This window comes from Mytilus edulis, chromosome 7 (assembly GCF_963676685.1).
Source record: "Mytilus edulis chromosome 7, xbMytEdul2.2, whole genome shotgun sequence".
Lineage (NCBI taxonomy): Eukaryota > Metazoa > Mollusca > Bivalvia > Mytilida > Mytilidae > Mytilus > Mytilus edulis.
In genome coordinates, this window is record NC_092350.1 from 83,140,832 (window position 1) to 83,212,920 (window position 72,089).

General features: G+C 32.8%; 3 protein-coding genes and 1 pseudogene across 5 annotated transcripts in view; 2 read left to right on the forward strand and 2 right to left on the reverse strand.

Annotated features, from left to right (window-relative positions):
- Positions 1-5,691: 5,691 nt before the first annotated feature.
- LOC139482408 (isochorismatase domain-containing protein 2-like) lies at positions 5,692-12,800 on the reverse strand. Its single transcript, XM_071266310.1, has 4 exons — positions 12,589-12,800; positions 8,538-8,648; positions 7,459-7,591; positions 5,692-6,623 (listed from the first exon to the last, which is right to left on the reverse strand). The coding sequence occupies exons 1-4, from the start codon at positions 12,767-12,769 to the stop codon at positions 6,440-6,442; spliced, it is 609 nt and encodes a 202-aa protein (XP_071122411.1). The 5' UTR covers positions 12,770-12,800; the 3' UTR covers positions 5,692-6,439.
- Positions 12,801-12,953: 153 nt separating this feature from the next.
- On the forward strand, positions 12,954-26,498 carry LOC139482407 (GDH/6PGL endoplasmic bifunctional protein-like). Its single transcript, XM_071266309.1, has 4 exons — positions 12,954-13,099; positions 15,109-15,784; positions 18,732-18,823; positions 24,846-26,498. The coding sequence occupies exons 2-4, from the start codon at positions 15,141-15,143 to the stop codon at positions 26,468-26,470; spliced, it is 2,361 nt and encodes a 786-aa protein (XP_071122410.1). The 5' UTR covers positions 12,954-13,099; positions 15,109-15,140; the 3' UTR covers positions 26,471-26,498.
- A 15,585-nt stretch (positions 26,499-42,083) lies between these two features.
- On the forward strand, positions 42,084-61,866 carry LOC139483462 (uncharacterized; annotated as a pseudogene).
- A 5,907-nt stretch (positions 61,867-67,773) lies between these two features.
- Positions 67,774-72,089, reverse strand: part of LOC139482409 (sulfotransferase 1A1-like) — a 13,244-nt gene continuing 8,928 nt past the window's right edge. For all 3 annotated transcript variants that reach the window (XM_071266312.1, XM_071266311.1, XM_071266313.1), the window contains exons 5-7: positions 71,110-71,219; positions 70,000-70,177; positions 67,774-68,002 (exon numbers count right to left, since the gene is read on the reverse strand). In XM_071266312.1, the coding sequence (XP_071122413.1) occupies positions 67,890-68,002; positions 70,000-70,177; positions 71,110-71,219 (401 nt within the window). In that variant the 3' untranslated portion in view covers positions 67,774-67,889. The remainder of the gene's footprint in view (positions 68,003-69,999; positions 70,178-71,109; positions 71,220-72,089) is intronic.

A 72,089-nucleotide genomic window follows, 5' to 3' on the forward strand; every position in this document is an offset into this window, starting at 1 on the left:
AAATGGAAGAAAAGTTCGATTACGGATGCTGAACCGGAAACGTATGACAGCATGTATACAAAAGAGAATCGACTGAATTCTTTCAAAACATTCCCAGACACACTATCGAGAGTCGATGTAGAACAGTTAGCCAAGGCTGGGTTTTATTATTGTGGAATAGCGGAGGACATCGTCTGTTCTGCGTGTAATATTGGATTTGCAAGTGTTGAAAGCAGTGAATGTATTTTACGACTTCACAACAACTATTCCCAAAAATGCCCTAGTATTTCTAAGTGTGAAAAACTATCAATGAGAAGCGAACCTTTTGATCAACAGTGTATTTCAAACCTTGTCCAGTATTTGGAGTTAGAGTATAGAAAGCACGACTTTTAGAATCAGACAAACAAGTTTCATTGTTGTGGAGTGTGGAATTATCTGAATACTATTGTAAACAGAAAAAAAATGGTTGTGCAGGAACCAACTAGATGCTGCGTTTTTGACCCATACGATATTTTTTCATTTCAGTTTGTTTTGGTTTTTTCTTTGTCAGACGCTAAGAATTTATAAGGTGATATTTTTATTTTATACTACTGAAATATTTCTAGAATTTTTGTAAATCACATATATTCAGAAGATGCGAAGATTTGAGAATTGTATGCGAGATCGCACTTAAAAAACAATGTTTTGTTGGTTTTTGTGGTTTGAATTGGTGTTTTTTGTCAATTATTGATAAGTTATGGTTTACTATTGAAGGTCATGCGTAGGAAAATAGTTACTTACATTACGGTATTTGATCCTCTGTGGATATTTGTGATTTTATGCCATAGTTTAAGTTGATACACTACATTCCTTCTTTTTCATTGACAAATAATATAAGCACTTTATCAGTGTAATCTAGTGAAGAAAGCAGCATAATGATTACTTTAAGCGTTTATGGCCACAGTTGTTCAATCATTGAAAATATGGTCCGTCACCTAAACGCACTAATTTCAGGTATTAGCAATAAGTAACAATATCAAGGTTTATTGTCATTATTCATATTTGTTTCTTGTAATTGCAAGTCATAATTAAAGTTCAGTAAGACGTGTGATCATAATCTTTCAATCTGTCCAGAATTTTATTTTGATCAAATAATCTTAATTTTATTAAATTTCATATAAATAAAGGCAACAGTAGTATACCGCTGTTCAAACTCATAAATCCATGGACAAAAAACAAAAGCGGGGTAACAAACTAAAACTGACGGAAACGCATAAATATAAGAGGAGAACAACGACACAACACTACAATGTAACTAACACACACAGAAACGGACTAAGCATCAGACAAAATCCCACGAGAATAACAAATATAACATCAAAACCAAATACATGAATTTGGGATAGACAAGTACCGTTACACGTCTTATCGCAATGTCAATTTACACTCAAAAATAAGAGAAAACAAACGACGCAACGTTAAATTGTAACACACACAGAAACGAACTATAATATAACAATGGCCATATTCCTGACTTGGTACAGGACATTTTTAAAGGAAAAAATGGTGGGTTGAACCTGGTTTTGTGGCATGCCAAACCTCGCACTTTAATGGCAATGTTAAATATAACATAGAAATGACAACATAATATTACAGGACTACAATACAAATAAATAGGAAAACGTATTAGACAAAGAAACACATGATTAATGAATAACAAAAAGCATCAGGTTTAAAATTTAATACGCCAAAAACGCGCCTCGTCCACACAAGACTCACCAGTGACGCCCAGATATAAAAGATCGAATGCGAAAAAAAGTACAAATTTGTACAGCACTGAAGATCAAAAGTTGAAAAAGGTTGTGTCAAATACGGCTAAGTTTGTATGCTTGGGATAAGAACATCCTACTTATTTAGAACAATTAATGCTATTGCAAACAGTAAATTTTATCAAATGAATATAACAGATATACATAATGAAACTGAAGTATTAACTCATTACCTAAAACAAACACGAATACATAATGAATGACTAACACAGAATAGACACACCCGACTCAGTCCAGGCCTCAACGCAGTAAATTATGAAAATGACGTCACATACGACGGTGAACAGGCATTAAAAATTACGTCACATACGATGGTGAAAAGGCATTAAAAATTTGAATTCTGAAACAGTAGAAAAATTACGTCACATATGAAAAACTATATCTCAAAAGCAAGATAGAACCAGGATTGATTAAAGATTAAAATAGAACTAAATACTGATACTGCATTCAAACACAACGCATATTGCAATACTTTTCAATAGCAATTAACTATAATATGTATATGTGCAGTCTGTCATGAATCCAACTTCAAACTTAAATTATCGTACAGATTATGTTGACCAAAATTAAATCTAATAAATGACGGCGGTGATTAATTTTTGTTTCCATAACACATAAATATAATAGAAAAGACGTCAACACATTTGACAAAATCCGATGAGAATTACAAATATAACATTAAACATTTAAACTAAATACATGAGTTTGGGATAGACAAGTACCGTAACACGTCTTATAGTAATGCGAATTCACACTCAGCAAAACAGTCACAATCGGGAATAAGTCACGTTTGGTAATTAAAAGATTAGACGACATAATGACAAACCACAATCTACCATGTGGTAAAAATGTCCTTAGCTAGTTTGGTTAAACACACATCGTATGGATCCACCAATTAGTGATGGTGTCCATAAAATTTACGGAGTGTCAATTTTAATCTGTCCTCCTCATAACTTTGTTGGAGAAGTTTCTGCGTAAGTAGCACACTCCTGTATATGAAGTCCGTATAGTGTGAACAAGCACGAGAATAACGTATCAATTGTGAAAAAGGGTTGTTAGTTGATATTTTTGTAATGATTACACCAACAACTATTTGTTTACCTTAGATAACCGCAGTATTAGTGTTAGTTGTGTACGCTTCTGTTGATTTTCAAATAAAAATGTAAAACTGATCAGATGTTTATTTAAATGAAAGAAAACATTGAATACTTTGTGAAATATATCACACATGATAGTTGAAATGCAAAATAAAAACAAAAACGAACTCAAAGGAAATTCAAATCGGCAAAACCCTCATCAAATGGCGATATGGAAAGCTCAGAGGAATTGAAAACATCTGTCATATTCCTGACTGGGTATACACATTTCCTAATATAGAAACTTGTGGATTTAACCTGGTCTTACACTTATCTAAACCTTTATCTTGTATGACAGTCGCATAGATTTACATTATATTGACAAAATACTTTATAGGTATTAAACATGACAAAAATAAGGGTACAGCAGTCGAAATTGTGTTATAATTTTAATCACTATTAAAACAAATAAATATGTCATCAAAATGGTAAAATGACAAAACAAATAAGCAAAATGAAGAACAGGAATACACAAAATGATAGAACACATCCCACAACACATTGAATGGATGAATCAATACTGAGCCACTCTTTTCAAGTTTTACTACAAATGGAATTTTGAAGTTTATGTATTCCATACAAACTAGGCAAGTCCTCAGGTGTGATGTTCCATGTAATGCTCACTCAACCCATGAAGGACTTTTGATTCGCTAAATTCTCATTTTGTTTTTGTATTTGGGGTTACCTGAGGGCTCATTTTATTCTAGTTATTCTAGTACGTGACACTCAATAGTATGATTTACATTTAAAGACAATATTCAGTTGCGGATCCAGGGTGGATTTCTGGAATTGGAGCCCCCTTTTTTGGGGACAATCAATGCATTTGAATGGGAAGATACGGTTAGATCCTCATTTATCCTGGTTTGGACTCCCTTTTTTCAAAATGACTGGATCTACCCCTGATATCATTTGGAGCGTTGTTAGCAGGAACGACAATCGACATATTTATCGTGAAGGATGGATAGACATCTCATAGCTTCTTTCGCCGATTTATCAGAGACCTGATTGTTTTGACCCATTCTGACAAAGTATCCAGTTCAACTCAAATGCTCTAACGAAATCCGCAATGGAATCCGTAATCTCTTTGAAGTTATGGCTACAATTGTAATGTTTATGTTCCCTAGACTAAGGACAGTGATATATTTTCTTTAGAGATGTTGATGCTGAATTATGATTAGGTCTTCAGTGATAACACGGACAGAAGTGCTGTAATCAAGATGCTGCAATGTTTGCTTATAGTTAGATACTTTAAGTGCAATGGTGTTGGTGTAACTGTAGGAAACAGCTCTGGAGATAATGGTAAACATTAGAATGGTTATCTATATTGGTGTAAAGTTGTAAATAAGGAATCAAAGCTATGCAGTTTATTGTATAGACTGATGCTTGGTTTAAAGCCTACAAAAAATACACCTTTAAATGGGTAAATTGTTTATATTTACAAGCAATAATAAACAGAACTGGCATTCGATATATTTTTGCCAATCAAACGGGCTACCGTGATAAAACAAATACTTTGTGATCAGTTTGTACAACAGTGGTTTAGTGATATTGAAAACTCGTCTCCAGGACAATTTTACTCGATATTTAAAAAAAAAAGGTTTACTTTAGAAACATATCATCTAAAACTTCCTGAATATTAAAGGCTTTGGATTACACACTTTGGGTGTTCCAATCTGCGTCCGCCTATTGAAAACAGGCAGATGGTAAAACATACCGAGGCATAATAGAATATGTAGTTTCTGCAGGAGCAAAATAGATGATGAATTTCATTTTCGATTTAAATGTACAAATCAGAAAATTTGTTGTATTCAGGGGAAAGTTTCTACCAAGCTACTTCACAGTGAATCCTAATTATATATAAAAAAAATGAAGGTCTTCTTTTAATATGTGATGTACAACTGTATAAACGACTTTCTGTATTTATCAAAAACATTGCCAATATGTTCTGAAAATGTTGAAACACATATGTGTAAAGTATCGTTATATCTATTTTCTATATCGTTATAATTGATACCACATGTTTATTTCGTCATGTTTATGCAATGCTATTATATATGACCTCATGTTACACATGTATCTGTAGTGAAAAGAAGAATAGTTCTTATGAAATGTATTATTACATATATGATATAGTCTGTGATATATTTAAGAATGTATAACAGCTTTGTTATCTTCCTGTTTCTTGTTTATGTTTATACTGGTAATACAATGTTACAAAACTGTAATTTTGTGCTTGTTTGGCTTTATAACTATTTTGATCTGAGCGTAACTAATGAGTTTTATGTAGACGAAACGCGAGTCTGGCATATCATGTTATAATCCTTGTACCTCTGATAACTATTTAAACATAAGACCCTATGTGTTATTCTTAGCTCAATCAACATCTTTGCATAAGGAATGACTGAGATGTTGCATATGTGTCGAGAGGGGGCTTACCAAGTGTTAAACATCGAAAATACAGACAATAAGGCTGTGTTCACATTGACCTAAACTTGGTGTTGTGTAAGTGTAACTCACACGTAAACTAAACAAAATTACGTTCCCATTGATAAAATTCAATGTTTACATGTAGTGTAAAACATGTTTTGTCTACATGCAGTCGATACTCGATGTAGGCCTTGTGTAGATTTAGTGTACACAAAACTAGGCATTCAAAACATTAGTTTCGCTGTGTATATTTAAGGAAGAAACAACTTTTGAACAAAATTGATATTTATAACAATTATTAATAAAGTTCTTTACAGAAATATTTGTCTAAACTTGATATATTTTTTTTTTTTTAAATTTAACGTTGCTTTATTAAGCCCTTATCAAGACTCAGAGCAGCATCATTGGCGAACACATAATTCATTTGAAAACTAAGGTCTTTCCGAATCGACTTGACTTCGTAGAAATGTTTGACACTGGTCTTTACTCAAACAACGATTCACTCATAAATGCATTACTTAAAAAGTGTGAGGTAAATGTATTGTATGTCTAGTACATGTATCTCGGATCCGTTAAATTACCCTGAAAACTAACGTTTTTGAGTTATTGTAAAAAAAATTAGAAAAGCCCCCTTTTTTGTAATGAATATAACCCCAAAACTTGTAAACGTAAAATCTAAAATTTATAAAATAAAGAAAGTGAGCTTACTTCAATAGATTTAAACAGTTCACCCACTGTACACAACACCAGAATTTTACCAGGTAAAATTGCTTAACAAGTTACATAATATGAATTCACTGTACTTTTTACAAGGTACAAGTAAATGAAGTATGTGGTTTCAGTCATTCTGCTAGTCCTTTACTTAACGTTTCAATACACATAATTAATAATGTAAAATGGTTTGTAGTGCAAGTAATGATCATTAAACTGGTAGTGGTATTCTTTCAATCATTTGACATGAATAACACTGTTATACAATATACAATCATTTCAAATTGTGCAATAATTTCTACATTAATATAATTCATAAAATAATCAACAGTTTGATAATATTGGCACACACCATAACAATTGTTTCTTCAATGTTCATCAGAGAGCTGTTTCTCCTTTTATCGTTGTGTTCAGCAAGCCTGTGTCTGGTGCTGATTCTGTAATTAGTTTTTGTACTGGTCTAAACTTTGGATGTGCTGCATCACCACACAGTCCAAGTAGCATGCACTCACTTGTAGTTACATAAGCTCCTGCTTCTCTCATTCTCTGGAAGGCAAACATTCTGAAATCAAAATAAAATATTTATTAGGAATGAAAGAAAAAAACAAAAGATGCTTCATACATAGAGGTAATATAAAGACAATATAATTATGTTGTATCAAACAAAGTCTTAGCATGTATTCCTAGGCCTTAATGCCACATGATTGTTGCAGGAACAGCAAATTTCATTTATAGAATGTTGATAGATACTGTGATTTATATAAAAATATAACTTTTATTAAAATATACTGAATGGTAGTTTAATGTTGATGTTACATATAAAGGTAAATAATGGTAAGCTTATATTTGATAAATTTTGCATTAAAATGAAACAATTTCATATACAAGATATATGCAATAACAGGAAAAATATTATTTTGAAATAAACACAAAATTTATCATTAGACATTAATATCAATAAGATAATTCATTGTATCAACCCCTTTAATGAAATAAAAAATAAATGGGGAACATATTCTCCTTCTTAGAAATAGTGCAAAATTTGGTTCAAGGACATGTACATTCGTATCCAGTTAGATTTATCATCTCCCCTGAATTAAACAAAAATTTGTCTCTTCTTTCATGATAACTGATGCTTGGATTCAGATATATTTCTACAAATCAGAACAAGGGAAGTGTTTGAATCTGGAAAATTAAAAAAAATGTATGATGAAAACTGATCAAATTGAGAAGGGTTAATTAATACAAACGCCTCATCTACCCAAAGGTATACTGCTGGTCTAAAGAAGACTAAGTGACCATATTTCTATGCCCTAGTCACTTTTGGGGTTTTAAAGGAATTATAGGAAAACAGTGTAACAAAACACAAAGACTGGTATAAAATATATGGTACAAACCTATCTGTCATAGATCTTGATGAACAAGCATCAGCTATGATATGCACATCAAAGTTTTCCTCTAATAAATCCAGTACTGTATTCTGTATGCATACATGATTTTCTATTCCACACAATACTATTGACTTAACATCTGAAAGAAAAGTTTAAGCTAAAATAGGGATGTTAAGCAACTATATATAACAATCAATCAATTATCAATAAATTAAAATATTTTTCCACAAATTTTCTGAATTACCTCCCCTTTTTCAATATTGTTTGTCTTTTCTACCCCATGGTCTGTCTATTGTCTATACTTTGAACTATTTATTTTTCAGTTGTTATTTACAGTTTCCATATCTCCAGATGTCATTGGATTTTTGTGTTGTTTATTTTATATCTTATTTTGGTAGCACCAACATACTTACATTGTACTTCACATTTAAAAAAAAAAACACAAAAAAACAGCTAATATTTTTTTCTTCACAAAATTTTTGGATAGTAATTTTTTGGGGGATCATGAATGTTCTTTTGTTCTTTGGGGCTGGCTTTTATTGCTGTATTGAAGACCCATTGGTGGCCTTCTGCTGTTTTCTGCTCTTTGGTCTGGTTGTTGTGTCTCTGACAGTTTCCACATTAACATTCTCAATTTGTGTCTTTTTATATGATATAATCAGCAAATTTTAAAAAGAGGATATAAATCATTATCAAAATAAAATCATGCATACAAATTCCTCAAATAACTGAACTGCAAACTGAAAGATAATCTTATTGTCTAGTATTGATTGATGCATAAATCATGTAAATGTTCAGTGGTGAATAATATTTTAAGCTCTACATCATAAGCAAACTAAACTTGTCTATTGAATGATAGTTTAATGGCTAGACAACTTTCCCTATAATAACTGAATATGACAATGTTAAAATAAAATGTATTTTAAAACATCTGTGGTTAAGAATTTTCATCCTGAGTGCTTCGGTGATTATCAAGAGTATATGAAACATATCTTTGCTTACTTTTGAACACAGGTGAATGGTTTTCTAATTGGCAAATGTACCACTTTTCTTTATTACTATATTGGGTGTATATGTTTTCTCACCTGGCAAAGTTTTCAGGTGGTCCACAACACCGGGAACTAACATAGAAAAAGAAGTCTTTGGGAATACTTTCTCCTGACTAACATCTATTTCAGAAACTGTTGGGCCTAGTCCTAAAATACAAATTAGAAATTGTTAGTACTGTAAATTCAGAAATTATTGCAAGGTTTTTATTACAATGTATTACAATCTCATTAAAATCCGATGTTCTGATACGCTACCCTCCAGCGTATCAGAACATCGGATTTTAATGAGATTGAATGTATTATAGCGAAAAATGCAAGAAACTTGTGAATGCAATAATTTAAACTTGCCTTTTTTAATATTTTATATGAATTAAACAGGATTTTTCTCAAAAATCGAAAAAATAAAATCGCATTTCAGTTTAAAATGATAAAATTGCAAAATAAATCTGAATCTACTACAGTAGGTTGATACAATGCATTCAACATGTGCAAATCACTCAGACTGAAATCTAATGAAATTATAAAGTCGATTCAAAATGGTGTCATCTGATTTAAATTGATTTCAGTTCCAATTCATTACAAGATGTTCACAAAATTATTTACAATAACTACGTATATCATGTATATATATGGCTTGCATGGTGTTCTATTATAGAATGATGATGGGTAGGCTCTTGTTCACAAGTCTGTTAATGAAAAAGAAGACTAAATATTTCATGTCAGGGTTTAATTGAAAAGTTTATCAAATAAGTATCTCAATAACTTGTTGCCTGACATTTCATTTAAGAGAAAAATAGACATTATAGAGGTTGAAGGTAGAAAACAAATCTAACATGTCAAAAGAGAAGAAAATTCAACTTTAACTTATCCCCGTTATAACACTTTAATCTGTTAATTTGACTGTTTAAAAAAAAGAAATAAAGTTTTTAGTAATATATGGTTTAATTTTTTCTAACTTTGCAATATATATAAGGGGAGATAATTCAATAACTTTACTTTTATAAAAGCATACATGTGTATGAGAATGTCCTATTTTGTTTTGAAGGAAAAATGAAGGAACAACACTATGCCACATTTTTTTATAAATGCACGTACATGTAAATATAAGAAATGTTTTCTCATAATCATGATAATTATCTAAAAATAAATGTTACCTTACACGCTCTACTTTTAATGAACTGGGAAGTAGATCATTGACATGACTTAGTTAAAAATAAATTTCAGCACAAAGCTAATTTATCGTTACTCATTAACAAATCAATTTAAAAGTTATAACAAAGTGTGTCATGATGAAACTTATCATCATTGATCATGTTGATCATATATGTATGTTTTCTGAAACTTGAAAATCCAAAGTATGTCAGGTGCAGCTAATAACCAAATCAGAAGTCTGGCCTTTAATCTTTTTAGGTACCAGACCTCAGACCACCGCTAATTTGAACCCCTGAAATAATTCTCTTTCAGAATTCAAACTAAAAAATGAATTCAAAGTTATGACGTTGAAGGAAGGCGTCACAAGAAAAATTAAAAAATAACTTTTCAATACATCATAACTATTATGGATGGCATAAAAACAGAAAAAAAATTAAAATAGCCTTTCAAGAGGAGATCGAGGTCAGAGGGGTCCTGATCCCGAAATCCCGGGCTTAAAAATATGAAATCCCAAGGTCCTGTTTTTAAAAAATAATTATTCTTGACATCCCAAAATTCAAAAAAAAAAATCCTGAATCCTGAAAGCGTCAAACACAAGGTTAAAAACACCCTATCCTGACTTCCCCGAAAAAGTCCTGCCCCCCTATTTCAAGTGGGTCTCATTGGGGTCTATAAAGCGTGACGCGGGATTGCCAATTTTTCGTAAGCGTGACACAGGAAAGTCAAATTATTGTGCCGTGAAAACGGGAATTAAGGTCTATCAGGACACGAGAAATTATAAAAAAATGAGAATCGCTTAGGTACATAGTATAATTGGGATATGGGAATCTGACAAAACAGTAAGCGGGATCCGGGATCAGAACCCCCCCAATGAGACCCCCTTTCAAGACACATAATTATTTGAATTAGACTACATGTAAGTAATTGTAATTCAAATTTATCTTAAATTTTATTACACATATCAGGAAAAATAAAAATAAATTTAACCAGATGCTCCGCAGGGCGCAGCTTTATACGACCGCAGAGGTTGAACCCTGAACGGTTGGGGCAAGTATGGACACAACATTCAAGCTGGATTCAGCTCTAAATTTGGATTGTGATTAAATAGTTGACACAGCATAGGTTTCTGACACAGAATGAATGTGGTCTAATGAACTTAAAATACTTTTTTTAAGTTTCCTTTGAGCAATTCACTATGCTGTTGAATATCAATCCTCTCAAAAAAATGTTTGAAGAAATTTTCTTTTTATTTATGAAATCTGAAATGAGAAAAGTTTAACCCCCCCCCCATTTTTTTTCTCACATCCCCCTTTCCCTTTGTTATCACTGAATAGTAAAGTTTGTTTTAATTTATCAGTTGGTAGTAAAAGTGAATATACATTGTGTATTGTATAAAACAATGATTTAAGTTGATTCAACTACTATTCTGGACAAAGAAAGATAACTCCAATCAATTGAAAATTTCTTGCTATTGCACAATATTGTGCAATTAGATATTTCTTGCTATTGCGCAATACTGTGCAATGAAAATATTTGCTATTGCACAATACTGTGCAATCGAAGATTTCTTGCTATTGCGTAATACTGTGCAATTGAAAATTTCTTGCTATTGCACAATACTGTGCAATTGAAGATTTCTTGCTATTGCTGAATACTGTGCAATTGAAAATTTCTTGCTATTGCACAATACTTAATATAATAATTTCGGATCCTGATTTGAACCAACTTGAAAACTGGGCCCATAATCAAAAATCTAAGTACATGATTAAATTCAGCATATATATCAAAAAAGCCAAAGAATTCAATTTTTATTAAAATCAAACTTAGTTTAATTTTGGACCCTTTGGTATTTAATGTAGACCAATTTGAAAATTAAGAATCTACATACACAGTTAGATTTGGCATAACTGGGCCAATAATCAAAGATCTAAGTACATTTTTAGATTCAGCATATCAAGGAACCCCAAGGATTCAATTTTTGTTAAAATCAAACTAAGTTTAATTTTGGACCCTTTGGACCTTAATGTAGACCAATTGGAAAACGGGACCAAAAATTAAGAATCTACATACACAGTTAGATCCGGCATATCAAAGAACCCCAATTACTCAATTTTTGATGAAATCAAACAAAGTTCAATTTTGGACCCTTTGGGCCCTTTATTCCTAAAAACCTGTTGGGACTAAAACTCCCAAAATCAAACCCAACCTTCTTTTTATGGTCATAAACCTTGTGTTTAAATTTCAAAGATTTCAATTTACTTATAAATACTAAAGTTACATGTATGGTGCGAAAACCAAGAATAATGCTTACTTGGGCCACTTTGTGGCCCCTAATTCCTAAACTGTTCAGACCTTAACTCCCAAAATCAATCCAAACCTTCCTTTTGTGGTCATAAACCTTGTGTTTAAATTTCATTGATTTCTATTAACTTATACTAAAGTTATTGTGCGAAAACCAAGAATAATGCTTATTTGGGCCCCTTTTTTGGCCCCTAATTCCTAAACTGTTTGAACTAAAACTCCCAAAATCAAACCCAACCTTCCTTTTGTGGTCATAAACCTTGTGTCAAAATTTCATAGATTTCTATTTACTTAAACTAAAGTTTTAGTGCGAAAACCAAGAAAATGCTTATTTGGGCCCTTTTTGGCCCCTAATTCCTAAAATTTTGGGACCAAAACTCCCAAAATCAATCCCAACCTTCCTTTTGTGGTTATAAACCTTGTGTTAAAATTTCATAGATTTCTATTCACTTTTACTAAAGTTAGAGTGCGAAAACTCAAAGTATTCGGACGACGACGACGACGACGCAGGACGACGACGCCAACGTGATAGCAATATACGACGAAAAATTAAAAAATTTTGCGGTCGTATAAAAACAAATCAATTTCTTATCATCGCTTATGCTGAAAAATAGGACATGAACTAGATTATGACCTTTAGGATATTGTTCAGTGACGACTATCGGCATTTCAAGAACTTTAGCGCCTTGCAGCATCCTATTAGCAACAGAAATTATTTGTGGGTAATACACAATGTTTCCCCTAAATTTTTCTTGCATGTCACACAAGAATAACGCCGTATTCTTCAAATTTATCTTTCCAAGTCTCCTTGCCATGATTAGTTTTCAATTAGAGTTATTCCCCTTATAACAGATGTGCGAATTTACTTTCGAATTTACTTTCGCACACCTCATTTAACAGTTTAACGCCAATTGCTGACACTGGCCATGTTAGGTAAAAAGTTAGGTAATATATACTTACAATTTGCTACTTTTTAAAAGGCGATAAAAGTTCGAAAATATCTCATAGAATTAAAGATGTCTGCGCCCTGATTCCACTGCCAAAAAATGTGAAATGTTTGAAATTCTTTACCTTTGCCAAGAGATGTTCGTTTCGGAATTGGTATTTTACATATAAGATCACATTTCACACTGCATTAATTTCAGGTAAATCTAAATTGCTGTCAATATGAAGAAGTTACAATATTTATCAATTAAAATGATCAGAGTTAAGGGAAACAACTCCTTCTACTTTCGTTTTCATTTTGAAGGTCCTCAACTATGTTTAAAAAAATACAAACAAACATTTTTAAATTTTGTGAAATCAATATTTCTAAATCACAATATAAAAGCTCAGGTGTGCATATCGTAGATGTTGGTATCAGGTTTGTTCGCGCCCAATACACTTTCGCACCCTACACGTTCGCACCTCGCACGTTAGCACCCAAGGTCCGTTCGCACTCTACACGTTCGTGCCCAATTTTTATTCAAATTCCAGTTGAATAATTGGAAAATCGTGATTGTTGTTATAAATTGCTTTGGTGTAAAGTAAACCATTCAAGATTTTAAATGAAAAACACGAAAGATAATTGTTTTTAACAGCTTTATCCCTTTGATCTGAAACAATAAAATATAGCAATACACTATTATAACCAAAACCTGATAAAATTTATTCAACACAGAAAAAAAAAACGTAGTCAGAATCTCACTTTATTTTGAAACAAGTCAATAAAACAAAGTTATAGCAATACACTAACCAAAACATGATTAAGAGTTATTCAACACAAAATAAAATGTTAACAGAATCCCACTTTATTTAGAAAAGATTTTTTTTTTTTTAACAATACACTATCCAAAACATGATTAAGATTTATTCAACACAAAAAAAAATGCTGTCTCACTTTATTTTGAGACAATGACAACAAATATAAGAATACACTTGCCAAAACTTGATTACAAAGCTATAGTTATTAAACACAAAACCAATTAAAATTGGGCGTGAACATGTAGGGTGCGAACATGTAGGGTGCAAAATTGAAAGTGGGGAACATGAGTGGGTGCGAATGTGAATGGGCGCGAAAGGACCTGGTACTGCAATGTTAAAACACCCTGGGGAGAACACTGGGTTATCATAGTTTAAAGGCACCAAACCTTTTTCTGACTTATTTATTTCTATGGTATATCATATCTCTTTGGCTTATAAGTTTTGACATGCGAGTTTGATTATTCTTTGGTATCTCCTGTCTTTTTTACTTGTACCAGCTTTGCGTATCATACTAGTCATGCTAGTAGTATCTTCCGTCAATAAAACTTAGAAAGAAGATGTGGTGTGATCCCAATGAGACAGATTTCCACAAGAGACCAAATAATATCAAACATGAAAAGTTAACAACCATATTTTTCATCTATGTTTATTATTTTTGTTTAAAAAAAATATAAGCAAAATTTTAGGGTTATTCAGATTTTCAATTTTCCGTTCAGGTCCAATTTTTGATACCCCAACGATATTTTTCATATATTTTTTTTTATATTATCATTATATCATGTATATTGAACTTCTTGTTTCAAAAAATCAAAAGTTGAAAGATATCCACAGAAAATTAAAACAGTTATTGAAGTTTGAATTAGTCCGACCATAGATTTTCAGTTGCCTCATTTGTGCCTTCAGGTCTTTTCATTTCTCCCTTCAGGTCCACATTTTGGCATCAAAAATTTGTTTTTAATTTAAAACAATTAAATTTTAATGAAATATGGATATTAACAATTAATAAAATTCCAACCTGAAAAAATTCCATCCAATAATAAAAAAAATATTGCAATTTGAATAGTTTTAGTCGTATATTTTCAGGTCCACTTTCAGGTCCACTTTCAGGTCTTTAGTGTAACCCATAATTAATGACCAAAAAAAGTCTTTATTTTTAATTTTACAATGCCAGATTGAACAATTTAAATTTCAAAAGCAAAGAAAGAAAACTAGAAATCTGGACAATGATGCCTTTTGCATGTACATGTATGTCCATATAGTGTGATGGTCAGTGTTCCTCATTTGATCATCAACTTTGTATGAACCACATGTTTATATTTTCATGACATGCATAAGTTATCTCATTTTCAATCATCATGATCATACATGTACCACATCTTCATGATCTTCTTACTTTCACTTTTTCTTTCAGAATCCAATGACATTTGAAAGCTGACTCGAAACATGAAGACCTATTTTATGTGTATGATAGTATTGTTTGGGATAACAGAAACAGTAAATATCATACGACATCATACAGATGTTGTCCTCGTTGGGGCTCAAGGTGACCTCTCCAGGAAATATCTATGGAATTCTTTCTTTAGACTCTATCTAAAATACTCATCAACAAATTCTACATTTCGATTCTTTAGTTGCGGAAGAATTCAATCCAAAGAGGGTCAAAAGATCACAAATGAAATTTTACAAGACAGAATAAAATGCGATAAAAATGATGTGAATTGCGTCGCTAAGAGACAGACTTTTATAAACGTTGTCAAGTATCTTCCTGTAAAAACTGAGCAGGATTTTGAAGATCTTGGGAAAGAACTAGATTCATCAAAAAAAGATGGCGTATCCACCGGGAGAATTCTATATTTAGCTATACCACCAAGTGCTTATGTGGACACATCATACAAACTTTATAATTGCTGTTATCATGCTAACCAAAACAGTTGGACACGATTAGTTTTGGAGAAGCCTTTCGGAAGTGACCAAGCATCCTCCCAGAAAATGGCCACAGATATCTATAAGTATTATGTTGAAGAAGATATATTTAGAGTTGACCATTACCTTGGGAAGTCTGTCGTGAAAGAAATATTACCATTTAGGTAAATTACATGTATTTGTAGTCAAAGTTAGGTATACTGTAGTCTGTTTCCCAGCCATTATTGAAATTCTTGACATTGACTCCATTTTGTTCAGTTAAGTTTGACACCGCGGAAAGTTTGCAGCTAGCGGCAAACATCTGCAAACACAATTTTCTGTTAGGTTGGTCCCCTCCGTAAAACATACAGTATGCCTTCGGAATAAACAAATATTAATGGTCGGTATGATTTATTTGTACATTCCGTAGGCATACTGAATGTTTTAAGGAGGGGACCAACCTAGGTATACTGTAGTTGATTCAGGTAAAAATCACTCGTATTGGCATGATTGGTGAATTTTCACAGTGAAATTATGGTGAAAGATAGTGATTCCTGAGGATTCACTCTGAATTTTACAATAAGTCAATTGGGAATATCATTTTTCCGACCGATCGACCCGACTTTTTCATGGGGAAAATCCGTAAACCAACAAATTAAAAAATCCTGGCCTTACCTTCTTTTATTGGAATTTCATATGAAAAGGCACATGAATACATTAAGATCAGTGAAAAAAGATTAAAATGTTAAAGAATACTTGCTAAACATACTAAACATGCTTAAAGAGTATATATTTAAAAAAAACAAAAGTATTAAAAAAAAGGGGAGGGGGGTCCTTTTGCCGAAAATATGTACTCTGAAATATGACTTGCTATATTTATTGATATTTACAATTTTATATTACCTATATCATGTATATAGATAAATCAGAGTCACCACCAATCACACTATATCAAACTATTGAGCAGCCTGCATGCAGGATGTCTAGTGATATTAGATACTGGTCAACTGGTCTTTTCTGCTTTAAAATCTTACAAATAACAGAAGAAATTAATATGGCAGACCTAGAGTAAATGTATATCTTATTAATTACCAAAAGCAATCACCGAAATGGGAATACAATTTAAATAGTCAAGTACAAAGAAAATTCTACATTCTAAGGGGAATAACTCAAATTATATTAGTATCATGCAGTTTTCTTTCAAAAATTAAAATTGCATAATAACATGCAAAACAATGAAGAATGTACATAATGTAAAGATTTTTTTATTTACACAACTTACATGTACATGTACATGTAGTGACTGATTGAAAGAGAGCTCCTAAAAATAACCAAGTTTGAATTAAGATATATGTTTTAAAACAATTTCCTTTAAATTTCACATTCATTTGATATTTGTTCCAGAATTCAAAATTGATGAGATTATCTGATTATCTGTTGATTTTGTGATTTTTTTCAAATTAAATATTTAAACAAAAAAGCAAATCATACCTGCCTGCTGCATATTATATTCTTTTCGACAGCAGTCAGGTGAGGTAAGATTGTTTTCCAACTTTTCGTTCATTTATATACATGATAAATGGATTGAGAAATTTTTTGTCTGCTTGAGAGAATTCTTCTACATGTTTTTATCTGCATGATCCAGGGAACAGACTTTTTAGCTCACCTGGCCCGAAGGGCCAAGTGAGCTTTTCTCATCACTTGGCGTCCGTCGTCCGTCGTCGTCCGGCGTCGTTAACTTTTACAAAAATCTTCTCCTCTGAAACTGCTGGGCCAAATTTAACCAAACTTGGCCATAATCATCATTGGGGTATCTAGTTTAAAAAATGTGTCCGGTGACCCGGCCAACCAACCAAGATGGCCGCCATGGCTAAAAATAGAACATAGGGTAAAATGCAGTTTTTGGCTTATAACTCAAAAACCAAAGCATTTAGAGCAAATCTGACATGGGGTAATATTGTTCATCAGGTCAAGATCTATCTGCCCTGAAATTTTCAGATGAATCGGACATTCCGTTGTTGGGTTGCTGCCCCTGAAATTGTAATTTTAAGGAAATTTTGCTGTTTTTGGTTATTATCTTGAATATTATTATAGATAGAGATACACTTTAAACAGCAATAATGTTCAGCAAAGTAAGATGTACAAATAAGTCAACATGACCAAAATGGTCAGTTGACCACTTTAGGAGTTATTGCCCTTTAGAGTCAATTTTTAACCATTTTTCGTAAATCTTAGTAATCTTTTAGAAAAATCTTCTCCTCTGAAACTACTGGGCCCAATTTAACCAAACTTAGCCATAATCATCATTGGGGTATCTAGTTTAAAAAATGTGTCCGGTAACTCGACCAACAAACCAAGATGGCCGCCATGGCTAAAAATAGAACATGGGGTAAAATGCAGTTTTTGGCTTATAACTCAAAAACCAAAGCATTAAGAGCAAATCTGACAGGAAGTAAAATTGTTGATCAGGTCACGATCTATCTGCCCTGGAATTTTCAGATGAATCGGATAATCGATTGTTAGGTTGCTGCCCCTGAATTGGTAATTTTGAGGAAATTTTGCTGTTTTTTTGTTATTATCTTGAATATTATTATAGATAGAGATAAACTGTAAACAGCAATAATGTACAGCAAAGTAAGAACTAAAAATAAGTCAGTATAACCAAAAGAATCAATTGACCCCCTAAGGAGTTATTGCCCTTCATAGTCAATTTTTAACAATTTTCTTAAAATTTGAAGATTTTCAATAACATTTTCCACAGAAAGTACTGTTATAGATAGAGATAATTGTAAGCAGCAACAATGTTTAGTAAAGTAAGATCTCCAAACACATCACCATCACCAAAACACAATTTTGTCATGAATTCATTTGTGTCCATTGTTTAATATTCACATAGACCAAGGTGAGCGACACAGGCTCTTTAGAGCCTCTAGTTTTATTTGCGTGTGGCGAAGGGATAGGTTTTGAATTTAGGAAAATATTTGTTTAATTTGACACCATGCATGCCATGATTATATATATATATAACTAGGATATTAATATTTACATATTTATATATATGTATAAATTAGATGCAGAAGGAACATCACATGTGTTCTATTTTCTGTGTTTAAGATTTCACTTATTTTACAGATTGGCAAATATTGAGAAGTTGGAATACCTTCTAAACAATAAACATGTAGAAAGAATAGAAATAGCCATGAAAGAAACAATTGGAGTCAAAGGTGAGGGAATAGCTGGTCACTTTTGTCAGGGATTGCCGTAGTATGATACTACAATATAAAAAACGAGATGGGGTATGATTGCCAGTAATACAATATTCCACAAGAGACCAAATGACACAGAAATTAACAACTTAGGTCACCATACTGTTTTCAACAATGAGCAAAGCCCATACTGTACGTTGATTCACATGGTTAAAGTATAAATTTTAACTTTAAGAGACAAGATATATATTCACACAAAAAATAACACCTCAATTTACTCTTTAATTCATGTAATTAGCAACATGTAGGCAAATATTTCAATTAACATTCATGATTAAACATATGCATTTCTGAAATACAAATTACCGAAAATTGACCTGTTGGTCATGGGGTACCTGATTAAATGAAATGACTACAAAAATTTTATAAAGATATAGATTTGATATCAAGCAATAATATAGAAATGATGATTAAGATAATACATAGATGTTGTAAAATAATAATGGTAACTCTAAAATAACAAAATTTTGTGTGCAAAGGGAGTTAACTGTTATTGGTTGGAATTACTTCAATGCATTAATTTTTGTATACTCAATATGCACTGTGCTTAAACGGCCGTGGGTAACTTAAGTTACCCACAGCCCAAGATGGCGGACTCTAAACTCGTTGAGATGATAGTTGATACGAAATCTACTTTTTGCAACGTTTTCCATGATCTATGTAAATATTCATAGGATTTTAGAATAAAGAAATCACTTACCATCACTACAAATTTGTTAATTTTGACTTCACTTTAGCGCAAGGCCAACTTTTAAAAAATGCATAAGATGTCCGTAACTTATAAGTCAAAAATAATCAGACTGTCCGTAACTTTATTTTCGGATGTGGGTAACTTTTTTTTTTAAATTGTAAGATTAGCAATTTCAACACTTAAAGGACACTAAACACTAGCAAACCCCTTAATTATTACAAAGATTTATACATTAACGATATGCTTCAAACTAAACAAGAGAAAAAAGCAAACCAGAATGTCACGGATTTTCCGTTAAATTAAAAAAATATATTCCCGGGACAAAACGGGATCTGACGGTACGGCAAAATGTATCGAACATTCTTCTAGCTTTTTAGATTGTTCACTGATGAGTCCTTGGCCTGTGTAGCCGCAGAAAAAAATTGATATCCTTTCCCGGTATCCTTTCCTTTAAATAATTTCTGAATTGTTAGCCAAAACAATATGGTCTCTTCACTATATATCTAGTGTGATGTGTTGTTGATTGTGAGAAAAAAAATGCCAATATCTAGGAGTAGATGGAAGGCTATATTGTTGAACAGGTGTCAGTTTATTATAGCAATAAAGGTAGATTTAAAATCTTCTAAAAGTTTCATTGACATCAGTGATTCAATAAGATCGGGTATCAAATCATACATATCTTCTTTAGAGGTTTGGGCTGATTCATCTATGTATTTCTGCTAAGGATTGACCTTTGAACTTGTTCTCCTAAGGTGATTTTCATATGTTCACTATCAATGTAATTTCTACAGTTGGAAATGGTGAGATTTATAACCTGCATGTCATGATTTATCATCTAAAACTTAAGCAGTTAACAATCTATAAAGCCAGTAGAATGTAAGATACATTAATTTTGCCGTACAATTTTCTACATAAGAAAATGCCTGTACCAAGTCAGGAAAATGGCAGTTGTTATCCATTCGGTTGAGCTTTGGACTTTTCCATTTGATAAGGGAGTTTCCTTTTTGAATTTTCTTCAGAGTTCATTTCTTTTTTAAAATAATTACATCCACGAATAAAGATTCTTTAAAAGTTACTGACATCATGCTAAAGTTACGGACATCCCTATTGGTATAAGGAAAAAAGTTACGGACAAGATGTTTTGAAGTTACGGACATCATGAGTGTTTTGGCAAATCGTGCTGTAATCGTTTATTTTGTAGTAACAAACCACGTTTTATATTGCAGAGTTTCCCTTAAGGATTTATATAACTTTTTAATTACTGAACATTTCTTTTGTATTCATGGTATTGTAATTATATAGGAGCAAACTTCCTAACCGAAGCCAGGCGGCTCCATCTTGGGCTGTGGGTAACTTAAGTTACCCACGGCCGTTTAAGCACAGTGATATGGGAGTTCTGAATTATTAAAATAAAGTGCATCAATTTTTGTATACTCAATATGGGAGTTCTGAACAGTATTACAGTGCATTCATTTTTGTATGCTCAAATTATAAGTTAAATATTCAGTTGCAGCTGATATTTTATTAACATTTTGATATGTTTCATAACTCTTAATTGTTATTTATTTTAAAAACTTTTTTTCAAGTTTTGATAATGATTTGAAACATTGTGAAACAACACCAACTACATTGTATCACCAAAATGGATTCATGTCCTATTTAAACAAATCCTATTTTTTATGCAAGCAAAACTTATATTACTTGATTTATAGATTTTGGTATACAGTTGAATGTTTGATAAATTGCTTTCTGTTTTGAATTTTCCTTGGAGGTCCTTTTCTTTGTTATTTTATTTTAGTTTAGGCTTTGTCAAACAATAATTTCAAATAATATTTTCTCAGATACCTTATTAGTATGATTAGGGTTTATGGGTGGCATTCATGAATTAGGGTCGGCCAGGATAGCTTTTAAAAACACAAACCTGTATTAGTTTTAGGCCTTAATTAAAAATCATAAGTCAAACAAGGAAAAAGCTTTAAACAAACTGAAAAATGAAAATTTTAGGGTATTCAACAATAATTCAAAAACCAAATGACACAAAAACAATATACATTTCTTTCATTTTCTGAATGTTTGCTTTGGTACTAAGTGTTTTTATTGATTGCTGTGTTAAGCATATTGACCATTCCTATTTTTTATGGCCAAAACATTTTTTGTTGTCAACAATCAACCAATTACTTTAATTATAATGTTAGTTATTATTTAAAGGTTTATGACCCTTTCTGTGGCCTGTGAATTATGAACTTTCCAAACTGCAAAAGCATCAAAACAGCAAAGATAATGAATAATAGAGATGGGCCATTTTGTACACATACCAAGGGGAAACTTCGTGCAAAGCATAATTATTTATATTTTCATTGCATTTAATAAAAAAAGGGAATTTGGTGAAAATAAAAATCAAGAATTGTGTAGAAAATCCACAGACTTTAATACAGAGATTTTTGTAATAAAATTTTAAACATAGTTTACCCACTTGTTTTTCTATGATGTGCTAGTGTTTATTAATTACAAAAAGTCCTAAACAACCTTTAAATTCCAAAACACCTTGTGCTGAGTCACTAAAGTCGAGCACACCCTAGAAGGTGTACTTGAATTGGTCCATATTTATATTTATTTTAACTGATATCTAAAGGAGTAGGTCCGGTAAGGGCCGATTTTGGCCTCAAATTTCAAGTTCATCTAACGAAAGAGTTTGGACACTTTTTAAACACTTAAGTGTCTATTTCAATTGATTCAATAAGTTTTTTGGAAAGATTTTAAGTGATTTAGTCATTAAAAACGCTCCAATTCATGCTTAAATATGAAAAATCCATTAAATATGCCAAAAAACGTCACTTTTCAGATGGTTGTTGTCAAAAATGAAAGTGGCAGCATCCGTGTTCATCCTCAACCTTTATATATGTTATGTATTATCACCAAATACAACTTACATTTCAATATTATGAATGAACACGAATGCGGCCACTTTCATTTAAGACGGAAACCGTCTAAAATTTAACTAAAATGCTAAAATTGTGAAGATTTCAGTAATTTAGCATGACTTAATGGTGCTAGTACCTGATATATGTCCATTGTATTGTCAAAAACAGCCCATATTTATGTAGCAGAAGCATTCTACTGTCCAATAAATAACTAAAAGTTTATATTTTAACGATTTTGTAAAACTGCTATATTTTGAGGCCAAAATCGGCCCTTACCGGACCTACTCCTTTATAAACTAGTTTAAAGGAAATCATTCCTAGCACTGCATGCAATAATCCTCTATTTATCAATTTAGTACTTTTAAATTGCCAAATATGAGAGCACAAGGGTGGAAGGCTGTGGATTTTCTATAAAATTTCCATATGTTTCAATCTTAAAGGGGCACTAGCTGTCAAATTCATGGTCACCAATTTGACTCAAATTCTCCTATTTGATTTATAAATGTAAAACATTTATCCAAACTATCAAAAGTCTAAAATAAACAGTTTACAGAGCATGGGGTAGATAATACATAGGTTCGTTTCGTGTGTATTTTAGTCCAGACGCCATCTAATTAATACTATCAATTTGACCTCACATGACCATATAAGCGATGTAAACCAGGTAAACATAGATAAAGATATGAATAGATTAAACCAACACGTGCAATTGGATTTTTATAGGTCTGTTTGATTTTATTTTATAGATTAAAAATAGATGTTTCTCATTGTTTTTAACCGTATATTAGAATGGATTTTATGTGCATTGAATTAGTAATCAAATGATTTACCGTAGTTTCACTTTCATTGTTGACATTCTTTTTCTTTAAATAACCAGTACACATACAACATGTACAATGCATGCGTTGTCAATCTCTAGCTAGGGGTTAAATTGAAGTTCACATGAATACAGATTTAAAGAGGTCGACTCATTCACTTGCAAGTGAATTACTAATTATCACTGTTTCTTAGGGACGACATCAAAAGTTCAATGAAGGATAAAAAACTTAATTCACATAGTTTTTTCACTGACCCCCACACCCCCCTCTTAACTTAATTTGGGAAAAATTGATTGACCAATAGGGACATATGTAAAATCGATTTTAGATTAACAAAACTTGCAGCAATGTTGACCCCCCCACCCCCAAACTATTTGATTTAAGTTCTTTATCCTACATCGATCTTTTGATGTCGTCCCTAATAGCATAATTTGACAAAATTGAACCTTTTTGGCTGCAAAAAGCAAATTGTTATTTCACTGTTTCACTTTCATTATTGATTGCATGAACAGAATAAAATCAAACTTTAGATTTTTTATATCTCGTAGCTAGTGCCCCTTTATAAAGCATTATACCCCAAATATACACAGAAAAAAGTCCAAATAAAACTTACTTGAGGAAGACTAAAAAAATTTCCATTTAGAATTCCAATGGAGATTTTAGTTGAAAAGGGAGATAACTTTTGCAAAAAAGGCAGAAATTTCAGTAAAAAATGATACAAAGTTATAACTTTACCGCTTCAATTCATCAGAATATATTGAATCTTGATTTTTAAGTGATCTTTAGAGTATAACAAACAACTCTTAAAGTATTTTCATATTTTTTTTCACGCTATTATCTAGATTTCGGAATTCATTAGTTGACCATTTATTGAATTTTTCAACATGTCAAGGTAAAGAATCTCAAATTTGATAAAAATAATTAAGCATGTATTCTTCTTTTTGTGGTTTAAAGTTTCTTTAGAAAAGTAAGATGCTGAAGAAATATAATACACAGATATAAACAATACCAAATTTTCACATTATTTTTTTCAAAATGGTCACAAAGCTTCAAATTTGCAATTTCTTTAATGAAAAATGAACAAAAAAAATAGAACTACCCATAACACTTCAGTTTTGTACTTTTCATGAGCAGAAGATTATATAATTTAGTCAAATACAAACTTATAACCCCATCAAAGTATTGTACTTTACATAAATTTCAAGAAAATCAACCAAAAACTGACCATGAAATGACTCATTTTTGCGGAGTTCTCTCCCCTTCCAAAGTTAATTTCCATAGGAAATTAAAAATGCTGATTTTGAGTTTTCCTCAACTAAGATTTTATGGGACTTTTTTCTGTATATATAAAGGCCTATAAATTAGAACTAAAACATTTTCTGTTGCAATTAGTTTGAGGTTGACTTAGTTAGACATGTTAGACTGGACTATATATATATAGAAAATTTCATTTGTAAATTTGTTGTTTACCTGTCCCCATGAAATCCACGTAAATTGGTATCCAACGATTAATAATGAATCCACAGTTCATCCAATTATTATAATTTCAGGTCGAATAGATTTTTATGACCAGTATGGTGTTGTACGTGATGTGATGCAAAATCACCTTACAGAGTTACTGGCCTTGATAACCATGGATCTGCCAATAGATATAACTGATCAAAAAGCCGTGGAACAAAAAAGATTAGAATTATTGGGAAGTGTTGAAAAAGTAGAAAGTAAAAAAATTCTTCTTGGACAGTATTCACAGTATATTCATCAAGCCGCTGAAGAGAAAGACAACACATCTCAGTCGATGAAAACACCAACATACGCTAGCGCTCTTTTAAAAATTTGTAGCTCAAGATGGCATGGTGTTCCCATTGTTATGGTGGCAGGAAAACACTTAGATGAAAGATCAAGTTTTATTCGAGTTTTGTTTAAAAATGATAGATTTTGTGTTTCTGGCTGCAACAAGTTGAATGGTTCTAATTATGACAATATTCGGCAAATTATCTTTCAAATTAATCCGAACGAATTGCCATCTCCAGGCATTTTGATTTCAAAGAGTTTGTTTAAGCCGTACCTGCCTGCTGCGTTAAAAGAACTGGCTATTTCGACCGGTCATACTGGTTTGTACGGACAGAGTATTAATGATTTTCATTTCTATATTCCGATCGAAGACCGAGATGCATACACAGCTGTAATTGATGATTTATATCTCGGTATTAAAACAGGCTTTGTGAGTACTGGAAGATTATCCAAACTTTGGCATATCTGGTCCCGGGCTATAGAAGAAACAGCATTAGTTGAACCAAGAAAGTACTTAGAAGGTGGAGACCAGTCATTAAACTTTTTTATTGCTTCTGACAAGCTTCAGTTTATTAGACCTGCTATTGTAGTAGAAGATCTTGATGCAGACTTGAAGCAGATGAAATACAACAGCATTCCAGGGACCTATTTAGGTCAGCCTCTTATTGTTATAGAAGAGTCTAACCTACTTCAGGCCTTAGCCAATCATATTCATTCATTAGTTTGGCAGACGATTCAAAGTAAACAAAGTTTTCATCTTGCTGTTTCTGGAGGGAAAACACCAGGAAAATTATTCAAACTTCTGTCACAAATGCAGTTGCCATGGCAATATATTCATCTATGGCTGGTAGATGAGAGATGTGTTTCGTTAGCAGATGAAGATTCAAATTTTAACCTGTTGCACTCTGAACTCATTAAACATGTTGACATACCATACCTTAATATACACCCTATGCCGGTAGACAATCTAGGTCAAATTTGTAACGATGCTGATCAAAGTGATCAAGCCTATGAAGACAGTCTAAATTATTTTTCAAAGTTTAAATTAAATTATGTTTTACTAGGATTAGGAAATGACGGCCATACAGCATCTTTAATGCCTAATTCAGATTCGCTGAAAGAAAAACATAAATTTGTCACATTTACGAAAACACAAAATTTGAAATCAAAGCGAATGACAATGACATTTAATTTGATTAACAATGCACAGCACATATCAGTATTAGTGACAGGATCTCATAAAAATAACATAGTCATGGAATTATTAGAGAGCAAAAATCATTTAAAATATCCCATACTGGGAATCAAACCCATCAAGGGTAATATGACATTCTATATTGATTTTCATGCTTGGTTACCAAAAATTGTTGATATTTATAGTTAAATGTTTTTAATATAGATGTTGATTTTTCTGTTGCTGTTTCTTTATTTTCTGGCAAAATTGCTTAAAAAAATATTTCAAAAGAGGGACAAGAGGGGACAAAGATACTAAAGGAACATTCAAACTCATCAGTTGAAAACAAAGTGAGAGAAGCCATGGTAAAAATCTAAACAACCAAAAAAACAAACAGTACACAAAACACAACAAAGAAGACTAAATACTGAGCAAGACAAGCACCCATAAAACCCTAAGGTAATCTCAGGTACCCAAACTCCCATGGCATGCATGTTACCCTTCCTGACAGATAAAGGGGGGATAGGTATCCATATTTTTATCCATTACAATTTTCGTTTCCATGCAATAATAGTGAACTGCTTTTAGTGATAAATTTTAAAATTACATGATTAGGTATGTTTCTCAAATACTATTAGCAAAAGGATAACTATATATGGTGTATGGAATGACTGTAATGAGTACATGTAAGTCTGGCATTTGTCATCTGACTTTGACCTCATTTTCTTGATTCATCTGTCTTTTTTTTTAATACAGTATGCAAATAAACTCATCATAGATACCTGGACTAAATTTAGGATATTCGGCAGACGTGTGTTTTGTCTACAAGAGACTCATCAGTGATGCTCGAATCCAAAAAAAGTTAAAAAGGCCAAATATAGTATGAAGTTGAAGAGCATTGAGGACCAAAATTCCTAAAAGTTTTTGCCAAATACAGCTAAGGTTATCTATGCCTGAGGAAGAAAAGCCTTAGTATTTAAAAAAAATCAAAAATTTGTAAACAGTAAAGGAGTAGGTCCGGTAAGACCACTTTTTGGTCCCAAAATATAACAGTTTTACAAAATTGTTAAAATCTGAACTTTTAGTTATTTATTGGACAGTTGAATGCTTCTGCTACATAAAATGGGCTGTTTTTGACAATACAATTGACATATAAGGGGTTGTAGCACCATTAATTAAGTCATGCTAAATTACTGAAATCTTCAAAATTCTATCATTTTAGTTAAATTTTAGACGGTTTCCGTGTAAAACTGAAGTGGCCAAATTCGTGTTCATCCTTAATATTGAAATGTAAGTTGTATTTAATGATAATACATAACATATATATAAAGGTTGTGGATGAACAAGGATGCGGCCACTTTCATTTTTGACAAAAAAACATCTGAAAAGTGACGTTTTTTTTGGCTTATTTGAGAGATTTTGCATATTTGAGCTTGTATCGGATCGTTTTCAATGACTAAATCAGTTAAAATCTTTCATATTCACTAATTGAATCAAGTGAAATAGACACTCAAGTGTTTTAAAAGTGGTCAAAATCTTTCGTCAGATGACACTGCAATTTGAGGCCAAAATGAGTCCTTACTGGACCTACTCCTTTATAAATATAACCATATCAATGACAATTCATGTCAGCACAAAAAAGTGCTGACTACTGGGCTTGTGATACCCTCGGGGAAATAAATCTCCACCAGCAGTGTCATCGACCCAGTGGTTGTAAATAAAGTCATCATAGATACCAGGACTAAATTCAGTATATAGGCCAGACACGCGTTTCGCTTACAAAATTGGTCATTTATAGTTGGTGTATAGATGCGAACTACTACGATAACTTACAATATCAGATATAATTACAGAATGAAAACATTTATGTTTTTTATAAAACCACAAATTTTTTATGGAAGCGTATAATGGTGTTGTCAGTGTCTGTGTCATCCTTGTGGTCTGCCTTGTCTGCGCCGTCATCGGAAGACATATTTGTTTCCAGGCAACAACTTTTGTTTAAGTGCATGGATCAATGAAATTTTTAAGAAGGTTTAATACCACAAAAGGAAGGTGGGGATAGATTGTCAGTATGATGTTCCCAACTGTTTAGGAATTAGAGGTTCAAAAGGGGCCCAAAACAACCATTTATCTTGTTTCAGGACAATAACTTGTGTATAAGTATTTCAATTGGTCTGAAATCAAGTCATGCAAGTACAAGGTTTGGAATTTATATAAGAATTAAGGGCCAAAAAAGGTCAATAAACAACCATTTTTAGCTCACCTGGACTAGTCTGAGATTACTCTGATGTCCAACGGCTGTTATGCCAGACAAGCTGGGGCCGTGGGACGTCAGAGCTTGTCCCGTATCAAAAAATGGATATTTGCCCACCCAAAATGGATGCGCTACTTCATCGCTTCTGGAGCCGACTGAGGGCCTTGGAATTATATAAATCGGCATCCCTGAATTGGTGATTTTAAGGACATTTTGCAGTTTTTGGTTTATTATCTTGAATATTATTATAGATAGGGATCAACTTAATACGCCAATAATGTTCAGCAAAGTAAGATCTACAAATAAGTCAACATAACTTTAATTGTCAGTTGACCCCTTAAGGAGTTATTGACCTTTACAGTTTTTCAACAATTTTTGTGAATTTATGTATGATACTTTTACACAAATCTTATCTGAAACTACTGGGCCAACTTTGAACAAACATGGCCACAATCATCACTAGGGTATTTAAAAAAAAAAGTGTTCAACCAAGTTGGCCGCCATGGCTAAAAATAGAACATAGGAGTAAACTGCAGTTTTTTGCTTATATCTCGGAAACTAACGCATTTAGAGCAAATCCCCTATTATCGATAGGGATAAACTTACATAAGCAATAATGTTCGGTCAAGTAAGATCTACAATTAAATCAAACATAACCAAAATTGTCAGTTGACCCCTTAAGAAGTAATTGCCCTTTATAGTCAATTATTAACAATTTTTCGTGAATTAATGTTTTATTTTTCAAAAAACTTCAATGTCAAATTTAACCAAACTTGACAATAATCATCATTAGGGTATCTATTTTAAAAAATGTGTCCGATGACCTCGCCTGCCAACCAAGATGGTGGCCATGGCTAAAAATTTTATGGTAAAATGTAGATGTTGGTTTATATCCCCAAAGCATTTAGAGTAAAACTGACAGGTGGCAAAAATGTTCATCAGATTTAGATTTATCTGCCCTTAAATTTCAAGACGAGTTCTACAACCGATTATTATGTTGCTGCCCCTGAGTTGGTAATTTTACGAAAATTTTGCATTTTTTTGTTACATGTATTATATTAGATATCATTATAGTATCTAATAATATGTTATATCTAATATTATTATACCTCAGTATGTTTTTTTTCTATAAAAAAAAATTAATGAAATAGCTATTTCATTCCATATTTGTCAGTCAATAGTTTCAAAGACTATTACCACGGTTAATAGTTTCATAATTATCTTTCCCGTACCTTTTCATGCTTATTTTTCATTGGACAATAACGATGTCATTGACGATTTTGCTTGGCAACGTCAAACCCTAATATTTTAAACGGTATAATTATCTGTTTGTGTCGATTGTAATTTCAAGTATTTCTAGACTAGTCTTGATTGCAATTAATGAAATATTTACAAATACAAGAAGAACTATAAAAAAAACGTTTATTTCATCTTGTGCATGTCAATGCATGTGACATATTTTTCTTTTCTTTCAGATGATACCTGTACACTTTAGAAAATTAGTTAATTTGGTATATAAAAACACTTTATTCATTCATTCATTTCTTTATTTCCTCTATCAAGAGATTCAATGAACAACATATATATTAACAAATTAAATTATAAAAGTTTACATAACAGGCAACACAATACAACATTACAACATTACAATATTACACTATTTACAATAACTAAAGCAAATTACCAAAAGACCATTTTAAGACAATTGCTCTCACTAACGACAGTTCATGTACTAAGCACGCTACTGTATCATCTTTCTCGTTACTCTGCTATACTCAGCAACACAGAGTGCAACGTGTACGTGGCACAAACTAAGAAAACTGTCAGTGTCGATATTTACTGTTGATATGTGCTTGCCCAAAAGAATGCAATATAACTGTTCATAATCATATGAATACAGTTTGACAAATAATTATAATGGAAACCTTTCAATAATGAAATCCCACCATGCATCTCTGATTGATTGAGTACCACAACAACTACAACACGCATGTACGTACACATCTAGAAATGGTCTGTCGCATAGCTCGCAAGTACTTCCCGTGTTGTTAGGGATGCCAGTTAGTAATTTTGTTATGAAGTATGCGTTTATGATTTCTCTTGACGATCTAGCGCATTTCCAGAAATCAGGGACTTTGACCTAGAGGTGAATGTTTCTAAAACGAGAAAAGTTATTGTCACTCTGTATTCGACGAGTCTATTCATCAGTTTGTACTTTGTCTACCGTATTATTTACTATAATTTTCCAAGATTGTTTTGAAGGGAAAACTCCATCTCGCATAAAGATAATCACATATTCATGAAGATAATATTCATATAAGATATCCATAATTTCTTGAATGAACCCATAATGTTTACGTTCGGTGTCAATAAAATAAGAGTACAGGCGCACAAGAAATAGTTTTTTCGTCAAGAATTTACCATTAAGGCTACAAAGTTTTTGTAAGAAATATAACTTCTTCATCTCTATAGTTGAAGTAATGGGGTGCAATCCAAGTATACTTTGACACATATCCGACCTAGTGGAAGTTCTCAAGTCTAAAATGCGCTTGACTATAAAGTGCTGAAAACAATTCAACGTTGCTATATCGTTTGACTTTAAATTAGTCCATATTTCACAACCATACAGTACAGTAGGTAACACAATAGATTTATACAGTTTAAGAAGAACGCATGGATTTGCTGACTTGAGACATACACCGTTAAGAGTAAAAATGAGTTTTTGCCTCTTCTACATAAGTTAGAGGTCCTTTCTGCCGATCTAAATTTATAGTTTAGTTCAATACCCAAGTGAGTATAATCCTCTGCTAACGGGAGAACACTGTTTGCAATATGCCAATCGTGTTGTAACCGAACTTCTCGTGGATTAAGGGAGAATTGCATTACACAAGATTTCTTCGCATTGAAGCAAAATCGCCATCTATTAGCATAGTCAGTACATGTGTCTAACATTCGCTGTAAACCTGACGGGGTTGTGCCAATAAATGAAATGTCGTCAGCGAGAGCAGGAGAGCAACTGGCTATATGATATACACCAGTTTTCTGGTTACATTTTTCAAGTTCAACCAACATTTCGTTTATAAATATTAAATATAATAAACCAGACAATACTCCTCCCTGCCTTACACCTTGTAATACAGGAAAAAAATCAGAATGACATTGGTTAACAACTACAGAACTCATGGTACCAATATGACAGTCATTTATAACTGACCACATTTTACCTGTTACCCCTATATTATACAATTTATACATTAACCCAATTCTCCATACAGTATCAAAAGCTTGTTTACTATCTAAAAATGCAACAAATATTTTACTGAATAATTCAAGGTTATGATAAATAGTTTCATGTAGGTTAAATGATGCTGTTAAGCAACTAAGGTACTTTTGAAATCCTTGCTGTTGGAGATTCGGAATGTTTTTATCAAATAGCACAAAATTTATTAACCGAGCTTTAATAACGCTTTCAAATAGTTTCAAAATACAGGACAGTAAACTAACTGGTCTGTAATTATCCGGTGAAGTCTTGCACTTGGTTCCACCTTTGAAGACCGGAACAAGGAGACCTAGCTTCCAGTTCTGCGGTATTCGCCCTTTTTTGACGATGATATTGAATATAGCAGTTACACACTTCACAACAGAGATACCTCCGTGACGCAAATGTTAGTTTTGGACTCTGTCATGTCCGGCGGCTTTTCTATACTTTAACTGTCCTATTAATTCAGTAACTTCTTTTTCGGTTACCATCCCACCAGGTAAGTATTCACCTTCAACACCACATGTTTTAATAATGTCATTGTATGTACTCTCGATAGAAGATTTGAAGTCATTGTCAAAATTATTCTCATCCTTTGGTTGGTATATATCATGGAAATATTCGGCGAAACAGTTTGCTACAGACTCAGGAGTATTACACACTTTGTTTTCGTACACAATCTCGGGATAAACTTTAGACGAACGACCTTTAAAACGCTTTATTTGTTTCCAAAACAGACGCACATCACATTCGGCAGTTTCATTGAGATCATCATAACAGCTCTGTATATATACTGTTCATTAGCCACTTGTTGTACACGTCTAAACTCGGACTTGGCCCTTTTGTATATTCGATATGAGTCAAAATGCATGCCTCGAGGCCGACCTTCTAGTACCCAATATCTACGCTTTGATCTTTCATCGTCATGTGCTCGTTTTACATCTGCGTTCCAGTAAGGTTTTGTATGTGGATTAAAACCGCATTTCGGGATTGCAATGTCAGCAGCAGTGTGTAAAATGTTAACGAATTCGTCATTGATGGCGTCAATATCGACATAAGAAAAAGACCTCATTTTATCAATCAACATATCAACGGGATCATTCAGCAGTTTTTTGTATTCATTTATCTGCGCATCTGAAACTTTATGCCAAGCAGGTAACTTGTCGCAAGAGTTCATTACACGATGCGGGTTTGAGTCTATCACAAATTCAGCTACAACTGGCAAATGATCGGACGTGCTACTTATCTTCCCTTCATCAAGGATTTCATAGTACCTTAGTTTTCTATACATACTTTCATTGCATAAGATATAATCTAACATTGTTTGTTTGGTTATATACGAATAATTTGGCCCTTTAAATTGTATTTCACCCCCGGCATACAACAAATGATGCATAGATACAAATTTTAATAACTCTTTTGATTTATAATTATTTGACATAGATCTGTCTTTATCTATGCAACTAGCATTTAAATCACCTGCAATTATACAATTACCATAAACACTATAGTATGTATATAAATTATCTAGTATATTTAATTCACTCTTATAATTTTCAATAGAGTCATCAGATGGTAAGTACGCACCAACGATACAAAGTGAACCATAAGACTGGTTTTTAAGTTCAATACCAGCTATTCTACTGGAGTTAATGTCACTTATTTCATTTACAGAAAACTGAAGTGAAGTTTTGTATAATATGGCAATACCACCCTTACCATGATATGCGTTATACCCTATGGGTAATGCATCAGCTTTACTTGTACAGTTGTACCCTCTTTCTATAGTAGATAAATAATGTAAAGATCTTTCTTTCAATTTATGTTCAGATATAACACATATATCACAATCAGTGTCCTTTAAAAATTTACTAAGACAAATAGTAGAGGACATGACACCCCTGACGTTCCATGCTACTAATTTAATACTAGACATAAAAAACAAAATGAGTAATACATTTAGAAATAATACAACATTTGAAATAATAGTTCTATTCATTATGAAAGTTTTTAGAGTTCGCATTGTTTTGGGTCGCTTGGAACCTCGGAACTTCGTTGATACCACACCTGGTTACTAAGCCACTTCCTACAATGCACACCACTAGGCCAAAAGTTTTCCCCTTCAATAATATCAGCACGTTCGGATACGTTCAATTTAGCAGACACATAGCGTAAATTATTTCGAGATTGAAACAATCTCAGATATGTCACTTGCACATTTCTACTCTCTAAATAAGTCATAATTCCGGAACGGGTTGACTTCGAATCAATTCCTGACAAGTAATATCTTGCGGACCTTTTCCGTGAAACACCAATAAAGAAATTGTCATCAGTGGACTGAACTGCTGCAGTGGAACCCTGTAAGTGAACAGGTATTTTGAACGTCGTTGGTTCATCATTTTTATAACTGTCATCTTTTTTTGCAAGGACATTTGTACGGAGTGTTTCGTATGTTTGTTGTGATTCTTTAACTGTACCGTTAGAAATCTCCGATTCGGGTGATCGCATTCGTGAATTATAACTATGAGTTGTACTATCGGTAGAACTGACCGGAATGTTATCTGGGGTAATGTGTGGGTTAACTTTTGTTGCGTACGACTGTTGACACGACATTTTTAGTTCGTTAAAACTTTTTTGTGCACTTAGAAGTAGTTTGCTATGTCGTATAATATTTGTTAACTGTCTATCTGTTTAATTTTTTCAGAATACATATTAAAATCAAACTCACCAATTGCTTTTGATTGCTGATTTAATAATTTTAAGTTCGCTTCGTATTGCGTGTATTTACGTTCGCTGAATACAATATGCTTACTCAGTCTCTCGTTTGAGTCTTCTAATTCTCGTCTCAACTTCTCATTCTCAGTTTGTAATTTTTCAATCACTGTACGGTTAGCTTTACCCAACTTTTCAACTTCGTTCAACCTATCAATAGTCATATGAAGCGTTGTTTTTAATTCTGTGTTGTTAAGTATAATAAAACACCTAATGACTGGTTGTGCGGGTAATAGCAAGTGTGTTGTCCCTTCGCATACCAACTATTGACCTCGGCTTTGCCTCGAGCAATAGTTGATATCTCAGGGACAACAAACTTGCTATTACCCTCACACCCAGTCAATAGGTGTATAATCTATTTCTTATGATTTTAACGTTATTTTACATAATTTTCAAAGCATCAGTAAATACAGGTGAGTGACACAGACTCTTGGGAGCCTCTAGTTCTAGTTTCCGTACAATAACTTGTGTGTGTAAATGTATGGATCTCTCTGTCATTGTACCACAAGGTTTGATATAACAAACGGAAGGCTGGAATTGAGTGTAGGGTTAATTGCCCCAAAAATGCAGGAATTAGGGACCAAAAGGGGCAAAAAGCAAACATTATTTTCTAGTTTCCAGACAATAGCTTGTGTTTGATAGTATGGATGTTTCTTAAATTGTACTACAAGGTTCCATACTATAAAGAAAGCTTAAGGCTGGTATTGAGTGTGGGGGATAATTTTTTAAAAGGGGGATTCAAAAAGTTTGGGGGTTCCAATTTTTTTGAAGGGTGTTAAAAAAAAAAATCAAAATTGTTAATATTTCAAGTTTTCAAAAAAGTTCAGGAAGAATTTTTAATTGCACAGTATTCTACAATAGATTTGTAAGATCATGACATTCATAGTATGTCTAAAATTTGATCTCTATCCAAATATAAACAGTATCAAGCTTGCATATTGTGTCCAAATTGCCCCAGCTGTTCAGGGTTAAACTTCTGTTGTCGTATCAGGCTGCGCTCAGCAAATCAATTTATACTAAAGGAATGTATTAGGAATGCAATGTATTTGGTGCATGAAAATGTTTTGCAATGTATATGTCCATATAAAAAAGAAGATGTGGTATGATTGCCAATGAGACAACTATCCACAAAAGACCAAAATGACACAAAATTAACAACTATAGGTCACCGTACGGCCTTCAACAATGAGCAAAGTCCATATCGCATAGTCAGCTATAAAAGGCCTCGGTAGGGCAATGTTAAACAATTCAAACGAGAAAACTAACGGCCTTATTTATGTAAAACAATGTTTTATTTGACCTTGTCCTCATTTTTCGGTTCATTGCTCAATGCTAAGTTGTTTTTTATTTGTCTGTTTTTTAAGAGGGGGGCAAGGGGTTTAGCTGTTATGCTGTTATGGGGCATTTTAATTCTTTGTTATCTGTCTATTCTGAAAATATATTTGCTGTTAGCTGTTATTGTCTTATTCTTTGTTAGCTGTTATTTGGCTTTTAGTTTTTTTGTTATCTGTTATTGTGATAATGTATTTGCTGTTAACTGTTATTGAAAATTGGAATATTAGCATTTTTTTGACAGCCAAATTTTCGGTAGAAATTGAAGATCATTCATTGGACAGTGGGGTCTACCACTACTAATATGTTGGTCCCGTATTCGGAGAAGGATTCCATTAACATATATACGCATCACAGAAGTGAGGTCCAGGACAAATCCAGTATATCTTATGATTATCCCTTGTAATACATTCCATTTCTTTGGAACATTTATTTAGAAGTATCTTATTTTTTTGTATGAGGATAATGTTTCTTGTTTCCCATACCAACATGCATATTAAATTAGAACAATTTTTAATATGACAAAAAGGAAAACATATGGCTAGGAATATCTGACAAGGATATCATTTAAGGACTAGGTCCTTACAACCAGTTAACCTTTTATATTATATGGTACATAGACACAGCTCTTCAAAGCAAAACCAAACACATTGTACAATGAAAGTTCCCACCATGTACTGGGTTCCGAAGCTGCACATAACTCATTACAAACAAAGATTGATTTTGTTTTCAAGCCATTGTTCCCCTACTAAACTATGTACTCTACTTACTAGTAGACTTGGTACAATCAAAAACCTGATAAAAAAATATTCAAATAAGGCCTTTGAAAATAGTGGAATAAAGTACTTTTGGAGTGTGAAAATTGGTTAATATCATTTCGAGGACCTTTGCCTACGAACAGAGACACAGATGCCCGTATCCAATATAGCGCAGAGCTCGCCAAAGTTGGAAATAAGCGTCATGGAGGAAGATCCATTGTTCCAATGGAATTCGGTTTATCTGCCTTGGCCCAATCGTAGCCCGAATTTGAACCATATCGAGCATATATGGGACACTATTGGGCGTAATGTGCACTAAAGGACACCCCAGTTCAAACAAGTCATGAAATAAACAATACCCTTCGTCAAGAATAGTTGCTTCTAGCTTAGAAACAAATTAGTCGACTTATGGCAGGAATCAGAAGACGTTTAGATGCAGTTATCCGTTTGAATGGAGACTGCGCACAAAACATTTTTGATTTATTGTCCGAAAACTGGAAAATAACATTTTTTTAATGAATAAACCCCTTAACTAAATAACACAAAATCGAAAATTAATAAAAATCGAAAGGGCGCTTACAGCATAGATATTAATAATTTAGCAAAGTTTCATGAGAACTGCTGAAAACGTTTTTGTGTTAATGTCCGAAAACTACCCCCCCCCCCCCTTTTTAATTAATAAAACCTCTTTTCTCGGAAACATAAAATCTTAAATTTATAAAAATTGAAAGGGAGCTCATGTCAATAGATATAAATAATTCTCCAAAATTACTTGTAAATTTGTGAAAGGACATTTGAGATATTATCAGAAAACTGAAGAAAAAAACACCATTGTTATTGAATAAAACCCCATAACCCGAAACTTAAAATCTAAAATTTATAAAAAAAACGATAGGGAGCTCACGTCAATAGATATATCAATTTCTTAAAGTTTTAAGTAAATTAGTTAAAGAGTGTTAGAGTTAATGTCCGACATTTTGACGACGAACGGACAAGAATATACCAAATACATATCTAGATACATAATTCTAAAAACCATGTTCATAGAAAATGGAATTCATTACAAAGGATTATACCCGTAATAAGAAATACTGGATTTGCCAAGGACCCGACTTATTTCAATATTTCATTTACTGTTATCTGTTTTTGCCAATTTTAATTCATTGTTATCTGTTATAAGTCAAATCAGTTTGCTGTTTTGCTGTTATTGGGACCCCCCTTGCCCCCCTCTTTTAATACTATGAGCAACAGTTCAATTCAATAGTTATTCATAATGTTGTTCATGAAATGATTGTCAGGTGTATAAAAAATAAAACACACAAAAATACTGAACTGCGAGGAAAATTCAAAACCTAACGGCAAAATTAAAATCTCAAACACATCAAACGAATAGATAACATTCATATGCTTGACTTGGTACAGGCATTTTCTTATTTACCAAATGATGGATTGGACCTGGTTTTAAAGCTAGACAAACATATATTATGACATTCGTATAAAATTACAAGATATTGACAACAATGTGTGAACATAACAAACAGACAAAATAGGCAAAAATGTCAAATATCTTGATCATGGCTTCATTTTCATGGTTCATTGGTCAAACTTTGGTTTCCTTATTAAGTCGATTACTTAGTTACTATATGCTATAAAATGTCAACTATAAGTAAAGCATGTAATGATTGTAAGGTTGACATGTCTGTCTGGCAGGGTTTATTTTACTTTCATTGATCAATGTTAAATTTTCCTGGTTAAGTTAAGATATTGGGTTTGCACATGATGCAATAGGTCAAGTATAGTTAAAGCATATTTGGTTAGGGAATGATGGTAAGGTTATTATACAAATACAGCCTTTGTATGAGGTCGATACAAGGATATATTGACCTGAAAGAAGTATATTGACTGAGGACGAAGTCCGAGGTCGATATACTTCTTTGGGTCGATATATCCTGTATTGACCTCATACAAAGGCTATATTTGTTATATTATTAATTTGCGACCATATTTGTATCAAAATCGTCATTTAGGATTATTGGAATTTTATAGATATTACATTGTCTCCTTGAAACTGTTATAAATTTAATTCTATTAGTTGTTATTTCATTTACCCTTTTTATTTTTTACATCTAATGTATTTAAAGATTTTTTGTCAAATTATCGATGACAGATATCATGTGTTATAAAACGTTAAACAATATCTTGAAATTCATTACATTACGTCACAAAGTATATCGGTTTTTAGATATTCTAAAAATAACCGTGCGATATGCTTTTTGCCGGTCAATATGCTTTTTGCTATCCGCCGTTTTCTCTCTACCTTCGAAAATATAGTTTAACATGTGACTATCTCAAAACGAATCAAATTTGTTAAAATATACGAATTAATAATATATGTATATCCAGTTTGGCTTATCTGGCTTGATCTCGTTTCCTTGGATCATGGTAAGTTTATGTGATATTTGTAGAAATGCTATATATTCCGGACTATCAACACTAATTCAATGATAAATTAAGAAGGCAAGACATTTCAGCGTGGGTACTCTTGTTTATTGCACAGATGAAATCAATTGTGCGGGAGGTTTTGTGTTTTTCATTAAATAAATTTTCAATGAGGCCAATTGTGAATGTTTAAATAGCTCTTTACTATATCATGTTTTCTAAACGACTATCTTTTCACTCCATACTGTTATATCAATAGACCAGGCGAACATTAGATTGATTATGAACATGCTTTATAAATATATTTGGCTTCCTTTTTTCCAGATAATTCCAGGGAAAATAAAATAAATCTTTAATTATAAACTATTTGTGCAACGGTTGGTTGAAATCATAATCGAGTACACACAATATCGTTGGTTATGAGGGGGAACATATCCACATGAAATTAATAGCAAGTTGCATCTAAAAATGTTAAAAGTACTGGGCGCGGGGAAAAGAGAGGGCTGCACATACACGTAATTTTTACAACATATTGTATTCGGCCAAACTTTAAGAAACTTTTGGTCCTCAGTGCTCTTCAACTTCGTACTTTAGGTGGCCTTGTGACTTTAATAGATTTAGACTTTAGAGCGTCACTGATGAGTCTTTTGTAGACAAAACGCGCGTCTGCCGCAAATACCAAATTTTAATCCTGGTATCTATGATGAGTTTATTTTCAAGACATTCATACATAACAACTTAAGTTAAATTTACTTCTTTCACTAAATTTTCGTCCCGTTCTTTTCATGTAATTGCATGCTTAATATTGTTGCTTAAAATGTATAAATATATTTTATTGTGTAATTGCAACAGGTAGCAGGTGCATAAACCTTGAAGATTTGTAAGGTTAAACAATGTAATTATCATGCGTCAAACACATGAACTTGCTTATATATGCAACTTAACTTTAATTACGTGATAAGAAAACAAGATATTTATCATCTTTTAACAACAATTGAATACATTTCTAGTGTATAAGCCGTTTATATCCTGTTAGAATATTTATAGGCAAATGCAATTGAAAATATTTATGATAACCTAACTTAATGATTTCATGCAATTACCATGCATTTGGCGGTATTATCGATTAAAATAAGAAGCCGATTTAAGGGGCTGGGGATCTTATGGAGATATGTATATAGTAAAAGTTAATTAGACATAAGAAGATACGGTATGAGTACCAATGATACAACTCTCCATCTAAGTCACAATTTTTAAAAAATAAACCATGTTGGTCATAGTATGGCATTTAACACTGAGCCTAGGTTCACATCAAACAGCAAAAGGTAAAATCACAAAAAAAAAAACTACGAAGAAAATTAAAACGGAAACTCACTAATCAAATGGCAAACTCAAAGGCTCAATCACATCAAACGAATGGATAACAACTGTCATATTTCTGGTACTAATGTATACATTTTCTTATGTAGAAAACTGTGGAATTAACAGAAAGCTTAACATATAACATCAGTGACACTCCATCAAATTACATATCATATTGACAACGATGGGTGAACAAAACAAACAGACATAATCGGTAAAAATGTCAAAACAGGGGTACAGTGATCAAGCTTTAAAGGGCCCCAAAAATAACTAATGTAAAACCATTCAAACAGGTACACCAACATTATTATCTATATAAATAAAATCAGAAACAAGAATGACCAAACATCAGATGCCTGACTAAAGACTGGTTAAGATACATGCAGTAGATTTATACGTTTAAACAGGGGCTTAGCTTTACCCTAAACTAAAATTATAATGTAACATCACAACATAGAAGGACACACGATACTATATCAATGGATATGGCTTAACTCAATAAAAAAAACTATCAGAGAAAAAAAAAAACCTCTGCAAGAATAATTGTATATATGACAGAATGCAAATATAAAATTAATGGAAAGGGAGTAACACGTAAAACAATATCAATAAGCCATTGATTTTTTAATCCCGCATGTTTTTTTGCCATTGTCCCAAGCCAGGAGCCTCTAGCGTATGTTACTCTTGTATACTTTTAAATTTTAGTTCAGATATATGTTTTGAAATTTAGTATGGCCCGCCTCCTGGTGAGTGATTTTCTCACTGCTTTGAAGACACGTTTGATGGCTGTTTTCTCTTTTGACCCCATTTCCATACTCAACTATAACCTTGGATAAAATACCTTTAAATAAAATAATCAAATACTTTTTTTAAAATACCTTATATTTGCTGTTCATAGTACGAGAACAGAAGTGAAACTATATCGTCATACTAAATACTTATTATAAAATTTTCGTTAACAATAAGTCACGTTGCATCCTCTATTTCACAGCGATATATATATATCAGAGATATGGTTTGAGTGCCAATGAGACAACTCCCCATTGCAGAAGTAAACCATCATAGGTGAAAGTACCATATAACAATTCTCCATTTTGTTTAAATCACCATTTCCCAATTTGATTAACTGTGATAAAATATTTAAACATAACTCGTTTATCTTCATGATAGAAAATAATCAAAATTCAAAGTGAAAAACCTGATCCATTATCTAAGGGAAATAATCAGGAGCAATTTTTTCAGTGCACTCACAAAACTTTTTGTTAATACGTAAATCTCTTTACATCCGCAATAAGTGATGATTAATTTCACAGAGTCACATAGTTATACATAAATACCACACCTGTAATAAAAATCCCCTGTATTTTCACATTACATGTAATAGCTACTTGTACCACTCTATTTTAATCTTGTGGTTAAGTCCTTGAACTCTCCTCCAAAAACAGATTTTTACATAAAAAATGTTCCGGTTTCTAGATAATAAACAGTAAAAAAATCCAAAGTTTGTATTATGCTACAATTGTCATAAATCATAAAGCTTGTCCCCGTCACATGTGTGTCCGGATTATGTAATAACATTGTTTGTATTTGCATAACAATGTTTTGGGTAGAGACACGAATTTACTCGAACATGTTGAAGTTACCAAACAAATCTGTTTTCCAAGAATATGTTCGGTCATATTTTGGTCAACTAAATGGACAAGGACCACAGCTTTGTTTTTAGCTCTTGGTATATAAATCGTTACAATCTGCGATTTCTGGATTAGTTTTGCCATTCGGAAATAAGGTAAAGTACGAATGCAATTAATTTTGCTTTGAATTATTAGTTCATTACTTTTTAAACCAAGTCATTAAACAATAATCTTAAATCTTGCATAAAAAAGTACTTAAAAAAAAAAGGAAATATAAATTCTAATATGACGTTCTTCTTTATATTTGAGTACAAAGCCATGTTCTAATTCAAATAGAACATGGGTTGCAAGTGATTGACGTCACAATTAATCTAAATGGACATTTTTGTTGGTGTTGCTCGCTAGGAAATTAAATAAAAACATTCTGAAAGTAAGTTTAAATGTTTCTATTTTTTTTTATTATTGATAAACTGTTGATTTTTCTATAACGATTTTGTTCAACAAATCAAAATGGCGACATTTCGAGCGTCTACTATAGGTCCGCTTCGAAGTACAAAGTTCAAAATATTCCTATTAGAATCAAAATAATTCAATCATGCCATGCTCTATGCTCAATATAACATGGGTAGGCATTATATTTGTAAACATTTAAGACCTCGCTATTGCTCTGTATTGAGATGTTAACAAATATAAGGCCTACCCATGTTAAATGAGCATAGAGCATGACATGAAATAATTATTTCTTAGATGTAAGTATCTATAAATATTTTGGATAACGTAATTTCTTCATCAGCATGTTTATGATGATGTAAAACCATTTGTTAGGACATAAAGCAAACCATATCAGCAAAGATTAATGTAAGCATTTGGATTGAGACTTGTCTCATTGACACTCACACCACATCTTCCTATATCTAATTGACAAGCAAGTTCCCCAGCTGAAAGAAGAGGGAAGAAAGATACCAGAGGGACAGTAAAACTCATAAATCGATAATAAACTGACAACACCGTGAATAAAAATGAAAAAGACAAAAAGACAAACAATAGAACACATTACACAACATAGACAACTAAAGAATAAACAACACAAACCCCACCAAAAAACAAGGGGAGATCTCAGTTGCTCCGGAAGGGTAATCAGATCCTGCTCCACTGTGACATCCGGAAGGGAAAGCAGATCATGCTCCACTGTGAAGTCCGAAAGGATAAGCAGATCCTGCTCCTCTGTGACGTAACTTTATGTCAGTGCACTTCATACAATCTTCATTAAAAAATGTATCTCAGGTATGTGAACAAAAAAAATATAACATATCAAAATGACAACATCACAGTTGAAAAATCAGTAAATGCCATAGAAAGCGTCGTTATGATTTGTTTTCTCATTTTTTGCAGACAATGAGGTCTTATTACCTTTTAATGGTATTTATTCCGGCGTCAGCACTCATTGTCGAAGATGTTTTCCCACCAAGTTTAGCAGAATGCTACTCTAAACAAGTTGACAAAAACACCACTCCATATGATGTTCAAACGAGCTGTTTGGAAAGATTTTTGGGTCATATGTACAAGAATACTAGCTCAATAGATTTAGGGAAGGATGCATTTGACTGGTTCGATTCACTCGGCAGAAAATTACACATTCGACTGAGACGACAAACACGGTACAATTTGCGCGTGAGGAAGGAAATAAGAACTTTAAGCCAAACTGAATTAATCAATTTTTTTGACGCAGTAAATGCCCTGAAAAATGACAAGGTAAGTTTATTCGTAACTATGGTAACGAGTAGAAAGTTGGACTTTTTGTGTAATGTATTGTCCGTTCAACTTGTTTGATAAATAGTAAAACTAGATAGTTTCTGACGAATTTATTTCAAAATCAGGGCAAAATAAATCCTAACAAATTGTACAGACGTCTGTCAAATGTTGAAAAAGGGGACGCGTTTTGGTTATAAAATATAATTGTAAAAGGGGACCTCGTTTGTCGGGAGGTCTAAATAGTTCTAATCACTGACCAGTGAACACTCTGGTTGTCAACTCCGATCTTAATTGACTAGTCAGTTTTCCTATAGTAGGTCAGTGCTTTTTCCCGGCACTCCGGCTTCATTCACTGATAAAAACGCACCGAAATATGTCCAAAAAGTGACAATATAAAACACCAATCAATCAATCAATGTAAGACAAATAACACAATATGTATATCGTAAGTTGTACTTTAAATGTTTTTAATTATTTGTATCGTTTAATCGTTGTCTAATTATGATCTTATACCCAACATGCCCAACTTTCCTTTAGATTTATTCATCATGAAATATTCATAAGTTGAAGTTATGATTCCATTTTGTTGATTAAACATCCGCTTTTAGACTTTTTTGTATTCTGTTTCATGCATAATATGAGGTAATGGCCAGTTATATATCTGACTCATAATGCAATTTGTTCAATTACTAATCAATGCCTTATTTTCAGAGTGTCAAACCGAACAAATATGATTCGTTTGCAATAATGCACCAAGGAGGCGTCGGAGCATCTGCCCATGATGGTCCAAACTTTGTTAGCTGGCATAGATATTTCCTAGTATTGTAAGTTGCACTTTCTTTTTGTACAGAAAATAAGTCAATTATAATGGATTATATATAGATTATAACATGCCCTTTTCCATATTGGCCCTGGTATCATCCCGAGACTCCCATATCGGCCTCGAGGCTTAGCCTAGGGCCGATATGGGTCGAGGGATAATACCCGGGCCAATATGGAAAAGACATGTTATAATCTTTTTATCACGTATTTAAGTGCTGCAAAAAAGAGAAAAAAAGGTCAATTATAACAATTTAATGATACATAAAGGGTAAAATCTTAAGCAATTTATCACAAACGTGTCGTTAAGGATGCAATGACGTCACGTCATTAGGAACATGACACAATATCAATATCTCTTTTTTTGCCCCGGGCAATTTGGGGTCATTGCATATGCAAAACCTTAGGTATTCATAACAAATATGTGATAAATAACAGTATCACAAGCGTTAATGCATGCACGAAAAGAGAAACAACATATCATAGCAGAGTTTACAACTTTTACTAGTGGAATAAAAAAGGGAAGTGTATATTATTCAAATGGAAAAAAAACCAACACTAAACGTATCCTTGTGATATGCGTATTCATCATTGCAAGTATGTGTTTTATTCAGTAGTTGCCCTAAATATCTCAGTACTTATACTTATGATATATTCTTGTTTAATGCATAGGGTAATCTCCAATTTGGATGTACGCATAATGAATGTTTCATGGATAGACAAAAATAGAAGATTAATTGTTTAAATTTCCTTTAATGAGTCATAGAAAGTATGATATTACAATATGAAATACAAGTCTTTATTTTGTGTGGTAACTATTTTTTTGCAAATTTCACCAAAATAATGACAATAAACTTGAAATCACTATACAGCTATATTCAACTGACTTTATATGTTACTAACTCATTCGTTTCTTTAAATCTTGTTATACTAACGGAATACTTTAATATTACTATTTCTATAAAACAGATTCGAAAATGCTCTTCGGGAAAAAAATAGCAGAGTGACTCTTCCTTACTGGGATTCAAGAGCAGATTACCTGATGACAAACAAGGAGGATTCTATCTTATTTACTGAATTATTTCTGGGGAATGCCAAGGGCGTTGTTTATACAGGTCCATTTGCATTTTGGTCAACGCCAACAAACCCGAGTACGTTGTTGAGACGAGAAATCGGAGTAGTTGGCTCTCCGGTTCATCCAGAGAGGCTAAAAACAGTGTTTACAAAAAAATATCACCGGGAAATTCTTAGACCAAGTACTCCAGATAGTAGTTATGCCAATCTAGAGTCTCACCATGATAATGTTCACAGGTGGGTTGGAGGAAATACTGGACAGATGTCAAGCATAATATTTAGTCCAATGGATCCAGTTTTCTGGCTATTGCATTGCTTTGTAGATTACCTTTGGGAAGAATTTAGAAAAGGTCAAAAGAAATTAGGAATAAATTCAGAAACAGACTACCCAGAAACCACTATAACAGCACATAAGCCAAATAGACTTATGGATAATTTAAAACCACCAAAGAAGAATATTGATGGGTATAGTAATTCATTTACCAGGCAAATTTACACATATGCAGATGCTCCGACTTGTGATAACAATTGTGGAAGAGCGTTTAAAGGATTTCTGTACTGTGATAGAAGTAAAAAAGGATGTGTTTCCGGGTCTAAGTTTGATTTCATTAAATTTGGAGGATTTAGTCACGTAACAAACTATTACCCGTCAAAGAGAAAAGGTCAAAAGACACAGATTCCTCAATCTATGTCTAAGTTACAATCTGATGCTGCACCATTGAAGGCGGCGGATAACAGTATTAGAAGTGGAAGTATTTTAGCATTTGAAGGCCCAGAGAACGCACCACTATCTGCAAAAGAGCCAGCACCGAAAAGCACAACATTATTTAGAACCCACTTCGATAATGCTGCATCAAGAGGTCGTAGATCAGCTGATTTCAGTTTAATAGGCAATAGTTTCAAAATTGGCTTTGATATAAATCTTCGTTTAAAAGAAGAGATGAGAAACCTCGGTTCTTCAAATAGTGGTTCATATCAATTCGACAATTTAGCATTGTCCCCAATAGCAATAATAAATAAACACAACACGAATCGGTACTCAGGACAAGATGAAACAAAAAACCAAAGAACATTTAACATTACATTTCAGACAGAAGGATTCTCCTACAATGGTCGACATATTGACTTTATTTCTATAGATGAACGCACGCACACGTCTGAATCGGTTGGTCTTATTATGTTTGAGAGGCCAGTATCTGGTGAAACGAAAACCTACGTGAGGGTCTACGACTCAAAGGGTGTAATGTGTCAACCGAGTTGTCTTGTATCAAAATCAACGTATAAGGAATGTTCGGGAATGATCAAAATTACGTCTGATTATCCTCGTATGTACGTTGATTCATATAATGAGGCTTTTCTATCAGAAATAACACCTTTTCTGAAATTCATTTGTGTAAATTAATGTGTTATTGCCCTTATTTTAAAAATGTCTTCCTTCATGTCTCGCCGAAGACGTTTTGAAGAAAGTAAACAGTTTGATCAAATGTAACCTTCAGCAGTAATAATAAAAAAAAATACAAGATATATTCTTGTTTAAAGTTTTTTTCAAACATAGAATGAAAAAGAGGACAGGGTTCATTTCAGTGATGCAGCAACACAACGGCAACATAATTAAAATCTACGTCCAGACATTAACTGAAGGCCTACATCAACAGACGTATGTTAAGGGGCTCGCGGGTACAAATCCTTTTATTTTTAAGTATAGGATTTCGTAATTTTTTTTCTACAGATAAACTTTATCATATACGTAACAAAAAAGAAAAAAAATAGGTGAGGTAACCGTTAATAATAATGAAAATTTATAAAGCGCCCTATATAAAAAATAAAAATTACTCTAAGGCGCTGTACATACACATGGTAATTAAAACATATCAATGACAATAACATAAAACATAAAAATACATCGTGTCAGATTCAAATACTGGAATAAAAAAATGCCTACCATGAAATAAAAGGTCAATACGAAATACATGTTAAAACAAAGAATAAAAAAATAACAATATAGGATAAAAGCATGCAGAACAAGCAAAAACTCTAAAACGAAATACAAAGAGTAAAAAAGCCTGTAAAAGAGAAAAGAATTCAATCTAATTAAAAGCAATACGATAAAAATGAGTTTTTAACTGTATTTTAAAACACTCTAGGGACTTGCATTGTCTTAAACTGTTCGGGAGATTGTTCCATAGAGATGCCGCTACCCAATCAAATTGTCTTTCACCGTACGTCTTCGTTCTCACTTTTGGAACGGTAAGTAGTTTTGTGGAACTTGAACGCAAAGATCGGTAACCGTTCATTTAAGTTCACAATCTGCCTCCGAAAGAAGCATGCAAAGGTGCTTATTTTTTGTTTAACTAATAGGTGAAAAAAAGTTATATCAAAATTTAGAAAATAAGATTAATTACAGAAACCGCTTACATATTGCAATAGTTTAGTTATGTACAGTTTATTTGGAAAAAAATAATAAAAAAATATAGGTCACCGATTATTTAAATAGTAATTTCAATTTTCATGTAAAAGAATGGCATTTTTTCACCTGAGTCAGATAATTTGGAGCTTTTTCGATGATATCTGGGGCCTAAACGAATTGATTTCTTGGGGGAATTGTTTTACCATATCTTTAAGTAACAACTAATAGTGTAATAAATCAAATAAATCTTGTAATAAAAAAAAAGTTTCGTTTTTTGCTGAAATATTCGTACCCTTGAACCTCCTTAATAAAGTGTCAATCTCTAAATCGTTACGATTAACAAACAAATAAAAAAGCAATAATTCAATGAAAAAAAAGAAAATCTATATCCTCGTCAGCGAGTGTATCACCATCTCAGAAGTCAGTACCATTGAATAGAAACGATTTATCATAGATGAGGAGATGTTTATTTCTGTGACTTACTAGTATTACTGTAAAAAGGCGTTGTCTTCCACAATTGAAATTACTTCATCTGTATTTGCAAGATATTTTGGAAATTTAGGTCCTCAGTGCTCTTCAATCACATTCTGTATTTGTAAATATAAAAAAAAAAGAAGACATGGTATGATTTCGCATGATACAACTCTCTGCAAGAAACCAAAGGACGCATACATTAACAGCTATGCAGGTCAGCATACGATCTTTAACAATGAACTTACACTTATTGTATTCAGGTACCTATGATGAGTTGATTTGCCACTAGTAACAATTCGAGGAATAAAAAAAAAGATATGCTAGACGATAACTTCTGATGTGTCCCGGACCTTTTGCAGCAGCATGATATGTTAAGGGGATACATAAGATGTGTTAATTATCAATTCTCTGGAACATATTAGATTAGCAAAACATACACACAGGAACACGCTAACAAATAGAATCATAAAGATAAAGAAGTTTGCTGGTTAAATATTTAACTCAACAAAAACACCAAATAAAAAACGACTGATATCATTAACATATTGTTTGTCGTCGACATTTCTAATTCATACTTTACCTAATAATGAGAAGTAAAGCAACTAATGTATAGTTTGTTCTAGGTTTTGATTTAACGTCTCTATAAATGGTTTTTGTACTTTCTACATTGGCTAGAGGTATAGGGGGAGGGTTGAGATCTCATAAACATGTTTAACCCCGCCGCAATTTTGCGCCTGTCCCAAGTCAGGAGCCTCTGGCCTTTGTTAGTCTTGTATGATTTTAAATTTTAGTTTCTTGTGTATAATTCGGAGTTTAGTATGACGTCCATTATCACTGTACTATTATGCATATTTTAGGGGCCAGCTGAAGGACACCTACGGGTGCGGGAATTCTCGCTTCATTGAAGACCCATTGGTTGCCTTCGGCTGTTGTTTGCTCTATGGTCGGGTGGTTGTCGCTTTGACATATTCACCATTTCCTTTCTCAATTTTATGCTCTATCCTGCTGCATTTAAGTGCGACTTTCCAAGCCAGGAGCTTGTTGTTGAATGGTTGTGGTTAGTTTATTTGTCAAATTAATTTTTCGAACATTGTTTTCAGATGAATAAAGAAATTAGTTTTTCAGGTTGAATTCCTCAGGTTTTAGTAAAAAGATCGGAAGTGTCCAATTTAACAAAAAATACCGAAATCAAAGAAAAATACAAAATAGTTATCAAAGGTACCAGGATTATAATTTAGTACGCCAGACGCGCGTTTCGTCTACATAAGACTCATCAGTGACGCTCAAATCAAAAATATTTTTAAACCCAAACAAGTACAAAAACAAATAGTTCTTAAAACTTATCCGCAAAACATTATAACAATCTATCAATAGAACGAATGGAAAATTTCATATTCCTGGCTTATTTAGTTATTTTCGGAAGAAAAAAATATGGTTTGATTGTTGATGATAGTGCATGTAGCTTAACATATACATTGGACAAAGACACAAACAAAATTAACATTTGGGTTTAAAACTAAGCAAATTAATAAAAAAAAAAAAGAAGCCATACTTGCCTACACTTTCCGGATAGTACAGACTGAGAAACGTAAGTATAAAAGGGGAAACAAATGAAAACAACATTGGAAAACAGTATTAGTTTAAATTGTACCAATTATTGCAATGATCGACTAAACCCAAAAACCCTTGAAGCTGAATTCATAATAACAGAGCCACATCCAAAGTCATATGATCAAAGGGTACATAAAAGTATTAAAACATAAAAAAAACATTTTAAGGGAAACTATAAAATGAATGAACTCCCAACATCTGTAGCAAATCAAAATTATAATTCATATAGACGTACTGAAGATAGAATTTGACAAAAATTATCGAATGTTAAAATATAGTTTTTCGATGAGTCCGTATTTGGTAAACATAATATAAAACGGAATAGGAAATCATTGTACTTTTCCTACCTCTGTTAATAGTCATATCAACAAGCTGCAAATTTATATTATAATTGTAATAAAACTGCACAATTTGCATTTTAATGTTTTCTTCATTCGACGCAGATGCATCTTTTTCTTACAACTGCACAAACTGTTTGGCGGTATATTTTAAGATTGATTTATTTTAATAATTAAAAGCACAAGGGCTAAACGGATTCGCAAACCCCAAAAAGTGCATCTATCTTGTATTATATATCTAACAGCGGAAAATACCAACTTCACAACAAAGATAATACACGATGGCCATGAGATATAGCTTCTATGTAATGACGGTGTTTATCATCTTAATTATGTGTTATAGCATAATTATTTTTTCGTCTTTGTTAATTAATATGTTTAACATGTTTAATGTAAATACTTTTTTTTGTTTTATCCATTTGTCATGGCTTAAACTTATAGATCTCGTCATTTTGTTATTGTGTTATGGTAAATTGTACCTCAGGCATAGATTATCTAAGCTGTATTTGGCAAAACTTTTAGGAAATTGGTCCTCAATGCTCTTCAACTTCGTACTTTATTTGGCCTTTTTAACTTTTTTGGATTCGAGCATCACTGATGAGTCTTTTATAGACGAAACGCTCGTCTGGCGTATATACTAAATGTAGTCATGGTATCTATGATGAGTTTATTTGTGATATTCTTATTTCTTATTAGTGGTTGCTTATGTGCTTAGTCGATATGACGTTGTGTTGCAGTTTAGTGTTTCTGTTGTGTCGTTATTCTCCTCTTATATTTGACGTGTTTCCCTCTGTTTAAGTTTGTAACCCGGATTTTTTTTATTTTTCTCTCCACCGATTTATGAATTTTGACTTAATTTTTCTTTGTTTGTATATTTGTTTAGCTTCTATAATGATTAAGATTAAATGTTATATTCTTTATTTTCGGTATTTTTACCTATTATTTCTGTTTGTTTTATTGAAATCTTTAAAAAAATCATACCAATGAGAGGTTTAGCTAGCTTTATAACCAGGTATAATCCACCATTGTCTACATAAACAAATGCATGTAAATACAACGGTTGTCAACTATTCGTTTAATATACTTCAGATTTTATTATTTTTTCAATTTCTTTATAGAATTTCTGTTCCCATTTTCTTCTGGTTTCTGTATTTATTATATTTTCGTTGATTGTCAGAACAAACTGATCAAGTTTCCTTTATATATATATTGCAAAATGTTTTCATATTTCAACGCATCAAAATACTAGTAGCATGTTCTTTGGTATTGAATTCAATGCGCACTTATCTTGTACAAAGGAATCTTTCCTGACGGTCGAACATTTAAAATTCAAAATAAAGTATAAAGTTGGACATGTTGAAACCCGTTAAGTACCAGCAATGCCGAAAGGTTAAAAAAAATACAGCTTGGTTTATCTACCCATGTATCAGAAAATCATTATTATTTCGAACAACTCAAAGTCTTTTGTATGTTCATGAATGGTTATGACAACTTGCCATACATACCTACTAATATTGACTTAACTGCTTTCAAATCTCCCAAGTTGAAACTTTGTCTTGTCCTTTAATCTTATGATGAGCACCTTGTATCATTAGCTCTGTAGCACTTAGCATTGCTTCAATTGTCCGTATAAAAAATCATAAATAATGAAGAAACTGACGATCACATTCAAATTGAGAAGTCGAAAATATATTTTAAATTATATCTAAAATATAAATGTCGAATTTTATAGTTTTTTATAAATTTCAATTTCATCATGCAAAAGTGCATCATTCCTTTTTTTGCGATGAACAAGAGAACAAAAGACCAAAAACTGAGTTTTAGATTGAGTTGGCATAATGGTTAAAAGTAAAATCACGAAAATATTGAACCTCGAGGAAAATTGAACATGGAGAGTCCCTAATAAAATGGAACAACCCAAAAACATGAAACGAACGGACACCAACTGTCAAATTCCTGACTTGGAACAGTCATTTTCTTATGTAGAAAACAATACGCGTTCGATAAAAACATATATAGATATAGGAAGATGTGGTATGAGTGTCAATAAGACAACTTTTCATCTAAGTCACAATTTGTAAAATAAACCATTTGAGGTCTTTAACATAGAGGCTTGGCTTATACTGAACAACCAATTATAAAAGGCAGCAGGAATGACTTATTTAATATAAAACGAAATCTATTTAAAAAAGACGAGAAATACTTATAAATAAAGGCAACAGTAGTATACCGCTGTTCAAAACTCATAAATCCATGGACAAAAAACAAAATCGGGGTAACAAACTAAAACCGAGGGAAACGCATTAAATATAAGAGGAGAACAACGACACAACACCGAAATGCAACACACACAGAAACAGACCAAGCATCAGACAAAATCCCACGAGAATAACAAATATAACATCTAAACCAAATACATGAATTTGGGATAAACAAGTACCGTGCTACGTCTTATCTTAATATCTCAAAAATAAGAGAAAACAAACGACACAACATTAAAATGCAGCACACACAGAAACGAACAATAATATAACTATGGTCATCTTCCTGATTTGGTACCGGACATTTTTAAATGGGAATAAAAATGGTGGGATGAACCTGGTATTGTGGCATGCCAAACCTCGCACTGTAATGGTAAAGTTAAATTTAACATTGAAATGACAACATAATATTACAGGACTACAATACAAATAAATAGGAGAACATATTAGACAAAGAAGCACATGATTAATAGATAACAAAAAGAATCAGGTTTAAAATGCAATACGTCAAAAACGCGCCTCGTCAACACAAGACTCACCAGCGACGCCCAGATATAAAAGATCGAAAGTGAAAAAAAGTACAAAGTTGTACAGCACGGAGGATCAAAAGTTGAAAAAAGGTTGTGCCAAATACGGCGTAGTTTTTATGCTTGGGATAAGAACATCCTTATTATTTAGAACAATTAATGCTATTGTAAACAGTAAATTTTATCAAATGAATATGGAAGAGATATACATAATAAAACTGAAGTATTTACTAATTACTGAAAACTAAACCCGAATACATAATGCTAAGACCAACACAGAATAGACACAACCGACTCAGTTCAAGCCTAAACGCAGTAAATCATAAATTTTAAAATTACGTCACATACGATGGCGAAAAGGCACAAAAGATTACACCACATTTAAATTTATGAAATTTAGAAACAGCATGACGTCACATATGAAAAACTATAATTCAAAAGTAAGATAGAATTAGGATTGATTTAAGATTATGTTAGAACTAAATACTGATATTACATTAAAACACAATGCATATTGCAATACTTATTAATAGCAATTAACTATAATATATATATGTCCAGTTTGTCATGAATCCAACTTCAAACGTAAATAAAACACACCAACGAACGACAATCAATGAACATAAGGTTCCTGACATATGACAGATGCAAACAAATAAAGCAGGTTACAACGTTTAAATAGGTACACACCTACACTCTGATATTTTGTGCTGACATTATCATTGATATTGTCTTATATATATATATATATATATATAAATATGGCTGTGTACATAATGTATATACAACTCGTCTAAACATCAACCCAACAATGTTAGATCTGTAAATTTGCTTTCGCAAATTTTTGGTTCTTCCCTCTCCGGGATTCGAACCCATGCTACTGTGATATCGTGACACCAAATCGCCTGCACTGCAGCCGTCCCGCTAGACCACACGACCACCTGGGCTCTACGGAAGATGTCCTTGTACTGAGGTTAAAAAATTATTGATCGATGTTTTGACTAGTTTATGATATAGCCCAGGTGGTCGTGTGGTCTAGCGGGACGGCTGCAGTGCAGGCGATTTGGTGTCACGATATCACAGTAGCATGGGTTCTAATCCCGGTGAGGGAAGAACCAAAAATTTGCGAAAGCAAATTTACAGATCTAACATTGTTGGGTTGATGTTTAGACGAGTTGTATATACATTATGTACACAGCCATGTATCACCATCATTGATGGCGATCCGATGGATACATCTGTTGTAGGGTTGTCACTGACTCAGACGTACTTATGAATATAATTATTTTCAGTGACTGTATCTTACATTAATTTGTAGGATCCTTTACTATAGATAATTTAGCTGATTTGTAACAACAACATCTTCATGCCTAATATATCATGTCCTGTAGTACGCCGCTAGATTAAAACTGACGTGGAAAGGTAACACATGCCCACCGAAAGCTCTTTTTTTGAGAGCCCAGGTGGTCGTGTGGTCTAGCGGGACGGCTACAGTGCAGGCGATTTGGTGTCACGATATCACCGTAGCATGGGTTCGAATCCCGGTGTGGGAAGAACCAAAAATGTGCGAAAGCAAATTTACAGATCTAACATTGTTGGGTTGATGTTAAGACGAGTTGTATATACATTATGTACACAGCCATGTATCACCATCATTGACTGCGATTCGATGGATACATCTGTTGTAGAGTTGTCACTAACTCAGACGTACTTATGAATATAATTATTTTCTGTGACTGTATATTACATTAATTTGTAGGATCCTTTACTATAGATAATTTAGCTGATCTGTAACAATAACATCTTCATGCCTTATATATCATGTACTGTAGTACGCCGCTAGATTAAAACTGACGTGGAAAGGTAACACATGCCCACCGAAAGCTCTTTTTTTGAGAGCCCAGGTGGTCGTGTGGTCTAGCGGGACGGCTACAGTGCAGGCGATTTGGTGTCACGATATCACAGTAGCATGGGTTCGAATCCCGGCGAGGGAAGAACCAAAAATTTGCGAAAGCAAATTTACAGATCTAACATTGTTGGGTTGATGTTTAGACGAGTTGTATATATATATATATATATATATATATATATATATATATAAATTAACTATTTACAAAGCTTTGATTTTGAAATACTAAGGCTTTTCTACCTCAGGCATAGATTATCTTAGCTGTATTTGACAACACTTTTATGAATTTTTGATCGCAATGCTCTTCATCTTTGTTCTTTATTTGGCTTTTTAAAACTTTTTTGGATTCGAGCGTCACTGATGAGTCTTTTGTAGACGAAACGCGCGTCTGGCGTATATATATATAAAATTTAGTCCTGGTATCCATGATTAGTTTATGATAAAATTATGTAACATCACAACATAAAAATGATACCGAATAGAAAAGTTCACACAGGAAACGAAAATAATTTTGTTGTAAGTTATATAGTACTTGAGAACGGAAATATTTGTTGCAAAATAAAAACAAATTGTTGTTCATAGTACAAGAACAGAAGTGAAAATTTAAAGGCATACTAAACACTTACTAAAGCTGGTACAAAATGTATATATCAGAAAAAGAGAGACGAGCTAAACCACTAAATAAGTGAACATTATATAACAAAAAGCAACACAAATTGTTCCAACATGTCAAATAAATATGTAAGTACGATTTGGGAGTACTTTTAGTTACTGAAAGTTATTAAACGGACGTGGTACGGAACTCCAAATTATACACAAGAAACTAAAATTAAAAATCACACAAGACTAACAAAGGCCAGAGACTCCTGTTTTGGGACAGGCGCAAAATTGCGGCGGGGTAAAACATGTTTATGCGCGGGATAAATCATTCAGATCAATAAATGTGATACTTTTTCAACAATATGTAATGTGATTTATTTCAGACTGTTACGTATAGATAAATAGTTATATTAATAATGAAATATCATTTTATATAACTTCCTCATCTTATAAATGGATTTGTATTTTTTACCATTATTTACCATAAATACAATAACATTTGACGGTTATATTTGATATAATAGATTACATAAGTATATGAATATTGCACATTGAATCCAATTTAATAAAATATGCATTATTTCATAAATCATGAAAATAAATAATGTGCACCTACATCGATTGCCTTTAACAAAAAGCTTAGAATTAGTTGTGGAATTAAAATACTTTATTTGTCATATGCAATAATATCCAAAAATTTAAAAAAATGGATAACTAACACGTTAGAAATTTGTGCACATGCTACTTAAGTTTTTTAACCAATTTTTGTCAAGCTTTATATAAAGTTAGTAAAACACTGAACTTCAGAACGATACATGCTTTTATATATTTGAAAGTTGTTGCAGAAATATTAAAATTTCAAGGTAGGACTATAATTTTTATTTTATTACGAATTTTATATCAGACTCTCATATATGTATATATTATTACTAGTTTGAACAGCATATATAAATCGGCCTCCTTAAATTTTTATTACTTTCACAATTGGAACAAAAATACTGTCAATAAAATAAACTCATCATAAATACCAGGACTAAATTTTGAATATACGCCAGACGCGCGTTTCGTCTACAAAAGACTCATCAGTGACGCTCGAATCCAAAAAGGTTTTAAAAAGAAAGCCAAAATAAAGTACGAAGTTGAAGAGCATTGAGGACCAACATTCCTAAAAGTTTTGCCAAATTCAGCTATGGTAATCTATGCCTGAGGTAAAAAAAGCCTTAGTTATTCAAAAACTGAAAATTTTGTAAACAGTTAATTTAAAAATATAACCATATCAATGATAGTTCATGTCAGCACAACAGTGCTGACTACTGGGATGTTGATCAAATCGATGGTCGTCTTTAGGTGTCATACCAACAATTCAAAATCCCTATCTGTTCAACCAAATTTTACAATTTTCACAGCATTCTAAATATTTTACCTTAAGTTTAACTTCATAGAAACTAGGTATATCCTGAATTGTACAGGTGTCACCTTTCTGCATGCCAATTTTCAACATTCATTCAAAATCATATAAGAATGCAGAGAGCTCCCGTAAGGAAGTACCACTAAAAATAACCCCTGGTTTTCTGGAATTCTTAAATTAGTATACCATGGAGCGCATTAATCCTCAATTTTAAATGCAAACTCTTTGACAGGTAAAATTTGACTCAAAATGGTCTTTATATATTTCTCTTTCAACAAAAGTTTATTTTTTGCAAATTTGTTGGTTAGTTTAGGTGAACAATGACATCACATGCACTATTTTTTGTCCGAGTAGGCCTACTTTCACATACGTTCTAAATTTGAGGGAGTAATTGGTGGTATGACACCTTTAAGGAATTCATAATTTATTTCAGACAATGAGGTCTTATTGCCTTTTATTGGTTATATATCCGGCTGCAGCGCTGATTGTAGAAGATGTATTCCCACCAAGTTTAGCAGAATGCTACTCTGGACAAGTTGACAAAAACACCACTACATATGATCTTCAAACAAGCTGTTTAGAAAGCTATTTGGCTCATATGTACAAGAATACTAGTTCAACGGGTTTAGGTAAGGATGCTTTTGATTGGTTTGATTCTCTAGGCAGACAATTACATATCCGACTGAGAAGACAAGGGTACCACAGATTACGTGTTAGGAAGGAAATTCGAACATTACGTGAAAATGAATTGGACGATTTTTTTGATGCAGTAAATGCCCTGAAAAAGGACAAGGTACGTTTATTAGTTAGTTCCCATGGTAATGAATATAAATTCAGACTTTTTGCTATTGATTTTTTATCAAACTTGTTTGTTACAAATAGTTTATGTTAAAAGTTTATTTAAAGAATCAAGTTAAGACAACATTAACAAATTGTACAGACGCTTGTCTTGTGTTACAAAATTTTTTACATTCGTTTACCAAAGGACCAAGTATCCGTCAAAGACGAAATAACAGGAAATGAAGCAATTCTGTAAATTGATGACTGTTAAGCTATTTTTTTGTTAATGTTCTCATTAAGTAACTGTATATCACTAACCAGGTCTTCTAAGTATTCGTTGATTAATATATATATATATATATATATCCACCAACTCCACACTTTAGAACCTGATGGTCTTAACGAAAAAGACGAGAAAAGATACAGGAAAGATAAAGAATAATTTAAAAACAAAGAATCGTCCCTTTTATCCCGTAATATCGGCCAATGGACGTTGCTAATTTCAACTACCAATTATCTATTTTTAAGGCAGCTAAATCCAAGAGCATCATATACATGGAGCTGCAATATTTTTCTATTTCTAAGGCAGCTCAATCCAAATTCAACATAGACATTGAGCTGCAAATTTTTCTTATTTTCAAGGCAGCTAAGTTCAACATATACATTGTGCTGCAAAAGTTTCTTATCATCTACATCCGATTTCACCTGGATAGATGCACGCTTGATAAAGCTAGTTGGTCTAGCGAAATATTGCGTTTATTTTCATCATTTTGTAAATATTTTAAACATTCTTATATTTACATTCTAAATAGTGTGTTAAAATTACATTGTTAGGCAATCTATAATTTTATTTGTGTAATTGAATTAATCTCTGTACTGATTAATCCACACTCCCATATATTTGTATGTCATGTGCTGCTATTTATATATATATATATTTTTTTATATATCAAAATAGTTTACTTTGTTCAGAAATACCCTAAAGTGAAATGAATTTATTTTTTCATCATTAATTGTCATAAGGTGTAACTAGAAATCAAAATTATAATAATAGATTATAACAGGTATGTGTTTGCACCTTTCTAATTAGATTTCAGTACTTCTCAGAGTGCATTCATCCTGTATAATTGTCAGCTGTTATCTTTAACTAAGGCTTTTCATCTAAGTAAAACACTTTCGTTTTAAATGAAGCTTTCTCGTCAAGTCTGCATGTATGAATAGAAATAATTAGGTAATTATCTGTTATACATTTCACTCGAAATGTAATTTGTTTCATCGCCAACGTCATATTTTTCAGTCGGTCTTACCGAACAAGTATGATTCCTTTGCCCTTATGCACCAGGGAGCCGCCATAACATCTGCACATAATGGTCCTAATTTTGTGAGCTGGCATAGATACTACCTCGTGCTGTAAGTTATACAGTATTTTCAGTGCATACACAATAACACTTTTAAATATTTGACTACCGTAGCACCAGCTTTTAACAATGATTTTAGTTTCGGTTTTAATAAGAGGAGTGGTCGAAAAGGAACAAGAAAATAAGAAAAAAAACCTGCTTTTTCTATTGTCTAATAATCTAGAAGTTTATAAATGTTATCATTACTTTCCCCTTTTCATTTCTAAAGTTATGGAGGAATAAAGGAAGAATGATTGGGACACTACGTAGAGAAAAACACATTTGCATTCCTCTGGGCTTCTATGCTTGTTAGTTTCGGTGCTCTAGAATATAGTGTCTTTTCTTTACGAAGTAGCTTTTCAACGTGTATATGATTGATTTCTTCCCTTGATATGGTCTGGAATTCATTTGTTTGATAACCATTTACACCACCGACATTTTATAAAATATTGGGCATCGATGATTTGTAAATAAAGTAGGATGCTATCTTCAGTATCTTGATGTTTTTAGACGTACTTTTTTATAATTATTCTGTTTTTCATGAAGCCAATAATTAATATATTTGCAGTCTTTTTATGATAGACCATCCCGAAACAAATAGCTTTGGAATGTAGATGTTTATTCTGAAAACATTCTTTAGAATGCATGTTGCATTTTAGAAAATTATGAGAGAGAGAGAGAGAGAGAGAGAGAGAGAGAGAGAGGAGAGAGAGAGAGAGAGAGAGAGAGAGAGAGAGAGAGAGAGAGAGAGAGAGAGAGAGAGAGAGAGAGAGAGAGAGTATAACCTACTTATAATTTATAAAGTATCGAATTATACTAACGTTACTTTTAATAGTGTTTGTATCAACATCTCTTTTATACAGATTCGAAAATGCTCTTCGTGAAAAAAATAGCAGAGTGACTCTTCCATACTGGGATTCAACAGCAGATTATTTGATGACCAATAAGACGGATTCCATCCTATTTACTGAACTATTTTTGGGGAACCCAACAGGCGTTGTTTATTCAGGTCCATTTGCATTGTGGGAGACTCCAACAAACCCAACTACGTTGTTAAGACGTGGTGTAGGAACTGTACAAGGTGGCTCACTCATTGATCCCAAAAAGTTAAAAGCTGTGTTTCGCAAAAAATATCACAGAGATATTTTAAGACAAACAACTCCAAGAGGTAGTTATGCCAATTTAGAGTCTCACCATGATAGTGTTCACGTGTGGGTCGGAGGTTCTGACGGTCATATGGCAGACGCGAATTTGAGTCCAATGGATCCAGTTTTCTACATCCATCACTGTTTCATAGATTATCTTTGGGAAAAATTCAGAAAACGACAAAAAAGGTTAGGAATAAATTCAGAAACTGACTATCCACAAACCACAGTACCAGAACACCAACCGAATAGGCGTATGGATAATTTATTGCCATCAAAAAAGAATATTGAGGGGTATAGTAATTCATTTACAAAACAAATTTATAGATATGCACCTGCCCCAACTTGTCGGAACAATTGTGGAGAAGCGATTAAAGGATTTTTGTTCTGTGACAGAAGTAAAAAAAGGATGTGTTTCAGGATCTAGATATGATTTTATTCAAAATGGAGGATTAAGTGAAGTTGCTCATTATTACCCTTCAAAGAGGAAGGGCGAACGGATGGAGATTCCAAAATTGGTTTTCAAATCTCCAGATCAATCCACAACTACTGTAACTGGGACAACACAAGCAGGGGGACATTTACATTCACCAGACATAAAGAGTGAAAGCATTTCACCATTCGAAAGCAAAGAGAACAAACAACTCACTCGAACTTCAACGGCTCCAACAATAACAAAAAGATTTAAGTCTCCCTTCGGTAGTCGAAGATCAAGGGGTCGAAGGTCAACTGAATTCAGTGAAACAGGCACTAATCTCAAATTTGACTTTAGTATAAATCTGCATCTAGGACAAGCTAAAAAGAGTCCATTTAACTCTGACAATTTGGCTATGTCCCCAATAGCAATAACAAACAAACACGATCGTAATCGACAAGCAGAGCTGGATCAGATTAAAAACAAAAGAACATTTAACATTACATTCCAAACTGATGGATTCTCCTATAGTGGTAGACATTTGGATTACATTTCTATAGATGAACGCACTCGTTCCTCTGCATCTATTGCGCTTATTGCCTTCAAGAAGCCAATATCTGGTGAAACAAAAGCATACGTAAGAGCGTACGACTCCAATGGTGTAATGTGTCAACCGAGTTGTCTGGTATCAAAATCAACGTATAAGGAATGTTCGGGACTGATCAAGATTACGTCCGATTTTCCTCAAATGTACGTTGATTCATATAACGATGTTATTGATTCCGAAATTACGCCGTTCCTAAGATTCGTGTGTGTCAATTAACAGAACTGATTTTCTAAACAATATTCATTTGTAAATATTTCTCCAGAATTTGTTTTATGAAAGTGTTTAACCTGAAAAAAAAAACGAACCTATTGTTATTGTAGGAAATAAAAATATATCAGAAGATCTAAATTTTGAAATTTGCTTGCCATTATTTTGCAGTCAAATACGAAAAACGTTTGATATGGACTGTTTATCAATGGGTCGGCCACTCATCAACAAAATAAATTTAAACGTCAATAAACAATCTTTGAAAATATATTCGAAATTGACAAAAACGACACTTCAAATATCACATGTGTCTTTGTAGTTTTTCTTCATTTATTACATTGGTTGCAATGAATTACATTGATTTCCCAGTTAGATAAAAACCGATAATTTCACATGTGAAATAAACGTGGTTATTTCACTCTCTGACGTCATACAACAATAGGCGTTGTCAAGACGTCGATAACGTCGGATCAAAACAAATTGTCAATGCGTAGGAAAAGATATAGTTCCTTACATTTTCTGCGCACTCGTTTAATCCATGCGTCGTTCGGTCACGCGTTGTCTTATTTTTGATATTCAAATACGGCGATTAGTTATACTATAATTAACTTCATAATGTTCATCAGAAACTCCAAAAGACGAATATGTAAAACCAAAGGATGTTTAAGAACTGAAACAGTTGAATACTTATAGGACCAAAATGAAACTTTGAAAAAAATTGCCTTATCTTTTTCAGATCTTCCTATAAAACTTTAAATTCTGATAAATCTTAAAATTTATAACCGAACAAATGACAAACTGTTTCCTTACGATTTGTTAAGCAAAAAATCATCTCAAACCTTTTTGTCGGATCAACGTATCATATTAAGAACTACTGACAAGGGTCATGACCTGGGACAGACACATGCAAATTGGGAATATATAACGTGTACCTATGTTAGAAATGAATCCTCCTGATCATTAAATAAACAACAAGTACACAGAAGAACATACTTTAAAATCCATCTTAAAACAACAGACAAGAATACAAATAAATGAGCGAAGCAAATAGGTAACACAATGCCAAGATGTATAAGTACCGAGCCATCCAAAGGGATATTACAAGAAATAGACTAAACAGTGAAGGTAAGTAATTTACAAAGACAAATAAAACAGATTATTTAGATACTAAACAACGTCAATGATAAGAATATAATAACCTAGCATATATAATTTGTGAAGTTAATACAGAATATGAAAGAACAAGATCTTCAGATGAACTGTTTTAGAAAATAGTTACCAGGATTATATTGCAATACGCCAGACGCGAGTTTCGTCTACCTAAGACGCATGAGTGACGCTCAGATCAAAATAGTTATAGAAAAAGTACGTAACATTCCTTGACATAACCTAGGCGAGTCAACTTTCTGCCCTGTCGACACGGGTGACGTTTATAGTTGAGTAGCAGCATCATGCTCTTGAATACTGAATACATTTGGAAATTCCGCATATGTCATGTATGAACTAATCACTTGTTCCTCCACGCAGCATGTTTTTATTAATATAAAAAAAAAGATTCTGTATGGTGTCCCATAAAAAAAAATGTGAAGCATGTTTAGCGTATTCTACATTTTTTTTTTATTATTGAAAAGCATTGTGGATTATTTCTTTTAGATTATTCAATTCAACATGGGGAATGCATGCCCTTAATGAGTTCTTACATACCGGTCGAATAACAAAATCATTGGTTTGAAATTAAAAAAAAAGACAAACAGAAAAACAATAATACAAAAGACACATCATAGAAAACTAAATACTAAACAACACGAACCCCACTAAAGACTGGGAGTGATCTCAGGTGCTCTGGAAGGGTAAGCAAATCCTGATCCACATGTGGCACCCGTCGTTTGCTCTTTCACATATTTTTTGCGTTCCTGAATGTTAAAACAAACTTTAAAAAAATTATTCATTATACTATATGCCAAATTTAGCTTTAAGACATACAAAATAGACAGCAGCAAGTTATAAATTTCATGAGCTGTTTTGGATAACTCGGACTATAAATAACATACGTTTGGGCCAATAATCAAAGACACAACTCATGAGGGGTATACTTTACTTCTATTTTGTTTTTAATATAAAACACTTGATGGAGTAATAAAATTGAGAAAGGAAATGGTGAATATGTCAAAGCGACAACCACCCGACCATAGAGCAAACAACAGCCGAAGGCAACCAATGGGTCTTCAATGTAGCGAGAATTCCCGCACCCGTAGGTGTCCTTCAGCTGGCCCCTAAAATATGCATAATAGTACAGTGATAATGGACGTCATACTAAACTCCGAATTATACACAAGAAACTAAAATTTAAAATCATACAAGACTAACAAAGGCCAGAGGCTCCTGACTTGGGACAGGCGCAAAATTGCGGCGGGGTTAAACATGTTTATGAGATCTCAACCCTCCCCCTATACCTCTAGCCAATGTAGAAAAGTAAAACAATAACAATACGCACATTAAAATTCAGTTCAAGAGAAGTCCGAGTCTGATGTCAAAAGATGTAACAAAAGAAAATAAATAAAATGACAATAATACATAAATAACAACAGACTACTAGCAGTTAACTGACATGCCAGCTCCAGACCTCAATTAAACTGATTGAAAGATTATGTCTTCATCATATGAATATCAGGTACAATCCCTCCCGTTAGGGGTTTAGTATCATACTATCATAAAATATATGAGAAGAACATAACCCGTGTCATGCCAACAACTGTTTTTTTTAGAAATAAATGTGTTTAGTTCCGATGCAAAGACCCTATCAGTGAATCAATGTTAAAGCCAAAATATGCAATCTTTAATGACCTGACAACAGTATCGTAACTATATCCCCTTTTAATAAGTCTATTTAAAGGTTTTGTTAGTTTCTGAGGAGAATACTGACATTTTTGTGCTTTATAAAGAATATTTCCATAAAATTTTGGATGTGAAATACCTGAACGTATAAGATGTCTGCATGTTGAGTTATATTTACGAATTATTTCCTTATACCGGTGATGTATGTATGAGTAGTGTAACAGCGTTCTAATAAAAAAAACACAGAGTTCATCGAGCGAAAATATGTTTATTCGTAAAACTGAATTAAGAATTTTTTAAAGATTTATAGAAGTCAAACGGACTGTGCAAACATAAGAACCACTGTGATAGAAAACAAGAAAAAAAAAGAGAAAAAGAGAACACCAATAGCAAAACTACATTTTACTTATCTTATTTAGTAATATATTTACACGATTATGTTACACAAAACATTCAGTCTATTAATATTGAACATGCAAGAGCCTCTGGCCTTTGTTAGTCTTGTATCATTTTTAATTTTGGTTTCTTGTGTACAATTTGGTTTTAAGTATGGCGCTCATTATCACTGAACTAGTACATATTTGTTTAGGGGCAATTGAAGGATGCCTCCGGGTGCGGGAATTTCTCGCTACATTGAAGACCTGTTGGTGACCTTCTGCTGTTGTCTTTTCAATGGTCGGGTTGTTGTCTCTTTGACACATTCCCCATTTCCATTCTCAATTTTAAACTTAATCTGTAAGAACAAAGTGTATCAATGATATAACACATGCATTGAAACAATCAAAACGAGCAGATCCTTAGACCCTTTATTTAATAGCTTCAGACAAAATGTACAACTTGTTTTTGCTCTGACACCATCAAAATGGTTCGTAAATATAGATAAACCGGGTAAAATCAGAAAATTTATTTTAAAGAATATAACAAAGAACAGTAGAGTGTGACTATAAATCCCAATTTTTTATGTTTTGATTAAATCACTTTCAAGTGATGCTTACCAAATAGAGGGGATTTTCTGTATAATTCTCTTCAATATTAAAGTTCATCAATTGTCTTCGTGATCGTCATTATGAAGCATTGATTAAAAATAATGTTTGTTCTGTAGGTTCTTAATCACAATTTTCTAATGACATCAGTGATGATTCTCAACTATACGATATTCATTTGCCGAATAATTCGTGGAATGCAGAATTATATTTGTCAACCTATCGCTCAACATGAGAAGTAAGTGACGATACTACTTAACGCACGCATGATGTTCACTAAATTCAATGTTTTTGACGAAAATGCAACGATTTAACATAATCAAAAAGAAACACGAAAATTTTTTTTTCAAACAATACCAAAAATATAATTTTCATACTTTTATTAAAGATTAATAAAAATCATGAATTGCCTTATACAATACAGACTTCAATAGAAAATTTATTATATTTTGGTCAATGAATTATTTTATCGACTAGCATTTGTTGTTCAGTGAGTTGAGAGTGTAAACTATAGCGTTATCGATTCAAACTTTTAAAATATAAAGTATTATTTACTCTTCAACATGTCTCATAATTTGTCCTACTCATTGGTTCGTTTCTGTGTGTGTTTCATTTTAATATTGTGTTTCTGTTGTGTAGTAGTCCTCTTATATTTGATATGTTTTCCTCAGTTTTAGTGTGTAACTCAGATTTGTTTTTTTCTCAATCAATTTATGAATTTCGAACAGCGGTATACTACTGTTGTCTTTATTTGTGTGGTTTTCTTTGGGTTTTTTTTTATAAATTTTTCAGATTTCATTATGTCAGATAATACACTAACAAGATATATTATAACCTAATAACCTATTATACAATATATTCACCTTTCCGGGATCAGCACTTTAATCAGGTGTAATGCAGCTTCTAGGATACATACCGCATACAATTTCATTATACCATTTTAGATTGATTGTTGGTTGCTTAACGTCCAGTGGCAAATATTGCATGCATATTCAGGACGAGTACCATTTTAGAGGAACTAGTAAACTATCACGAGAACGTGAAAAGTGTTTGGTAGTTTGGCTTAAACAGTATTACTCCATACCAGCGCAAGTAAAAGCTGTTGACCATTATTTAGGGAAAAAATTTATACTTCACTTTGAAACAAAATCAATGTTAATTTGATATTTATGAGACCGTGCAATGTATAGCTTGCCATTCAAGTTGATCAAATAGTCTATCTCAATCCAGTAAAATTACAGGGAATCCTAAGCTACTATATACAATAACACAGATTTAACGCACATGAATAATCAAATGCTGTTCTGTTCAGGTTCATGCTTCACTCTTAGCGAACGACAATTTAACTCCAAGATGGACGCGGCGTTATGGTTTTCTCCATGTATGTAATAGGTACATACTCATTTACTCGAAACTAAACTTTGTCTCCTTAATAGTAAAACAATATTTTCTAAACCCAAGAATGTCTACCTAATGGCATCATTAGCCTTCGGCTGAGTCGTATTTTATAGAATGCTTCTTCAATAATCTTCAATATCGTTTTTCATTTAACTTTATAACTGTTCTGATTGATTGATTCATCGTTGTTTAACGCCACTAACAACAGTGTTGTGCTATTTCGTGGCAGTCAGTTGTTATTGGAACCACGGAGATAACCGGTAAGAAAACTGACAACCCTATCAATTAATATATGAGTTCGAACACACCTGTCCTGTGTGGGATTCGAACTCACAACCTCAGAGTTGACAGGCTAGTGATACTTCTACTACTAAGACTCCTCGACCACAGAGGCCCTTACAACTGTTTTGATATGTGAGTGCTACTGATGATGTGATGTGTTTAAACTTTATCGACCTGTTGCGTGTTTTTATAGGGGCAAGCCGAGGACCACGTCCGGGTTTGGGATTTTCTCGCTACATTAAACACCCATTGGTGGCCTTCGGCTGTTATCTCCTCTTTGATTGTTATATCATTGACCTATTCCCAATTTCCATTCCCAACTTTATTTGATAAGTTGTCTTCTATTTACCTCCGACAAAAACAAGTTTGTCATTATATTTTCATTTTGTGAAACAAACATCATGTACGCATTGAATCCTTTCTGAATAAAAAATATATAATTTGAACATGCATGAACAGTAAACAAAAACAAACACCTTTCTTTGTTTCATTGTATGAAACAATACTTGGTCAAAACTTTACTGCTTTGAATTAAAAAAGTACATCGAAACATTTAGAACGATGGGAAATTGTTGTATTGATCAATCGACTGTTTATAATGTATATTTGTAAGTGAACTTAATGCCTTTCATTCTTTCGTTATAAATTCTGTCAAATTCTTCATTATCTGCGACAGTAAAATGGTTCTTCCAGTCTCCGACTTCTCCTGCAATAACAAAATATAAATAACAGTGTACCAATAAATATCGACCAGATATATATTGCTCGATTATTATTTAGCAATGTGACGAAAATGTGATATGAGCTGACTCATGAATGGACTTTCAAACTAGTATGAGATTATGGGGGGTCGATGGCTAAGTGATAGAAGTAAATTTTCTTAATTATCACAAGCAGGTTAGCACTGGGATATCAAACCCCATACGTGGCAAGTGCACGTTTGACATTCTAAATAGACGAGGATTATGCACACGTCGCTTTTTCAAAGAGTAGAGATCCATAACTCCTCAATGTCATATTATAAATTAATAAAAACTAAAGGGACGTTATTTTAATATATATATAACCCGGTCAGCAAAGTCTCATGAAAACTATTCATAGAACTTTTGGGTTCTTGTCATAAAACTGGAAAATTCCACCTTTTTAATAAATGAATCCCCCTAACTCAGAAACCCATGATCTAAAATTAATAAAAATCGAAAGGGAGCTCACATCAAAAGATGTCAAAAGCTCATAAGAGCTGGTGTTGTATATTAAACGTATGCCGAATCAAAATATGTTTTTCTTATCAAATAGATATAACAAATCCACCAACGTTTCGTGCAAATTGGTAAAATCGTTTTTGAGTTATCGTCTGACGTGTTGATGACGGACGTAGACGCACTCGACCAGATGGACTGACTGTTCGGACGGACGAACGGACGAATAACAGTATACCATATCACGATCCGTAAACGGGCGTATGTTAACTTTAGATATAGGGGATTTCACAAAAGATGCTTAATCCCACTGAATGTTTGTGCTGGTTCCAAGTAAGGAGTATCTGCATGGCCTTTGTTAGTCTTGTTTGTTTTTCAATTTTAGTTCATTTGTATGTGTTGATCTGTTATGGAACTTAGCATGACGTCCATTGTCGATGAACAAGTACGCTTTTTTATTACAGTGACCAGCTTAAGCTCGCCTCCGGCAACGAGATTTTCTCGTTGTTTTGAAGACCCATTGGTCATTGGTGACCTTGTGCTGTTGTCTGCACTTCGGTCGGGTTGTTGTCTCTTTGACACATTCTCCCCGGTGGATTACTTCCTATATTTTAGTGGTATGAGTGAGCCGCAAAACATGGCCACTTTGACATGCCCTGCTGAACAGGGTCTCTTTTGACGTCTTTCTGGTTAGAACATGAACACGGTCATATGTTCATGCCCTGCTGGTGAGAACATGTTTAAAAAAAAACAAAAAAAAACAAAGTATTTGTGTTGAACAGGATCGTTTATCTAACTATTTTTAAAAGATACCTTCTAGAACTGCATCTATTTTATAAGATCTAGAACAGGGTATACATTTTCTGAACGTCGATCTATAGAACAGGGTATGCATTTCAATATTTTCTAGTTATAACAGGGTATCATGGTTTAGCAACTGCTGTCGGCACAGTTATACCGGAACGGATTGTCGATACACGCATACTGTTTTTGGTTGGGTCTTTAAACAAGAGTCCCGATAAATAAAAATCCAGAATTCCACGACCGGACGTACATGTAAATACACGTAAATCCCGTATCTCTATTAAACTTAATCCCGAAATCCCGATGTTAAAACAGCTCTTTCCCGAAATCCCGAACTTAAAAAGTGACAATCACGGAGTCCCAATAAAGGTCCTACCTCCCCTCATTAAGGGAACCAAACTATTAAAACACGAATCACTGGGTGTAAGATTAATCTCCCGTTACCCGACCCGTTCAAACAATCTGAACATTGTTAGACCGTTGGTTTTCCCGTTTGAATGGTTTTACACTAGTAATTTTGGGGCCATTTATAGTTTTTAGTTCGTGGTGAGCCAACTTTTTGAAGGCTCCGTGTTGAAGGCCGTACATTGACCTATAATGGTTTACTTTTACAAATTGTTATTTGGATGTAGAGTTGTCTCATTGGCACTCACACCACATCTTCCTATATCTATTTTGCATTTAATGTCAATAAATTTACCTTTTCTATACATAAATGAAAATGCTTGTTTCGGAATTCCTTCAAGAGCGGATACTTTGGTGTCATCAGCTTTCTTCAGATTATCAAAGCAACACTTATCCACAACTTGATGTATAAAGTCGTCAGCTCTGTTTATACCTAAATACTCCACGATTTTCTTTACCTCACCAACTGGGTTCTTCATAAAAAAAAATTATTTGTATGTATACATATCACATTTTTATATTATTTATAAACTTATTTGTACAACTTGGTTCTTAAAAATAAAAATAAAGACGCCTTTGTTTGTACACATACACACATATCTACACATATTTGTACCCTCAAATGCAAGTCATACACATACATGTACACATCATATGCAGGTAGAAACCAAAAGTTTTGGGAAAATTGATAATTTCGTCACCTTTGCAAACTTTTCAAATATTATGCAGGTCTTTCTGTATAAATGATACACTATAGTGAATCTCTATTCCATTTTTCATTTTTTTTTAATAAGCGTTCACTTAACAATATACATGGCAGACATGTTCGTTTAAAAATCTTGATATTTGATTCGCACGATTACATGACGCTCGAGTGGGCTTTCGGAAATGGCTCTTTAAGTATTTTTTTTTATTGTCGACGTTGACGAACTTCTTTTTGTAAAAGAGGGACGAAAGAGACCAGAGGGACAGTCAAACTCATAAATCGAAAATAAACTGACAACGCCATGGGTAAAAATGAAAAGGACAAACAAACAAACAGACAAACAATTTGACCTACGTTAACAAGATGGCGGAAGTAACTCCACGTTCAAAATATGTATTGTATCGTTAAATTTAATAATTAACACATACCTTTCATTTGAATAATAATAAGATATTTTTGTAGGTTTATATTCCCTACAAATGTAGTATTTTTTCATGTTGTTATAGATTCAAATAATTCTTATAGTGTAAACTGATATTCCTAAGAAAACGTTCAGAGATACAACAACTCACGCTCAAACTAACAGAAGGGTACCAGTCAGTACTAAATAAATTCCAACTACATGTGCGTGTTGACTTTTGTCATTTTACTTCAAGTAACAAATTAACTTGTAAAAAACGTGTATTCAAAATGTCTTACAGATTTCATATCTTCGTAGTACACGTTGTGTATCGGTAAATCGGTCTGGTCATATAACATTTCTTGTAGTTTCTTGGTATAATAAAACCAGTTGTGGTTTGTGACTGTTTCTGAAAGAGAATAAAAAAAAATGAAAGACTATTTACTATATTTATTTGAAAAACAAGCATGATTATTGCATTGAATGTCAAAGTTACCAAGGGCCAATAATACATTAAAACTTGTAAAAGGACGGAAGCGGGACATTCTAACGTAACGTAGGCAACGGTCCGAAAAAAAACCCACCAGAAACAAGAATGTGTCCATAATAAACGGATGCTTGACTTTCTATGTTCAGCGGACCGTGAAATTGGGGGTAAAAACTCAAATTTGGAAATACAACTAGAATGATCATAATATTATCATAGGAAACATGTGTGCTAAGTTTAAAGATGATGGAACTTCAAGTTCATCAAAAACTACCTTGACCAAGAGTTTTAACCTGAAGTGGGACGAATTGACGGACGAAAGGACGGACACACAGACCGAAAACATAATGCCCCTTGGTAGGACAAAACATTCAAAATTCATGAGCACGTGTCTCACCATAAACAGTTTTGCTTAGGTGCACCAAAAGGAGTAGGTCAGTTCCAACTCTAATAATAACACCCATCGTGGTACCTCATTAAAATAGGTTTGGTAATAATCGGATATAAGATATAATCCATAAGTTGAATCTGAAATGTATCGTACCTAACTAAAATCATTAGAAATTGTATAAATAGTGTTGAATATTCTCCATCTTGATGTTGGTAAAAATGTTCATGGATTATTTTCTGCTTTGAAGAAAAGATGCTAAAACGGAAAATTTGCCATACTGTCTTACCACATTTTATCTGTTTATGAGAAAATTTGATGCTTCTTAGACAATGACCATTATTCTGATACGACGTAGTTCTTTCGCTTTGTGAACAAACCCATATGCTCTAAATCCAATAAAA

Bases quoted from the DNA above. Each gene is read 5' to 3' on its own strand.
- LOC139482408 (XM_071266310.1), bottom strand. From the start codon at position 12,769: ATGGCAAGGAGACTTGGAAAGATAAATTTGAAGAATACGGCGTTATTC. The intron at 8,649-12,588 runs GTCATAATCTAG...TTTGTATTTTAG, and splicing joins CACTGAACAATATCCTAAAG to GACTAGGCCCAACAGTTTCT. The intron at 6,624-7,458 runs GTTTGTACCATA...TTTTGATTTCAG, and splicing joins TCAAGATCTATGACAGATAG to AATGTTTGCCTTCCAGAGAA.
- LOC139482407 (XM_071266309.1), top strand. From the start codon at position 15,141: ATGAAGACCTATTTTATGTGTATGATAGTATTGTTTGGGATAACAGAA. The intron at 15,785-18,731 runs GTAAATTACATG...CTTATTTTACAG, and splicing joins AAAGAAATATTACCATTTAG to ATTGGCAAATATTGAGAAGT. The intron at 18,824-24,845 runs GTGAGGGAATAG...TTATAATTTCAG, and splicing joins AGAAACAATTGGAGTCAAAG to GTCGAATAGATTTTTATGAC.